The sequence below is a fragment of the Papaver somniferum genome, chromosome 6 (assembly GCF_003573695.1).
Source record: "Papaver somniferum cultivar HN1 chromosome 6, ASM357369v1, whole genome shotgun sequence".
In the NCBI taxonomy this organism is placed as follows: Eukaryota; Viridiplantae; Streptophyta; class Magnoliopsida; order Ranunculales; family Papaveraceae; genus Papaver; species Papaver somniferum.
This window is the reverse complement of record NC_039363.1, coordinates 126,554,013-126,626,101: the sequence shown is the minus strand read 5'-3', so window position 1 is coordinate 126,626,101 and position 72,089 is coordinate 126,554,013. Positions and strand designations below refer to the sequence as shown.

The 72,089-nt window shown below is 37.9% G+C and overlaps 1 protein-coding gene and 1 pseudogene across 1 annotated transcript; both read right to left on the bottom strand.

Moving 5' to 3' along the window:
- Positions 1-45,259: 45,259 nt before the first annotated feature.
- Positions 45,260-46,308, bottom strand: LOC113286152 (annotated as a pseudogene).
- A 6,779-nt stretch (positions 46,309-53,087) lies between these two features.
- Positions 53,088-55,178, bottom strand: LOC113289204 (3-oxo-Delta(4,5)-steroid 5-beta-reductase). Its single transcript, XM_026538405.1, has 2 exons — positions 54,599-55,178; positions 53,088-54,505 (listed from the first exon to the last, which is right to left on the bottom strand). The coding sequence occupies exons 1-2, from the start codon at positions 54,635-54,637 to the stop codon at positions 53,372-53,374; spliced, it is 1,173 nt and encodes a 390-aa protein (XP_026394190.1). The 5' UTR covers positions 54,638-55,178; the 3' UTR covers positions 53,088-53,371.
- Between the last annotated feature and the right edge of the window lie 16,911 nt (positions 55,179-72,089).

Here is a 72,089-nt window from a genome sequence, read left to right as displayed (position 1 = left end):
TTATTGAGAGACATGAGTCTCAATACTCATCCGATTGCCGGATCTGGAGTACGTATAATTATGGTTTTACGATTTTTCCCTTGTCGAAAATCCACCATCTACACCCACCATGTTTTATCCCTGAACAAAGGTATTAAAAAGAACCTTACTAATCAATGAATAAAACTTTTTGCTAAAAAAACAAAGTTTGATTAGTAGAAATTGGGTTAGAATAGACCCCCTCCGTCAGAATTGACGATGAGGTAGGGAAAGGCACAACTGCACATGTGTCAATACTCGGATCCTCGGGGTGGAAACACCCTTTAAGAGGAAAAAAGAAGTAAGAAATACCCTATAGAGATACCTTGTCGAAGTAAATCAGTCTCAGCGCTGAACGCGTAGGTTATAGGAAAATTATTTCCCACGTAGGAACCTTCGCCACCGCGGTATATTCTGGCCAAAGAATACTTAGGTAGGACGATGAATGTTCCACTAAAGGTTAAAAATACCTTAGCACCTAGTGACAACTAGAATGTGTGATAGAATAGACACAATACGTCTAGAAATAAAACATCAACAACATGGTTGAACTACTAATGTTACCAAAATGCGGCTAACATGTCTTAGCAAACTTCTAGTAATAAAAATACGAACATCACCATCAAGCACGGAAGGCACCTCAGCTATAAAAGAATGTTCACGTTGAGGACCGAATTAAACCAACAAAATTCTCTCAAAAGGAAAAGCAATCATCATACCAAGGATAAGGAAGACGAGGGAAAGTGAATGCTCCTTCGGCCTGATGTCCAGCTTCAGCAAAGACATCGTTAATATAATCAATAGCAGAACGTTCATACTGCGACTTCATCTGGGCGGTCTGGACTTCCGAGACTGAGGCTGCGTTATGCTGAAGCTCCATCCCCTGAGCACTAAGTTGATCATTGTATTGTTGGAGCACCTCATCTTTATACTTCGCAGCAGCGTCAAACTGACGAGAAACCTTCAAGGAAGATATTTGGCCTTGAAGTTGACCAATCTTGGCTTTCATACCCATAAGATGCTCCTCAAGAACTGCATGAAAACAAGACATGAGTAACAAAGTGAGATACAAGCGAAACACGAGGGAGGATACGAGAAAATAAAATTCCTAAGCTACCTCCGGCATGACTTAGAGATCCTTCTAGGCTATGCTGGGCCTATGCAAGGTCCACTTCAGCAGAATCAAGATCTTTAACAAGGGTATCCCTTTCAGTTCGGAGATCCTCAACATCAATCTCAAGTGAAGCATTCTCAGACGACAATGCTTGGTAAATATTTCCTAACTCCTCCAATCTTTTTACCGCGAACATGGAAGAAGAAGCAGAGATAGTGTAGATGGTGGATTTTCGACAAAGGCTAAAATCGTAAAACCATAATTATACATGCTCCTGATCCAGCAATCAGATTAATATTGAGAATGAGTTGTAAAAATCTCTGACTGAGAATTCTATCTCTCAGAGCACATGTAGATGTGCAGTCTCTCAGCCGAGGCAACTGATGCGTGTCGTAACCACAACAAATTAATTAATGTTTTTCCACCTAATTAATAAGTAATATAGTGTAGTCAAGTTCGTTCCCACGAGGAGCAAGAGATTTTTAGTTGTAAAGTTGTCACGAAAAGGGGTGGTGGTGGTGGGGGTGGGTGGGTTTGGTTTTGAAAAGCAAAAGAAAATAAACAAAGCAATTAAAAGTGTATGTTGAAACCAATAAGAGAGATTAGATCAAGGAATTCTTCTTCGTTGCAAAATAATAAATCAAGTTATGTTCTTTTCCACTTTTTATTAGTCACGGATTATCACCAATCGTAGGTAAAGCAGCTAGCTCAGTGCTAAACCCCTAAATCCCTAGTATCACCGGATACGGAAGTTCTCGACTACCGGATTCTATTCACCAAACCACCTAGTAGTAGCTCACTCAAGATGTAATTTTGTTAAACGCATTAATATTTATGAATTTATTAGGTTGATATTAGTAGTTAGACTCTTAGCTCAAGGTCTACTTGCTAACGTTGTTTTCACACACAATTGCTCCACAGAATCCCTCCACAAGGTCTCGTCTTTGCTACTTGTGTAAAGAGTCAAGAAACGATTACTTATCCCCTAACTTTCACTAGCTTTAGATCAATTAACATATCAATTTAGTTGGCCACCTAAACAATCTATCAATCAACCATGAATGTGTGAACATTCCTATTAGTAAAAACAAACGATAATCATGTGAAAAACTTTAAAGTAGATTTAAAAACAAAACTTAAAACATGTTAAGAACTAGGAATTCATCCTCAATCAATAAGAAAATTATCTACTCATAGTTTTTGAAATTCACACAAATAATTAAAAGGAGAATTTTTAAAGTTCACACAAATAATTAAAAGAAGAATTTTTGAAAAAACAAGCAAAAACACAAATGTTGTGTGTGTAGAGGTGTGCCAAAGTGTGTAGAGAACTTCTCTATTTATGTGCTTCAATTTACTCCAACTCCTCTTAGGAATAGAATCCCTTTCCCTTTGTAGCTCAACTTCCAAATACAAGTCTTTCTCCAATCTTCCATCTTCCAAATCTAAGTATTCACCCCCATGAGTCTAGAATATTCTTCACAAAATTCTGCACATATTGGGTCGACGGAGAAATCCTGGTACCACCGGATTCCGGCCAGAAAGTTTCCTGCCGGTCATCTGAGTTCTTTTGTTGTCGACAGAATATTCTGTCACATGCCGTTATAGTTAACTTTTGACCTAACGGTCCTTAATAGTCAAGGTTCAAAGGGGAAGAGTGAGTTAGCCACCGAGTCAGCATCTTACTCGGCTAACTGGTCTTACTCAGCTGAGTTGGATCGGTCATCGGCCGATACGAGTTGACTGACTGGAGTAGAAATCTGGCCGAGTTTCGTTCATTTTGAGGACTTTCTCAGGCCAAGTTCAGGCCATTACTTCTGGTCTTCATCCTGTGACAATCCTAACATTCATCTAGTTAATTTCAAGCTGCATTCCATCATTCCCTGTAACAGCAACACCATGACAAACCCAATTACGTTCTCTTCATCTTGATTCATTTCAGCACCATCATTTTTCACAGCTGCAGCAGCAGGACCATCCATCAAACCCCAATTCTTCTTCATCTCTTCTTAACAGCAACCACAAGACCTATTTTATCACATATTCAAACCCATCTAAACACTCAGCAAAACCTATGTCTTTGTTGAACATGGCATCAATTCAGCTCAGAGACCACCACCATATCTCATCAATTCACATCTGAATGCAATACATTCTTCAAAAATCAACAACAACAACTCATTTCTCTCTACCAGCTTTCATTCCTTCTTCTTATCCGTTCATCTCGATCATCTTCTATGGATCTCAAACACCACCGTAATTCAGCCCTTAAATCCACCATCAATAGCAGAATCACCTCTCTCGATTCAACAACAGTATCACGTAAATCTAAACCCATCAATTCTCCTTGTTAGTTCATCAATCGACAGACCATAGAAGCAGGAACGAGCTCTTCTCAGATTCAAATCAAAACCCTTCTTCTCAAATCTTCTTCTCTCGGCTGTCTGCAACTCAATCTAGCCTTATACCTATGAAAATCATCATCTCCCTCAATTTCCACTCTCGACTGCATCTCAATTTCTCGAATTACAGCGGACGACAGCTTTTCTTTCTCTTTTTCTCAATTTCAGATGCAGAGAAGTAATGAATGAGTGAATGAGAGACATCCCTCTCAACTTTAGGGTTAGGGTGATATGGATAGGTACACCCCAGAGATAGGATCCCATAAATACACCCACTAATAAATGATAAGGGATACCCTGATGGAAACCCCCTTAACCTCAGCTGGCTGTCTTTAGTGCTCCTTCAAAGAAGTTGCCTCTTAACTTTGACTGGGCTCCAGATAGTGTCCGCTCATGAAATGAAATTTTTTTGCTCTTTCTGCTGAAATTGGGTGATTTCTTCTTCTTCTCCTCCGTGTGACTCCAGAGTACCTAATAACTCAAAAACACGCGTAAAATACATAATTTGTAAGAAGAATAGCAAAGAAATCATAAACTCTAGATAGTAAATACGGTGTATTCTACACCTATCAGCAACGACATATCTCATAAATACTGAGCAATTTCAGTAATTACTTCCATATATAATCGAAAGATTGGACGGTTCCTAGACAGCTTTCCTGCTAGTATAAAGCCATAACGTCTTCAGGATGTAACAATGTTTTCCCTGATTATATAACAGAAATATGACGCTTCAACAAGATCATGTCGCTTAATTCCTGAATAATTAATGCTCCTAGACGACCGTACTAGTATAGCGTCATCAATTAATTATTCCTAAATTATTAGATTCATTAATTGAATCCCTGGAAAATATTCTACATTATTCATAATGTTTCGTTACTTCAATTCATGGCTCTTCCCATCATAATTCCATGGGTTAGGAACAAAAACTCGATGTACGGGAATCTGAGCCCCTATCGCGTAAACCCCGACCAAAATGGTGCAAGTATAATCAACAATAATGCATAAACGAGCACCTGAATGCACAAACGAGCATTCCAAAACACGAAGGAACGATGAACCTATGCAAAATATGATGACAAATAATTATAATAAAATATTGGCAAAGGCGCTGGAGGACTAAGCTCACCGGCCGGCCGGTTACGCCGTGGACAGTCCCACGCCCAATTTTATATTTTATCAAGTTTTATTATTTTTCCCTGATCTCATGAAAATCCCTTCATTTGAACAAATCTCCTTCGTCTCAGGGAAACTCCCTAGTCTCACGGTGTTTCCTCGTATCAAAGAAATAATAAAAGTTAGGGAAGGTGTCGTGGGGCCGGGCTCACTAGACGGCCGGCCATGCCCTAGCCGTGGCCAGTCCCACACCTCATGGTTCCTTATTATTTTATTTATCTCATCCCATGAAAATTCCCTGATTTCATGATATTTCCCTCAACTCATGAAAATTATGTAAAATCAGGGAAAAAAGCTCACATGACCAGGCTCATTGGCCGGCTGGCCATGCCCTAGCCGTGGCCGGTCCCACACGCCATTATCTCATTATTTTAATATTATTTGTTTCCCTCATCTCATGGAAACTCTTTCACTTCAAGGAAATTCCCTAGTTTCAACAAACTCCTTGATTTCATGATATTTCCCTAAAATCATGAAAATATTATAAAATTAGGGAAAGTGACATGGGACCGTGCTCATTGGCCGGCCGACAATGCCTTGTCCATAACCGGTCCCACACTTCAAGACCCCCTATTTTATTATTATTATTTACATAATCTCATGGAAATTCCTTAACTTCATGAAATTCCTCAGTTTCATGGTATTTCCTTCACATCAAGGAAAATACATAAAATTGCGAAAGGTGTTGCGGGACCGAGCTTGCTAGCCGGCCGGCCATGCCCTATCCATGGACGCTCCTAGAACTTGCAATCCCCTATTTTATTAATTATTTTTCATCATCACATGAAGATTCCCCAGTTTCAGCAAAACCCTGAATCCTTCATATTTTCTCAAAATATTGCTCAAACGTGCATCAGAAAATATCGAAACTCTCAGGACTGAGACACGAACATTATGGTGACGCGGGCATGTATCCTTGACCGACCAAGGCCGGCCCTAGGGATCGCAAATAGCCGGTCCCACATGTTTTAATAATTTTGACCTAATTTGCTCAATTGCTCATATTGGGTCCAAACTCTTCTCAAACGACTTGGAGTTTGCTCAAACGACCATCATCTGGTCCCACGACCACCAGGAGCCGGTCCCATGACCCATTGGTCGGTCCCTCATCTCTCCATAATCAGGTTTTACTACCTAACGCTCACACGAGCATTATTTTAATAAATGATTAAACCAGCATTTAATCATCCTTTCACCAACTTGTCTTCAGGAGACTTTGGTATTTTGCTCATTTGAGCATCTGGGCGTTACATGGTCGACTCGTCATCCCATATCCGGTCCCTCCTTCACTATGTGGTTGATTTTCAATAAATCAATTGATCAAAAATTAGGTTTTCGAATCCAGAGCTCTGCAAAAACATAATCCTGAGCAGATTCAAACACCAATAATTTTACGTTGATCCCGTGATCAACACTTTTATTATTATGCTCGGCTTAGTTGTCAGTATCTTAAATTAATATTTTATTTGGTCCTGCCACCAACAATTCATCAAATGAGCAACATTTGCTGAGACTAAGGAATATTGGTTCAACTATCAATATTCAACAATTCAGCAACATTTTCTCACCTTAAGTTATCAACATTTATTCGACAATATGCCTTTGTCTCAGCAGACATGTTCAATTCATGAGTCTCACAACATTTGCAAATCACGTTCGACTCAACAATACAAGGACTCATCGTCCCATAAAGTCAGTAACTGACTCCACAATCACGAGATGTCAATCGTGTCACATGGGGGATATTAACTAGGGTTTTGGTCTGGCGGTCTACGACACGTGTGTTCATACACACGATGAGAATGTGAGCAAGTCGTGCAATCAGTTGGAGGAGTTAGCAAAGTAGTGGGTGGAAAATTAACCAAGTCTCTGCACGATGAGCAACTGGTTTTGACACGATTTCCCACTTCCCCACTCTTTGACTCCAGCAACTGCCACACTTCGTGGGATCAAGGTGTTTTCAATTCTGGCAATATAAATAAGTCTCTGAATCATGATTGAGCGGATAAGATAATCTTTCGTCAAACAGAAAAAACGAGATTAACAACTCAACGTCTGAGCAATTACTCTCAACAGAGCAGATTCAATCAATCAGAGCTTATCTTATTTTCACGCAGAATACACAACACACCTACAATCTTTGATCACCATTGATCTCACACGTTTCTCAGCTTCCCTCATATATATCAACCCATCCTCTCTTGTGACCGAATTGACTTTGGAACGACCATTGTCTTGGTTTAGGATGGAGTCTTACATATTGATCTCTCGAACTTAAAGCACTCCCTTCTTGCAGGGCATCTTTGTGAGGTTGAGCATTTGCTAGGTTCAAGGAGTCTCCTCCGCACAATCATCTCCTCAATTCTGTAAAAATCAGCAAATCGTTTTCCCCCATCTACAGATTGGAAACCACAGTGGGAGGTTAATCTCTCGGTTTCAATCTCAAGCTTTCACAAGATGGTTTGTCTTAGGACTAACTCAACTGCTCCAAACCCGATCCAGAATCTTTCAAATGGGAATGTTCCTTCTTCAAATGCTACAGATGGTACGGAAGGCGGAGAAATCCTGACTCTAACTGAGTTGGCACGAGTCCTGGAGATCCACACCAGGAACATGGATCTGATGAAAAACACGATGAACCACATACTCGATTTTCTCATCAAACTGACATCTGAGTTAGGCGGTATCTCCGCTTCAGAAGTCACAGCACTGGGGACTGACTCGCCACCTGGTGATCCTCAAACCAATAGTTTCACTACTTATGAAAATTCGGTGGACCAGGAGGTTGCACAGTTGGTCGAAAACTTGTGTGAACTTTTACACTTTTCCAGAGAGCAACGTACAGACTAGAGCTGTCAATTTATAACCCGGCTTGCGGGTTGACCCTAACCCGGCTTGTTTCAACCCGGCCCGGCTTGGCTTGTTGTCTAAACGGGCCGGGTTAGGGTTGGCATATACAACCCTACTAGAAAAAAAGCCGGGCTAGGGCCAACCCGCGGGTTACCCGTCAACCCGTCAAAATTAATAAATATATCCCTCAATCCCACCAACTCTTTAAAATCCATGATTTGCAAACATATATTAGAATTAGTTAATTTTAAATCAATAAATAAAGCTAATTTTGGATCTACCCAAACAAATATAACAATTTTTAGATTTTAATTAATCAATCAATAAATTAAATTACAACTTAGATTCATCAATCACATATTTATTCGGGATGTCCTAAATTAATAAAAGGACTAGCATAATTTAAACAGTGAGTTAGTCTTACTCACATTAATTTAAACTTATAAAATGATAAAAAAAAAAAGTAAAATGCTTAGTTGATGTTAGGGTTCTCTGCCTAAGAAAACTAAAGCGCCGTAACCGGCTATATCGTTGATTAAGTGGCAATAAAAACGTCCACTTTACAACTCAGTGGTGGGGCTTCTAGTTAAACACCAAATTGACCTAGGTTCGACCTTTACTAAATGAATAATCCTAAACAATCCTAAATTTTAAATTTAATTTTTAAATTGATAACATTAACAAGCCAACTCGCCAACCCGTCAGGGTTGACCCGTCTAGGGCTAGGGTTGGGGTTTTGAGCTTGTTCGTGAATAGTACTAGGGCTAGGGTTGACCCTAACCCTAGTACGGGTTGGCAAGCTAAGGCCGGGTTGACCCTAGCTTGCCCGTTTGACAGCTCTAGTACAAACACGTTTTTCGCACTCAACCGGATATCATCTGATGTGCAAATAGCTTCATTGTCTTCAGCAGTCGAAGAAATATCCATGATGTCTGAGCACTCGATTAACAATATCACCTTTGGAGAAGAAGACCGCATGGAAGATGAAGGACATAACCGAGCCTTGTACATGATAGGTTTTATGAAAGACTCTGAATTCAAGAGGGCTCTCGTTGATACAGGCGCTTCTACAAATATTATTACCATGAAGACTCTCAAAGCATCCAAATTCCCACAGAGTAAAATTGTTCTCCATCCCATCTTGATGACGGGCTTTGAAGGAAGACAGATCCATACATATGGTTACACGTACATAGACCTGAGGGTAAGGCCTATTCAATCAAAGGCCAAATTTCACATGATCGAACAAGAGCCTGATTACCACATGATACTTGGAAGACCGTGGCTCCATGACAATAAAGTGGTTCCTTCAACATACCATCAATGCATGAAATCTCTGCTCAACAACAAGATTGTTCGTATTGCAGCTTCATCATCTCCTTACGCTCTGGTCTACGACGCTGAATTCCTTGGGTCTCAAAAGGACATCCATGAACCTCCCAGGAAGATCTACAGTACTCCACTCCCAAACTGGGAATCCATTGAAAAAGCTGCTGACAAACTATCGTCTTCAGGTACTAAACCGATCAAGTCATCTGCTACACCAGTCAAGCGCTGTAAAGATCAGACCACAACGCCGGGATCCAACTTCATAGTCAGTCACGATGCAGAAGGGAGGGTCACATACCTCCACAAATATTAGCAGTTAACATGGGAGAACAATTAAAAGTCTCCCCGACCTGAAGAATCATATCAGTGTGAACAATCACCTGATGAAGAAATTCAAGATGCTCCACGACAATTGCAAGATGGAACTGATTCTACTACCAACGACCTCGAAACGATCAATATCAGGACGGAGGATGATCCAAGGCCAATCTTTATTAGTTACGCATTATCACTAGAAGAGCGGGAGGGACTGATAAGTCTGTTGAAAGAATATCAGGATATCTTCGCTTGGACATACGAAGAGATGCCTGGTCTCGACGAAAAATTGGTTACGCATCATCTGCACATCACTCCTAGACCCAAAGATGTCAAGAAGTTTCCTATGAAGTTTAGACACGAAGTTGAGGAGCAAGTCAAGGTCGAAATTCAGGAACTACTGGCAGCAGGGTTTATCAAACCCATTCAGCATCCAACATGGCTGGAAAATGTTGTTTCTGTCAAGAAGAAAAATGGTCAAATCAGATGTTGTGTTGATTTCAGGAATTTGAATAAATGTTGTCCAAAAGATGATTTTCCCCTACCCAACATCGATATGCTCGTTGATGCAACCAGTGATCACGGTATGTTCTCATTCATGGATGGTTACAGCGGATACAACCAGATCAAGATGTACGAATATGATTCCAACAAAACTGCATTTCGTACTCCCATTGGGAATTTTCACTTCACTGTGATGCCCTTTGGATTAAAGAACGCATGTGCTACTTATCAACGGAATATGACTGCCATATTTAACGACATGATGCACAAGCAAGTGGAAGACTATGTTGATGATGTGGTAGTAAAGTTGAAGACTCGAACATCCCACCTGGAAGTTCTGAGACAAGTTTTTGAAAGATGCCGAGAATACAAGTTAAATATGAACCCTCTGAAATGTGCCTTTGGTGTCTCCTCCAAAAAGTTTTTAGGATTCCTGGTCACTGCAGAAGGAATCAAAGTCGATCCAGACAAAACGAAAGCCATTACTACCATGCCTCCTCCACGCACTGTGAAAGAACTCCAGAGTTTTATGGGCAAGGTAAATTATATTCGACGCTTCATTACTCGACTGGCTCAACTCATTGCTTCGTTCACCCCTCTGTTGAAGAAAGGAGCGAGTTTTACATGGAACACCATCCAACAAGAAGCGTTCCAGAAAATACAGTAGATACTGTTATCACCTGCTGTCATGAAGTCTCCAGTGCAAGGAAGACCACTAATATTTTACACAGCTTCCAGTGATGTCGCTATCGGGGCACTTCTCGCTTAATAAGATGAAGAATGCATCGAACGTCCAATTTATTACTTCAGCCGGACAGTGAGAGACGCTCAACTCCGATACCCAAAAGCCGAAAGAATATGTCTATAATTGGTACATGCAATCCAGAAATTCAGGCCCTATTTACTATCCAATAGAGTCGTGCTCGTTTCCAAGGACGACCCTATAAAATTTCTGCTATCAAAACCAGCCTTGATGGGAGACCAACAAAGTGGCTACTGCAGATGTCAGAGTTTTACATAGCATGTGTACCACTCAAAGCAATCAAAGGACAAGCAGTTGCAGACTTGCTCGCTGCTTTTCTAGGAGAAGACGCAACAATGTTACATGAAGATGTGCCCGGTGAGTTTCCAGAAATCTTAGTCATCAAAGAAGAGACCTGGCTTTTATACTTTGACGGATCTTCCACCCCTAGCAACGACACTAGAGGATCGGGCGTAGTGCTAGTATCTCTGTATGGTGAAGTCTTCTCACACTCATTCAAGCTGGATTTTCATTTCACCAACAATTCAGCGGAATATGAAGCTTTCTTACTAGGCATGTCCTTGGCCAAGCAAGAAGGAACAACACACCTTGAGATAAGAGGAGATTCAAAACTACTAGTTAATCAAATGAATGGAGCATTTTCTCTCAAAGAAATCACACTTTCCCAATTCAGAGCTGAAGCTCAGAGGATATTAGCTCATTTTGTTGATGCAACAATTGTCCACACTTGACGAACTAACAACAGGCATGCTGATTGTCTGGCAACTCTCGCTTCCAAACTACAATTCGAAGGAGCAGAGAAAACAATCACAGTACAGAGGCGCGCTGTGTTATCTACTTGGCTTTCTCAAGACAAAGACATTCAAGCGAACGATTGGAGGGCGCCTATTATTCATGAACTAAGCAGTTCTCTTTCAGGAGGGAAAGTCAGTCTCAAGGAACTAAAGAATTATTTCTTGCTTCATGGAGCATTGTACTATCGGAATCCTGACGGGTCTTTATCATGATGCCTTGGAAGCGACGAAGCGGACGGACAACTCAGACGCATACATAAATAAATCTGCGGACAAAAGTTGGTGGTAACACTTTACAGAAAGTTTCAAAGGATGGGATACTATTGGCCTTCCATGGAAGCTCAGTGAAGAACTCTGCAAAGATCTTGTCCCAATTTCCAGACGCCTCCTCATCACTTAGAGGCTTTGACAGTTCACCACACTGGGGACTGGAGGAAACCTTACATCAAGTACCTTCGGGACAATGAGCTACCATTGGAAAAGAAGGAAACAGTCAAACTCGTTCAGAGAGCTAAAAGATTTGCCTCTCTTGACGGAATCTTATACTGCAAAAGTTTTGGCGGGAACCTACTGAGATGCTTAGATGAGCATGAAATCCCAACAATTTTAAAGGAAATGCACGACGGAGAACATCAAGGAAAAAGAAAAGTATTTCTCCAGATTCATGAGAAATATTATTGGCTGACTATGGAAGACGGCGTAGCTGCATATGTTCAGAGATGTCACCAATGCCAAATCCATGGTAATCTCATCCACACTCCTTGTCTCCCATTGAATTCTGTGAATAATCCATGGCCTTTCTATAGCTTGGGACTGGATATCATAGGGAAAATCAATCCAGTGTCTTCGAAACAGCATGAGTACATCATCACTGCAACTGAGTATTTTACCAAGTGGTTTGAAGCTATCCCTCTTCGAAGCACCACTGGAGTCACGATCGCGGCTTTTATCAAGGAATACATAATATGCAGGTTCGGCGTTCCTAAACACATTATCACCGATAATGGAACTCCTTTTGCCAACAAACACGTGACAGAATTGCTCGAGGAATACGGCATCAAACAAGTTTTCTTCACACCATACTATCCCCAAGGGAACGGACAAGCAGAGAGTACCAACAAAACTTTGATCTGAATTCTCAGCCGAAAAATTCATGGTAATCCTCGAACGTGGCATGAACAATTCCCTATGGCTTTATGGGCCTATCGGACCGCACCAAGTAGTTCAATCGGAACTTCACCGTACTCTCTTTTCTATGGAGCTGACGCCATACTCCCAGCCGAAATCAAGATTCCTTCAGCAAGGATCGCTGCATCTAGCGGGGTGCAATAGGATGAAGCAGAAGTGTCCAACTCAAGGATCGCTAAACTGGACGTGCTTGAGTCAAGGAGGGCTAAGGTAGAGAAATATGTGTAAGCATACAAACAAAGGATCCCCAGAGCTTACAACAAAATGGTAAGACCTTGAAATTTCCAAGTAGGAGATCTGGTGCTAAAGAAAGCAAAACACATTCAACAAGATATGTCTACTCCTAAGTTCTCTCCAAAATGGGAAGGGTCATATGTAATCATCAAGGAAGTATCCAGTAGATATTACAAGATCTTAGCCATTGACGGAGGAGTGGAAGGAAATATCATCAACGTTAAATGGCTCAAAGCATATTATCCCTGATCTGTAGGAAACCATTACCTTTTCATCATTTTAGGAATTTCGCAAAATATAATTTATATTCCTCCAAAGAGTATGCAAAATACTCCTTTGTTCATTAAACATTTCATAAATGAACAAAAAATTCTTTCGTACCACGATCAATTATTCTACCTAAGGAAAAGCCCGAACCTATTCAAAAATAACAATCATAAATGCTCACTCAGAGTAAACCATCCTGCAAAGAGTAATTCTTAAAATAGCCATGTCAAGCTTCTTTTGAAAGTTTTTGGTCTTCACTTTTAAGTCCCTGACAGCTTTCTCGACTCTTGCCGATTCCAAGGCAAGTGCCTTCTCCTCTTCCAAGAAAGCAGTTTTGGTAGAAATCGCATCAGCAGCAGCCGCCTCCCTGTGAATTATGATCATCTCGAGCCGACGACGAAGCTAGCCTATATTGAACCAAAAGATTTCACAGTTTGAAATCATTTCATCCCACCTGTGCAGTTCATGATTCTTGACATCTCGCAGATTCATCTCCTTCATCTCTTCAACGATCGGTAACAATACGGCAACCGTAGTCAGAAGGGTTGGGAGAAATCCTCTCCATATTTATGTTGTAGAAATGTGCCCGTACCGTCTCCAGATTTTGGTATACAGAGGTACGTGACATTTGGGAATGACGAATCCACCGACCACCTTATTATTTGGGGAAGTATTAGTCATGTGACCTTCAAAGGGGAGTCCAGCTGTTGGATACTCGTGAACGTGAGCTCTAACCCCACCCTCCACGGAATCAGTAGAGTCTTCGTCAATATGGTTGTTTTTATCGTCAACCACGACCATAGACTTCCCATTCTTCCTCTTTCTAGCATCAACGACAACACGAACATCAAACTGCGATGAAGTGAAGGAATATTTAATTTTTATCGAACATCGAGCATGGAAAATCTCAACTGAGAATTTATGGAATTACTTACAGATGCTCCGGCTTCAGTATGAGTTGACATGTACCAGGAAGGGGCTTTAACAGTCCGCTTAGGCCTCAAATTATACGAAGAAGATGGATTCTTCTGATTATCCTGCAACAAATTATTTTTCTATGATCAATAATTCTGATCAAATGGGGATGAAGGAAATATACGACTTACTGAGACAGATGCTTCTACTTCATGCTTTGATTGAGGTTCGTTTCGAGAAGAAATACTACTGCTAGACATGGCGACAAGAGGTATGATTGTGATCAAAATTACTTTTGATAATACACAAGGCAGGAAACGAGATGTTGTTTAAATAAAAAAAATATAAACATTGAAGGTCTGAATGCTTATCCTATAGTGGATATAGTCAAATCTGTTGCGGTTTTTATTGAAACCCTAATTCTCGAATCGGAGTGTATCTGGTATCATAGAAAAAGTGCGACAATACTAGGGACTGACAGCTCAGGCGTATTCAACATGACAATACTGGGTACTGATACTTCGGATGTAATCAACGTTGCAACCGTGAATTAATGATCTGGCAGGTCACGTGTCTCCTAGACAGTTCGTATAATCGTACTTCATGGATAATTATTGTCTACATGGACATTAGTCCATCCTATTCAGTTGGAGATATGAAGAATATTTGGCAAAAGATATGACAAGGGATCTTGGTTCAAAAATAATCTCTAAAGAAACATCTCTACATAAAGACTGCTCAAATAACCAGAAAGTATCTACTTCGACAAAAGAAAATAATCTCAGAGAAATTCATAAACAAGACTACTCGTCAGATTCATCGGAGTCATTGGATTTGTCAGAACTATCAGATTCATCATCATCGTCTTTCGCTGAGTCCTCTTCGAGTTCTTCATCGGAATCATCATCAGGGCCATTGATGAAGTCCGGATGAATGTCGGGATCGCTGTACAATGAGTCCCAGTACTCTTCTTTTTCACGCTCAGCTTTAAGGTCAGCTTTGACCAGTTTCTCGATCTCCCTGGTACGCCGGTCTGGCTTAATCTTGAGATCCCGTGGCACCCACATGGGTTCATCTTCCGAAGCATCAGAGTCATAGGGAACACTGTTAGCTCGAGATCGAAGTTTATCCTCAGCTGCTATCACTCTGCGCTGGACTCGGTCCCTTCTTCGTCGATAATCATCCATCCTGACATCCTCGGCTTTTCTCTTCATGAGCTCATCATAAGTGACTCTATGGTCGTTAAGAGGCGCGTTAGGATTTGTTCCCTCACCACGATTCGTCTTAGCTCGTGATTTGGATGCAGAATCTTTGGAATCCTCTTCACAAGAGCTGGAAGAGTAGCAATAATCATAATCATGATCGTTGCTGCTGGAAGTCACCATTTTATGGAACCCGGAGCACAAAATTACGGATATGCTGATATACTGATATCAAATCCACTACAAAATGGTAACTCTTAACTCTTACATTTTTACGATTCCACTAACAGTAGTGATTGTAATGCGAGAATTAGCACTTCAAAACTTGCTCGTTTCTTCAAATCTACAAAAGACGAGCAAAACTCAGATTTTCATAAAATCATGAACACCTCCACTGTGTGAACATTCATCATAGAATTATGAAAACTAAACAATATTTCATCACAAATAATTGTTTACTTCTAAAGACTACACAAAATTCAAGTTTTGATTTTTAAAGAAAATAATACGTATATATATATGTAAAACGTGATTTACTCACGTAAATAAAAAATTTTGATGTGAGCAAGGCTCACTAAACAAAATTTTCGTGGATATTCCACGGTTTCATATAAAAAAAAATATCCGTGAACATGCCACGGTTTTATATATATACAAAAATATATATTTTTTCTTCTTCTTCGAAGAGGGTTTATTTCTATTTTGTGAAAGCTCACATCTCTCAAGATAAAGTTTTGGTTTTCGTGAAAGCTCATAAACAAAATTTTAGCGCTAGACACAGGTCTATATATAAAAAGAATCTCTCCTAAGTCAGGGATTATTACTAGTTTCTTAAACTAACGATAGAACGAACATACTTTTTCTAAAAACAAGGGTTTTCTACAAAACTCGCATTCATATATGCACATAATATAATTTTATCATGATCAAGGAATGAACAACTCATAAAATCATCAAACCAAAAAAGCAAGAATTTTTTTTTTGCCGCGTACCTGATCGGCGCCGGCCGGAAACTGACGATGAAGATTTCCGGCGAAAAATTACCTTCCACTGCTGCTGGCGTGAAGGAGATGAAGGTGGTGGTCGGTCGTGTGAGGGAGAAATAAAATAAAAAAAAGGATTAATTCCCTTTTATATTAAACTTTGTTTCCAAAACCTAATTTCACAAGGATTTCCTTTCTTGGGCCCGGACCCGTGAATCCTAAACCGACCAAGGTTCCACCATCAAATCAGAGTGTCTACACCAATTCATGCTCATTAGACAATGCTCTATCATGCCACTGGTATCTTCGTTCAAGCCGTGGTTCGCTCGTGCGATCAAAAATCCGGTAACATCTTATCTTACGACTAAGTTCAATTGCTTATTTCTTTCATAACTAGAAAATCACCATTCAGTCCTGACTGAGGAACATGACTTTACCTCAGTAAGAAGGGGACTTAATGTAGATAGTGGATTTTCGACAAAGGATCAAATCGTAAAACCATAATTGTACATGCTCCTGATCCAGCAATCAGATGAGTATTGAGACTCATGTCTCTCGTCGAAAGCATGAAAGCTCGTGCTGCAAAAATCTCTGACTGAGAATTCTATCTCTCAGAGCACATGTAGATGTGCAGTCTCTCAGCTGAGGCAACGACATATCTCATAAATACTGAGCAATTTCAGTAATTACTTCCATATAGAATCGAAAGATTGGACGGCTCCTAGACAGCTTGCCTCCTAGTATAGAGCCATAACATCTTCAGGATGTAACAACATTTTCCCTGACTATATAAAAGAAATATGACGCTTCAACAAGCTCATATCACTCAATCTCTGAATAATTAATGCTCCTAGACGATCGTACTAGTATAGAGTCATCAATCAATTATTCCTAAATTATTAAATTCATTCACTGAATCCCTGGAAAATATTGTACATTATTCATAATGTTTCGTTACTTCAATTCATGGCTCTTCCCATCAGAATTCCATGGGTTAGTAATAAATATTCGATGTACGAGCATCTGAGCCGCTATTGAGTAAGCCCCGACCAAAATGGTGCAAGTGTACTCAGCAATAATGCACAAACGAGCACCTGAATGCACAAACGAGCATTCCAAAACACGAAGGAACGATGAACCTATGCAAAATAGGATGAAAAATAATAATAATAAAATATTGGCAAAGGCGCTGGGGGACTGGGCTCACCGGCCGGCCGGTCTCCCTCAACTCATGAAAATTCCCTGATTTAATGATATTTCCCCCAACTCATGAAAATTATGTAAAATCAGGGAGAAAAGCTCACAAAACCGGGCTCATTGGCCATCCGGCCATGCCCTAGTCGTGGACGGTCCCACACGCCCTTGTCTCGTTATTTTAATATTATTTGTTTCCCTCATCTCATGGAAACTCTTTCACTTCAAGGAAATTCCCTAGTTTCAACAAACTCCTTGATTTCATGATATTTCTAAAATCATGAAAATATTATGAAATTAGGGAAAGTGACATGAGACCGTGCCCATTGGCCGACCGGCCATTCCTTGGCCATAGCCGGTCCAACACTTCATGACTCCCTATTTTATTATTATTATTTACATAATCTCATGGAAATTCCTTAACTTCATGAAATTCCTCAGTTTCATGGTATTTCCTTCACATCAGGGAAAATACATAAAATTGGGAAAGGTGCCGCGGGACCGAGCTTGCTAGATGGTCGGCCATGCCCTAGCCTGGCCGGTCCCACACCTTGCAATCCCCTATTTTATTAATTATTTTTCATCATCTCATGAAGATTCCCCAGTTTCAGCAAACCCCTGAATCCTACATATTTTCTCAAAATATTGCTCAAACGTGAATCAGAAAATATCGAAACTCTCAGGACTAAGACACGGACATTATGGTGACGCGGGCATGTCTCCTTGACCGACCAAGGCCATCCATAGGGCTTTCGAATAGCCGGTCCCATATGTTTTAATAATTTTGACCTAATTTGCTCAATTGCTCATATTGGGTCCAAACTCTTCCCAAACGACTTGGAGTTTCCTCAAACGACCATCAGCTGGTCCCACGACCACCAGGATCCGGTCCCATGACCCCTTGGTCGGTCCCTCATCTCTCCATAATCAGGTTTTACTACCTAACGCTCACACGAGCATTATTTTAATAAATGATTAAACCAGCATTTAATCATCCTTTCACCAACTTGTCTTCAGGAGACTTTGGTATTTTGCTCATTTGAGCATCTGGGAGTTACACGGTCGACTCGTCATCCCATGTAGCCGGTCCCTCTTTCACTTTGTGGTTGATTTTCAATAAATCATCAATTGATCAAAAATTAGGGTTTCGAATCCAGAGCTCTGAAAAAACATAATCCTGAGCAGATTCAAACACCAATAATTTTACGTTGATCCCGTGATCAACATTTTTATTATTATGCTCGTCCTAGTTGTCAGTATCTTAAATTAATATTTTATTTGGTCCTGCCACCAAAAATTCATCAAATGATCAACATTTGCTCAGACGAGCAATATACTTGCTCAGACTAAGGAATATTGGTTCAACTATCAATATTCAACAATTCAGCAACATTTGCTCACCTTAAGTTATCAACATTTATTCGACAATATGCCTTTGTCTCAGCAGACATGTTCAATTCATGATTCTCAGAATATTTGAAAATGACCTTCGACTCAACAATACAAGGACTCATCGTCCCATAAAGTCAGCAACTGACTCCACAATCACGAGATGTCAATCGTGTCACATGGGGGATATCAACTAGGGTTTTGGTCTGGTGGTCTATGGCACGTGTGTTCATACACACGATGAGAATGTGAGAAAGTCGTGCAATCAGTTGGAGGAGTTAGCAAAGTAGTGGGTGGAAAATTAACCGAGTCTCTGCACGATGAGCAACTGGTTTTGACACGATTTCCCACTTCCCCACTCTTTGACTCCAGCAACTGTCACACTTCGTGGGATCAAGGTGTTTTCAATTCTTGCAATATAAATAAGTCTCTGAATCATGATTGAGCGGATAATACAATCTTTCGTCAAACAGACAACACGAGATTAACAACTCAACGTCTGAGCAATTACTCTTAACAGAGAAGATTCAATCAATCATAGCTTATCTTAGTTTCACGCAGAATACACAACACACCTACAATCTTTAATCACCATTGATCTCACACGTTTCTCAGCTTCCCTCTTACAGATCAACCCATCCTCTCTTGTGACCGAATTGACTCTGGAACAACCATTGTATTGGTTTAGTCCCGAGTCTTACAGATTGATCTCTCGAACTTAAAGCACTCCCTTCTTGCAGTGCATCTATGTGAGGTTGAGCATTTGCTCGGTCCAAGGAGTCTCCTCCGCACGGTCATCTCCTCAATTCCGTAAAAACCAGCAAATCGTTTTCCCCATCTACAGATAACATCGCTAAGTTTGTTCTTAAGAGAACAGACTTCCGCAGTTAATACATTACGTTTAGCGGTAACTTTAGCTAAGGAGACAAGTATCCTCAAAAGCGGAATGATGCTTTTTGCGGATAATCTCCTGGGCTGAGAGACGTTTTTCCAATAAAACCATATCGCTTTTTATCTTGGAAATAAGATCCTCTTTCCACTTAAGAGAATCTTCACGATCTTGACGTAGTGAAGGCATCTTCTTCACAAGGTCTAAATTATGGGCAGATTCAAGGGAGATTTGCGCTTCGTTATGGACGGTTACATTCATTAATATATCATATTTCTTCTGATAGTACCAAACATCGGATTTTAGCTTGGATACTTGCTCTCGGAGGTATCTAAGTTCACTGGAGCTACCAAATGGCAGGCGTAGGTTCACTCAGAACTGTGCTACCAAACAAAAATAAGGAAGACAAATCTATAGGGATAAAGAAAGCGAACCTATGAATTTGGAAGATTCGGCAGCAAGGGCGGAGTCAGCGGCTTTACGACCCTCCTCGGCAGCTTGAGCAGCGTTGTTAGCCCTCTTAAGGAGCAAGAAAGCTTCGAGGTACCGTTTAGTTTTCCCCAACTCACTCTCTAAAAAAGATATCTTAGAAGCCGAAGTACAATCACTGGAAGAAGGTTGTTGTGTAAGATCTTGACGAACACACTCCAGCAGGGCATTCAAATGAGTACACTTGGCCCGATAAAACTTGAAGAGAGTACAACCGATGTCCACTTGTTTACAAAGCTGTGAACAAAGGAGCACGGAATGAACGAAGGTTCAAAATGAAGCATAAAAAAGCAGGGAAAAAGGCCACCCACCCAGGAAATAGACAGACGAGGAAAAAAACTGGAATAAGTATCCGTGAAGGCCTTCATCTCTTGGATACTACCTTTGCTGGTCTCACCGAAGCCTTGACTAGAATGAAGGAAATCTAGATCAAAGAATAACCCTTAGATACTCGATATTGGGCAGACAAAGCGTCCATCCTTGTAGTAACATCCAAGGAGCCAGACAGACGATGATGATAAACCTCCGCAGAAAAGGGACCCTTCGATTCACGAGGGATGTCTTCAAGAATGACATCATCAGAACTACCAAGACTCAAATTCATCACCGAAGCCTCACCAATTGCTGGATACCAAGCATGGGGCACAATATCCGAACCGTCGCCACGACGTGAAGAAGGCATAGTAGAGGATCTAGGCACCGAAGGAGTACCTTGGCTATAAGATACACCAAGGTCCATGTTACCAGCAGAAGGAAGGTTACCCAATACGGTCCAATCAGGTGATGAAGGCGGAGGTCCAACATGTTTGATCGAATGAGCAGTAGAAACAGACTGGGCACTCCCCAAAGAGATAAGAATAACGTTGAAAGAGAAGCTGCCAAGAGAAACCACAACCCTTTTCCTCGACTGAGAATCCGAACTAGAATCCTTCACCACCGGAGTCACATCCCTCGGAAACGAACCAATCGAATACAAAGAAGTGGCGGGAGAAGCTGGAAGACTCTTGGAGGTAACAACCGCAGTACCAGTAGTTGACAAAGAAATAGGTTGAGAATTGACAGGGGCACCTAAGAAGGAACCCGCGACAACGTAGGAGGTGATGCAACTTGGGTACCTACGAGACTCACCAGTGCAGAACCACCAGCACCATGAAGGTTATCACCTTTCCCAGAGTTGGCACGAGGAGGACTGATATTATCCTTGGAAAAATCCTCTTCCATATCATCCAAGTGCGTACGAAAAGAAGTATCCTTAATATCTTCCATACCCTCGTCCTAGATCTCTTTCTCACCAACCTTAGGATCCTCATCAGACTCCTCAACATCAATAACAACTTTTAATTTACCCTTTTTCCCAGCAGACTGAAGAAGAACACATGTGAAAGTTAAGGATCAGGGGAAAGCAACCCAGGAGATTACGAACACCAAGAATGGGGATAATCCTTACCTCCGCAGGTGTTCTGACAGCTTCAGATGAATCCCACCTATGTCTTGTCCTTGCAGCTACATAGTTGCTAGCAGAGCCCGAAGCGGTCCCAGTAGAAGAAGTAGGGGCAGGCTGCAGAAAGAAAGTACTTAACAAAAGACATGAAGCCGAAGCAAATATGCTAGGGTTATGCGAAGCATACCTCGTACGACGCAAGGTTAAAAACCCAAGGCTGATATCCATCATATTTAGCAAACAAAGAAGCAGTTGTACGAGGAACATTGGGGTTTGGAAAAGTAAATCCATAAGCCCAAGGTCCAGTGACACGAAGAGTTGTACGCGCCCAACGGTCATCATGATCCAGCCGAATACGATCAGCCTTCGGAAGCGGAAGCCTAGCATAATAAGGGATAACAGTCAACCCAGTCTTGTTTATCTCCTCCAACAAGCGAAGGGTATTACCTTCCCTGCTTTGCTTAGCAGTAACATGAATACGATGAGGACCAACACTCCAAGGAAGAAGACTACTTCTCTGAATAGCATCAGCATTGGTGGCGTTGAAGTTGGCAGGAGTATAATCCTCTTGCTTAGATCTTCCCTCAGCAAAAGGGTCATAAGACTCCAGCGTGGTCTTACCTTTGCTGCGATACCAAGACTCGCGAAGGTTACGCCAAAAATTTCCATTGTATCGCTCTATACCACGAACCTGTATTTTGTTCACGGGATCATCCCTAGTGGACAAAATATCGTAGTAGAAAGGGTCATTTCTACTGTACATAGGCAGAAGCAAACCGGCAGCCAACTGACCTACGTTGATCATCAAGTTATTTTCATCATAAGGAAAGTTTCGAATCAACGACTCCGTAAGAACATTAGGGCCATCGACAAAGGATATCTCAAATTTAAGAAGACGAAAAGACTTGGTAATATCAACCAAGTCCAAATGACGATAGCTATCTTTATCACGAAACTCCAACCTATGAAGCTCATAATGGGGCGGAGGAGGAGGAAAAACCTCAGAAACAGCAACAGATTGAGCACCGGCCTCAAGAGTCGAAGCCATCTCAGGCTCCTCAGTCACATCAGTATCCTCAAGAGGAGGAGAAGGCGTAGCATCAGGATGATCCATGTGCGGAGGAGGCTCACTGTAAGGTCTAGGCTTCGTCTCTTTGCGCGTGGGCCTCTTCGGTGTCTTCATGATTCCTAACACTAGCAGGAAGAAAAAAATCACCTACAATGGCGGACTGAAAAATGCAGAATTAGCAGAAACATGACAAAGGAAAAATCCAACGCATGATGAGGCATGGATATCATCAATTCAACCAAAAGAGACAATCAAATCCATCCGCAAGACGCATTGAAGTACAAACTCATAGCATTAACAAGATCATGAAACCACATCAATCATGGAGAAATATCGGAAAAGAGAGGAATTCAAACAACACCCAACTCTACAAATAGTGGAAGAAGCAAACTAAATATGGTAACTAACGTATGCAAGAATCGATAAGCATCAACAAGCAATTTAAAGAAAAATGGACGCAAAATCGAAGGATCAAAACGTCAACAGTAAAGCGAAGAGCTACTAACCAAAGAATGGTGATCGGTGCTGAAAAGCAGGGCACCAAAAGAATCGATAAGATAGCAGCAGTTGGGTGCAAGACAAGAAACTTCAGAAAGAAAGGGAGGAGAGCGACAATTCCAAAAGAGAAGAATGAAAGTTAATGAGAATATCTGCAACTATTCTCTTCTTATATAGGCGGCTGGAAAATCCAAAATTTAGAGGGTCCGAGAATCAAGGGGAAGTTATGCATGAAAGGACATGTGAGACCCCCAATTAGTACGTGCAAAAATGGAGGCGTTACAAAAAAAGTTTTCTTCCAATTCAACCGGTTGGTAGAATACGAAAGAAAAGGGTCAAACTATGAATATCAATATTCTGTGGAGCACGTGTCACAATCATAGAGGTCACACAAGAGATAACAGTACAGCCCTCGTTGTACAGAAATATCTGACCAATAGAAGATACCTTCGTAGATCTACTTTATCTTTGCCCAAGGTGAAGCTCTTCAATGGTTAAGATGGATAAAGTAAAACCTAAACATAGGGGGAGGCAGCTACCGAGGGTACATATGTATATGACATATCTAATCAGCATTAAATGATCTAATCTCTTATCTACATGCATAAACTAAGCATGTGGAGAGAGAGAATGTGGCAGAACAGGATTGGATAAGGACAGCGGTGGACGAAGGTACAACCTGTACTAAGGTTGGGAAGTTCCCGAAGGAACGTGGGTCAGATGAGGTGTCAAAGATTAACTGGAGGATACACGCGGTGGACGAAGGTACCATTTGTACGGAAGGAGTATCAAGAAACGATGGATCCACAGACAACGAAGATATACCTAGAGACGATGGAGCTATAAATACCAAGCTTCACCAACAAAATAAGGCATTCGATTCTTATGAGAGAAGATCTAGTCTTAAGCTTATACTTCTTTAATGTTTAGAACTTAAGTAGCTATAACAACTTGAGTTCTCTCTAGAAAATTTGTATATAAACCCTTACTAAAGGTCAAACATGATTTAATTAATAAGATTGTTTTTTTATTAGGGTTCATAAATCTTGACTCAAAATTAATTTAAAAGACATGTTATAAGATTTAAAACATGATATGCCTCCTCGGGGATAATATCAACTCTCAGGTACATGCGAAAGCCGTACAATTATGTACACAATCAGGAGAATAATCCTTAAGAACATCAATCCATAACAGTGATCATTTCGCAGAATGTCAATTGATAATATAGTGATTGACCAGAGAAATAAATGAACTTTCACGGAAAGAACCTTCAAGTGATTAGGGAAGTAGAAATCTTGGTGATCACACATATTACATTAAAGGAGATGTGATTGTAATTTTGGATGAGGAAGCCATGATAATGTTTAGCGTTGGTGTGAAGAAACCAACCGACCTTTGTCTTTCTTCTCCTACGTTATTCTCTGTTTCCTTCGACCTAAACTATCAGCGAAAAAATTAAAAATCAAAAATTCATTTTTTTTGATCGATACAAAAATGATATCGGTGAGGAAGAAAACAAAACAAAAAATCTTAAAGAGTCGATCCACGTCAGTGCCACTTCAGCGGTGGGTTTGACCAGTGGGTTCGATAAGCTGGCTGAATAGAACCACCGTTGAAGGTTTTTTTTACCTATAGTTATTAGAAAGTCTAGGCAAATAGATATTTTGTCTATTATTGCATTCAGTAATCTACAGTATAAATAAGATTTTTTTATATTATAGTATATCCATAGATTTTTTACATTAAAAATGATCCACAAAAATATAAATTAGATTTTTTGGATTTTACATGAAATTATAAAATATTTAAAAAATATATATCTTATTATTTTATTCCATAAATATGTTGAATTAATTTTTTTTATTTTAATCATAGATGTCCAAAATTAATATAGTAGTTTTCTTTATTTTCTGGATTTTCACAATAAATACACGAAATTAATATAACAAATTTTCTAAATAATGAGGGTCGTCCGTCGAGTGTGTCCCAACAATCCACCCAATCTACACCGCACATTGTCAGATCAACGAACCATATGTAATGAAATTTCATCCGACGAATACGAATGGTTTCTCAAAGAGCCAATGAGAGTGTGAGGTTACGCTCACCGGCCAATAAGAGAGAGAGTAAGCTCCACCAGTGCTACTTTTATTCTGGAGTGAGGGATGGTATTGAGTTTTTAGGTTGTTGATAAAGTGAAATTACCACAAGCGTAGATCAATCTCTTGACTTGGTTTATGGTAACCATTTTCATGGGTAAATGGGTTTTTCTAGCCAGAATTCGAAATTCTTTTCCATCCTTATTGAACAAATAAGCACGCTCCCTATGATAGAGAACAACATCTCGTTCCCATAAATATGGATTTCCAAAAATTACTTGTGCTACATCCAATGGAACAACATCACAGACAATTTCATCAATAAACATATCAGTGATAGCAAATTTGAATAGACACTGCGTTGTTACCTGAAGTTCAGTATCCTTCTGTATCCATCCCAACGGGTATGGTTTTGAACGTGGAGTTGTTGATATCACCATTTTCCCCACCAGTTTCTCTGAAATTAATTTTTTTTGGCTACCAGAGTCAATAATGGCCTCGACGATGCTTTGTTTAACTTAGATCTTGAAATGGAACAATTCTTCATGTAGATTCACCTGTTATGCGTCTGTTAGCTTTGTCATCGGCAAGAGTTTTGGATCTGGTTGATCTATTTAATATATTTTTTCGGTATCCATAGCTTCATCTATCATAGTGTTCTTCTTAAAAATTCTTTGTCCTTCAGACTAACGCAATTTCTTTGGTTTAAGATAGGGATAAAGGGTCCAGCAAGTGTCTTTGAGGTGACCTTTCTCCATGCAATGCTCACATACTTTTTCTTCTCGTTCATCTAATGGAGACTTAATCTTAGTTGTATCAATTCTTCTTTGGGTCTTATCTTCTCCTCTCGTAACAACTCTCTCGTTGTCTGATCCGGTTGCACCTTTAGCCTTCTGCTCAATAGCCATAGCTTTGTTTATAGCATCTTTAATGTCTTGTACACTGAAAAGTTTCAAATCTCTTCCTATATAATCTAACGGTCCACCATTTTACTTCCAGAAAGTCTCATCACTAGTAATATCCACGTGCAAATTCAAAGCTTGGTTGTAGAATTTTGTAGTGTAATCTTGAATACTTTGTTGATAACGTTGTCGGAGATGCTTCCACTTATACAATATTTCGTCCAAATAACTCACAGGGTAAAAGTTTTTTCTCATTAGATCCTTAAATTGTTTCCAAGTCATGTGCTCTGTTTCATATCTTTTTTTGTAGGCTTTCCACCATGTTGAAGCATGGTTTGATAGTTTCAGACTTGCAAAATTGGTTTTTTGTGACTCAACGAGTTGGTGTACTGTGAAATATGTTTCGAACTTATCTAGCCATCCATCAAGTTTTTCTGCTTCCATGATTCCATCATAATCAGAGATCCCAAGCTTGAATTCAATTTTCAGTCCTCCATATGGATTTTTGTTTATTACTTCGTCTTCTTCTTCTTCTTCAGATGAGATTTCTTCATCATCTTCCTTTAATTCTTCTCTTTCTCCCTTCGTACCTTCTTTTCCATGCTTACTTTTGTGAGGTTTTGTTTTGACAGCACTTGCCTTCATGAACACAGCAAAGGTATCTGCTAAATCTTGTATCTTAAGTTCAAGTTTAGTAAACTTGTCCTCATCTGTTAGTTTAGAATTCTTATCATCTTCACTTCCCATCTTGGTTTTAGTACTTCCTCTAGGTTTCCTTGTGTCTGGTAGAACGACATTATCTTCTCCTGATCGCGTATACTGTTTTCATGTTGAGACCATGCACCACAACTAACCCTAAAAGCCAGAACGTGGCTCTGATACCACTTGATATGTAATCGGTCAGTGGTACCTAGAGGCAGTACTGCTTTGAAGAAAAGATTTAAGAGAAGACAAAGAAAAGAATAATAACATAAAGAAAATAACGCGATTGTTACTATTAAGTTCTTCTCTTTATTGCTTTCAAAGAAAAAACTCTGCTACAAACCATAAGAATGGCTGCTCCCTCTTTCTCTCGTTTTTATCTGTCCTTCTAGCCTAAAATTCTCCTCCTTTTTTAGGAGTGTAAACTTACTGGAACGAAATAAAACTATGAGTTTAAAACTCATCTAAACTAGGAATCCTATCTAAGTTAGGAAACCTCAAAACTTGTTGATCAAACAGAAATTGTCGACCAACTTCTAGTATCTACTAGAACTCTCTAGCCTTAACATGGCTCAATTGCTGCTACGATACATGTATCAGTACCCCCTCCCCTCCCTCCCCCCCAACATTGATTAATTACCATGAGGAAACAAGGAAAATATTTTCTCTCCGATACTATGAGCTAGGTGATTATCAGTCATATAAATACTCTATCCGTTTCAAAATAATAGGCTGGTATCATGTATAATTTATATATAAAACCAGCCTATTTTTTTGAAAGTAGTATGTTGGTAACTGAGCATGAGTTATTAATTGGCTCATGGAATTGACTACTTCGTTTCAATTAAATGATCTAACTTACTTTGAATTAGGACGCATACTACCCATCCCATTTGAATGTACCATATTCTCATCATTTTCATACTTTTGTCTCCAATCTACTATACTGCAAGCCAGTAACTTAGTTGTATTATATGTATTCCATCTTATTAATATTTCAGCAAGTGCTTCTCATCTGGTCTTGAAAATTATTATTCAACAGAACAAGAAGTTAAAAAATATCTCTTTGGAAGACTGCTTGATACTGTTTTTTTTCATATCCATTGTGATTAAGAAATCAAATGAAGGAATGTAGATATTTTCTACAGTAGTGTAATTGGCATCCTCAATTGATGCTCTAAGATATTATGATATTACTAAATATCTTTTTTTCTTAGATGACAAAATATCTGGTTGCTCGCTTGGATTAATCCTATAAATGTTTGGGTAGATTTGGTTGCAGTATTACTTGTATTCACAGCCATATGATATAGTTTGATACAACATACATTAATGTTTGTTGAAATGTTTTGTTAACATAATTTTCTCAGGATCCCGACCTTTGTATTATTTAAGTTGTTTTAAATCTACTCTTTGTTTTTTTATTAAATATAGAAACTGAATGTAATCACAAATTTTAGACACTAATCGTGGTTAGAGAAAAAAAATTAAGAGGAAAGAAGTTGCGTTAGGGATTACGGTGGTTGGTTAAAATTTGTAAAAGTGATATTGCTATACAGTGATTTTCTTTTTTATTTTATGAAAACGAAATATCTAAATTTTTTATATATGAATAGGATTTGGGCTTAAAATGGAAGATGACAACATTAGCATCCAATTATTTTGAAGATCATTTCTCAAAGTGGACCGATAATAAGAAATTTGGGTTCAATACCAAGGTAATAAAAAACCTTCCCCTAACTCTAGCCCAACATGAGTTGATCACTCATGTACCGGGTATCTTAAGGGTTTTTCTGCAAATGGATAAAAATATTATGGCTTGGTTATCAATGTCATAGCTTATGAGTAGAGTAATCTTTAAAGTCGATGCATATATCTATATTTTCACAGATGACATAAGGAAGGGAAACTTAAAAGGGATAAAAAACCCTTCATTGAAACTTACAAAACCAATCCTTTAAACCCAAAGAGTCTTATACAATTCAAAGATACAATTTATAGTCCGTTAATTAAGGAGTTTATACAGACTGGTCAAATGAAGAAAGTAATTTCACACTATTTACATTATCAAAGTGTACGTGTTTGAACTTGGGTTGGTATGATGAAGCCCAGACCATAGTAAGTGAACTAGCTACGGTTGAGGTGGAAACATCACTTTATGCCAATCTTATAAAACCTTTCTTGGGAACATACGAGACTACTTTGAAAGTACAGTGGGTAATACCTCAAACTGGTTAGGTCAAGTTAAATGCATACTGGTCATTTAGAGGTGAAAAAGTTGACTCCCTCGTTGCTGGGATTTTGAGAGATGATACTGGAGGTTTATTACTGGATATGCAAATCCAATGGTAGTGATAGATTCATATGGCGCAAAGATTATATCAGTTAAATACGGGATACAAGTGGTATTAGACAATAACATAAAATTCTTGGTTATAGAGATAAGTCATAAAGAGTTTTTGAAAGCTTGAGAGGAAAGTAGAATGGATAACATTCTACAATAGGCCAAGGTTAAAATTCAAGAAATTAAAACCCTATTAGATCAATTAGAGGACTACGAGGTCAAACATGTTTATACAGAGGGAAATAAAGCCGCACATTTTCTCTATGTGTTGGACGTTAAAGAAGCTAACCCAAGTCTTTCGTCATCTCAATTACACCCGCAACTCTCAAAGATCATACAAAATGATGCTTTAGGAAAGGTTGCATATGGAAAGATTGATTAAAAATTGTGACAAGGCACTTCTTTAAGATTAGGAGTGCTAATGAGAGAGTCTGGAGAACATAAGAAATTGTTGGTTCTTCTAATCCGTATGCATTCCAATGTTATTTTTTCCCTTTAACTTATAGAGTATGCAGTTAGTATGCAAACCTGTATATTTGGTAACTTTAACTATCTATTGCTAGTAAAACTTATCTATAGTAACGTTTTTCATTGATAGCATTGAATTTTGTTATTATGAGAATTAACATGAAGAGTTATAATGAGAGCAAATGAAATATCTCTTGATCTGATGAATGAAGGAAATTTAGGAGAGATAAAAATTCTTTTACAGAGGCACATGAGTTATTCTTTGAGCTCAAGGGAATTGGTACAATTTAAAGATACATTGAATAGAGTTTTTCTTCAAGAATTTTTCTAAGAATGGTCGGTTGAAAAACTTGATTGAAGATCATCAGTAAGAATTTACTTCTGTTTATATTTTGAAATTGTGTTTAACTTTGGATTGGTTGACGAGATTAAATTGGTGGAAGCAACTTACTCGGATCTTCAACCATTTGAAGGTTATAAAAAAAACGAAAAATAAGATGGGAGAAACCTTATCCAGGTTGGGCCATTTCAAATGCTGATGGTTCTTATAAATTTGTTGTGATACAAATTGATGACTCTTATACCCCCTCTTATTCTTGTGTTGAGTAATATTGAGAAATAAGTTTGGAGATTTGATTAGTTGGAATTCTCTTATTCCAGAGGAGACAAACCCATCTGATGCAGATTGAAGAAGTAAAAAGTGATATAGAATTGACCGTAAGAAAAAACATAAGAATGTTTTTGATCCAAATAAATCATGAAATTATTGTGAAATTTTGAACTCTGCTTTGAATTCTAGTGAGGTTTAGACTCAAAGATGAAAGAAACTGTAACTCTTCTTCGTAAAATGGACGAATATGAAGTTAACATGTATTGAGAGAGGTGAACAAAGCAACCAATTTTATTTCGCGGATAAATAAAGACACTCAAGAATTCTTCAATCTCATGTTCCTCCTCAACTTTCAAGAATTTTACTAGATAATGTTCTGGGAAGGATTTCTTACAAAGGTAATACTTTGATTTTTTTTTCCTCAATTTCTTCATCCACTTAATTTTTCATGTTTAAAAGCTTTTTTTTTTGTATGTTTTGGGAAATATATTCTAGATCTATTTATAATAATTCTTGTGTTTAAAGTTTTCAACAAAATTTAATACTAGATCTTGTCATATCTCTGCAAGGCCTAATGATGATAGAAATATCAAAACAACAACTGATGTACTCTTTAACCTCTCTCTAGAAATTAAAAATTGTAAGGTTTGTAAAAAAGATTTTTATGTTTCGTGTTTTTTGCGAAATTTTTATCTAGATCTATTGATAATAATTTTTTTCCAATAATATGTTTCGTAAGTTTTTGACAATAATTTATTAAAAAATGTTTTTGCCCGATATTTGATAACCGTACCCGTACAGATTCACTGACACGTATAAGCATGTGGTAATCGATTTTAGAGGCAAGTTTATTTGTCACAAATACGATCTAACATCAATTATCATATGGATTATCTCTTTATACATGATTAAAACACTTCATCTAAGGTGAGCAGTTATTTAAATCCAAAGGCCTTACATTTATGATAAAATAATCATAAATATTACTATCATATATATATATATATATGCATATATGCAAAATTTTGATTTGCATCGTGAGTGTTATTAGTTATTATGATTATAACTAATCTAACATAAGGAAAATGAAAGATGATAAAAGCCCCATCCAAATCTAGTAAAGAGTACTCTTTCAATCACTAAGATATATATATATATATATATATCACTATTTAGGAAAAATATACATATTTTACCCATTTTATCTTAGTTTTTAAAGTTAAACAAAACAAATTTGGTTTTGCAAGTTGAATGAATTTTGCAACATGGACATGTATCCCTCCACCCTTTGCCAGAACAGAGGGACTGGAAAAAATATTAGGCACAACGGATCTGGAAACTTTGATATTCGAGAATTCTCTTACTAAGTATCATATCTTTATGGAAACACATATTGTTTTACTATAAATACGTACGTCAACTTTGGCATTTGAGAATCTATGCATCCCAATGCTATTATTTTACACTTGCGTTCAGTAGGCCTTTCTTATCAAAGAGTTTGATATTCAAATGTACAGGATAGAAATTTGATGCAATGTTCGAATAAAGAATTTGAGGTAAACCCAAAAAAATGGAAGAATATGAAATTGGACATATATTATGAGAAGGGGACGAAGCAACAATTTTTCTTTCTCGGATGAGAAAAGGAAACTCAAGAATTCTCCAATTTCATATTCCTCCCCAACTTTCAAGAATCTTACTAGATGATGCTCCGTAAAGGATTTCATACAGGTAATAATTTGATTTATTTATTTTTCTCAATTTCTTTATCCAGTTAATCTTTCATGTTCAATTTACGAATTGATTTTTAATTTGTATTTTTGAAGCCAATTGAAATTATATCAAGATGTAATTAAAGAATGGCAAGGCACTCATCAGAATTCTCTTGAACAATAGTTATTGTTCGGTTTGTTTCCCCAAAATTTAGTTGTTTATATCTAGTTTCACGTATAATTGGTGATTTCTCACTTTTATTGATTACATATGGGGTTATGGGTATTGAATTCAATTTCCATCACTTTTACCGATCTATGAACGTTGGATGGTGATCTTTATAATGATAAGTTTTTAGTTTAACTTTTTTTATTGATCCTGTTTGGGATTTTGTTGTTTCCATTGATTGTAATCTTATTTGATTTTGTTAAGACTTTTAGTCTATTACTATTAGGAAATAGTTTCCTCTTTCAAGTTTGTAACTAGGAGGAGCTTAAACATAATGTTTAGTGCTACTTGGAAATGGATGTTTTACATTGTTGTATGAAATATAGTTTTAGCTCGCAATGGCAGTGTGAGTCTGAATCCAGGCTTCGCATCTAAGTGAGTGTTCAGGGTTTGTGAGGTTTGCTAGCTTTGTCTACCGCAAACATATTTCCAAGCCTTGTTCTTTGATCTAGAGGGAAATCAAATAAGCTTATTGTTTAGAGGCATATTGGTGTCAAAAGTCTTCACTTAGGCATTTAGAAACCCTCATTCCACCCCGTCGAATGCTTTGGAATATCCAAGTTTAGTGATATTAATGTATAATATCATGTACAATTGTTAAAGCAGTGCTTGGTCGAACTCGCAAGCGTTGCTATCTCAAGCTTGTTTTTCAAGTTTAGTTGTCAAAACTATAAGTCTTGTTTTCTAGACTACTTATAGCTAAGTCTCGGACGAGCTCTAGACTGCACAGTGTTCATCATGCAAAGACGAAGAACTACTCAAGGAATTGGTGGAACTTCATCGACAAAAAGGTATGTGGAGACTTGAACTTATCTATCATTCAAAAGTCTATCTATTTTATCTCCTATCTTGATACACATGTCGTATTGCTATATAGACTTCGATTATACACATTTGCTATTTCCAGCCGAGTTTATCTCGCTTATCTATTTCTCGAAATACGTGTTGGTAAGCTTTCGCTTTGGCCAAGTTCATCTTTACTCGTGACGAAAGTTATATTGATTATTTCAATAACTTGAAAATCGCTTTGATGAAAAATAGTTTGTGAATAACAACTATATAACATCCTCTAAGAATGTTTCAATGATTGAAATAAGAGTTTATAACATGTAACCATCTTTGGATATAAGCATAGTGTGTTTTCAAATTTGTGTATAAGTCCAAAAACGGGAACCCAAATTATGCGTACCCGTATGCGTACTGGCGGTTGTTGGAAATCCGGCACAGCATGGGTACCCGTACAAGTACTGGCGGAAAGTTCACGTCCGTGAATTTATGCTAGATTTTGGAAGTGAAAAACAAACTCAATATGGTTTCTTAAGCACGCGTACTTGTTCGCATACTTAGGTAGGTTACTTTATAAAATCGTTTTGTTCATGGACTAAAAAATTTATACATATTAAGGAATGCAATCTTTGCAAACCGTGGCTATAATGTTCTTGAATCGATTCGAGTAAATCAAAACCGATTTTGTTTCGATTTTGTATACACTTCTATGAGATCTAAGCAATTGAACAACTCTCTAACTAGTTCATTTGAGTCATTTGAAATATTTATGGTGAAGATGAATAAGGTTGATATGAAAGTACTGATATGGCTAACCATTGGTTAACTTTATTGAACCAACTAAATGTACACGTTTAGGTACGGTTACTCAAACCTAAATGAAGTTAAATTTCATGTGTGTATAACAATCTAAGTTCAATCTAACGGTTGAAAGATATTAGATTGAATCTAATCAGGTATTCATCTAACGGATAATATTGAATGCTTTGTTACCAAGGTAACTTAGATTGCAAACCCTGATTTGGAGACTATATAAAGGAGAACTCTAGCAACTTGGAAACCTAATCCTCGCACCTCCTGTGTGATACTAGTTATGTAATCTAGAGTCGATTCTCCTTTAACCTTAGGTTTCTCTCGAGACCCTGTAGGTTAACGACTTGAAGACTTCATTGGCATTGTGAAGCCAGACCCAACTATTTTCTCTGTAGTTGCGTGATCTGATCTTGTTGTTTATATCGTGATTGAGTAAAATCGTAAGATTGGCTTGATATTTATATCTCCGATAGGAAAGATAAAAAAGTAGTCACAAACACCTTCGTCTCATCGTTTGTGATTCCACAATATCTTGTTTCGCGAGTCGATTAAGATTATTGTGAGGTGATTGATATTTCTAGGATGTTATTCGGGAATACAAGTCCGGTATATCAATTGGCTCCTGTTCACCTTGGTTTATCAAAAGACGGAACAAAGCTCGTAGGTATTTCTGTGGGAGACAGATTTATCTATTCTTGTAGACTTTTCTGTGTGAGACAGATTTGTTTATTAAAGTCTTCGACTTTGGGTCGTAGCAACTCTTAGTTGTGGGTGAGATCAACTAAGGGAATCAAGTGCGTAGTATCCTGCTGAGATCAGAGACGTAAGGATCCCAATTGTACCTTGGATTAGTGTGAGATTTATTGAGGTTCAATTACAGTCCAGACCGAAGTTAGTTTGTACTAAGATAGTGTCAGTAGCGGCTTAATACAGTGTGTGTTCAATCTGGACTAGGTCTCGAGGTTTTTCTGCATTTGCGGTTTCCTCGTTAACAAAATACTGGTGTCTGTGTTATTTGTTTTTCGCATTATATTTTGTTATACAATTGAAATATCACAGGTTGTGCGTTGAATCGATCAATTGGTAAATCCAACCTTTGGTTGTTGATTGAAATTGATTGATCCTTGAACATTGGTCTTTGGTACCGTTCAAGTTATCTCTCTTAGATTCAATCGGGCTCGCAACTTCTTTTTTTTAAATTGCGGATTGAATTAAGAGATTGAGATATAACTCTTTGCTATACTTTTTGTAAGATTGAGTCTAACTGTCTAGTTGATTCTCTTGAAAGTATACTAGAGTTAGTCCATACAGATTGCTAAGCGACATATTGGGTGTGGTTGTTAGACCCCAGCTTTTTCAGCAAGAGTTATATAATCTGAAGTTTCTGAAGCGGAAGAATAAGTTATTTTGTTGTCCAACCTGATCAAACATATAAATGAAAAAATAAGAAAAAGTAGTACTAACAACAAGAAATAAGAGAAGATACTATTCAACTAGCATCACATTACTTGTTCAACTAAGAAGTTTTGAGGATGATATTTTTAAAGTGGAAGTATAGATGCTTTTATTATCTCAAACAATACTTTCTAACTTTCTTTGTTTTGCCTTGTATTTGTCTTCTTTTTCTTCTTCTTTTTTCTGAAATAATTGTCTTGTGATCTTGGTTACTATGTAAGTGATGTGGTATTAGAGAAAGAAAACAATGCAGAGATTGATGAAGGCTAAGAAAGAAGAGAATTGAGTAATAAGAAGAAGAAACGTAGAAAGAAAAGGAGGAAGAAGATAGTTTAGTAATAATTATTTATTGATAAAAGTTGTGTTCTACACAAGAATAAGACTAGCCTTTATAGGCTTAAGAAAACAATTAAACTAAGAAACGTAAACTGAAAAGGAAATTTAAAAGAGTCCTAAAATAAGGAAAGACATAAACTAAACAAACTTAGAAGCTAAGCTTCTATGTGGAATCTTCAGGAACATGTATATGCCCTGCATCAATCCCTCCTTCTTGAATGAAACTCGTCCTCGAGTTGTCTGTGCAAATCAGCAGTTCATTGTCAGCATGAAAAGTGAAAATTTCTTGCACATTAAATGTGTTTGAAATATTTCAGTCACTTGGCAGATCAATAATATACGCATTATCACTGATCTTCTTTATAACCTTGAAAGGACCATACTTCTTCATCTTGGTTTTGTTGTAAGTTCCCACTGGAAATCTTTCCTTTCTTAGATGTATCATTACTAACTCACCTTCTTTGAAAGTCTTCAGTATTTTGTGTTTATCAGCATCTTCTTTATACTTTGAATTAGATTGTTCCAGCTTAGTCTTTACTGAATTGTGTAGTTCAGTAGCCTTGTCAACAAAAGAATCTGCAGCTGTGCTTGTACTCTGAGTGTTGGGTAATACCACCAAGTCAAGTGTATGATTGGGAACTTTAGAATACACAATTTCAAATGGTGTTTTCCCTGTAGAACGGTTAACATAAATATTGAAAGCAAATTCCATATGAGGTAGTAAAATATCCCACTGCTTGTTATTGTCCATGCATTTAGCTCGAATGAGATTACCAAGTGAACGATTCACTACTTCTGTTTGGCCATCAGTTTGTGGATGTAAAGTGGTGATAAACTGTAAGGCAGTCCCTAAGTGCATTCATAGAGTCTTCCAAAAGTAACTTAAGAACTTAGTATCTCTGTCATAAGTGATAGATTTTGGCACTCCATGTAGGCGTACTATTTCTTTGAAGAATAATGCAACAACATTCGATGCATCATTGGACTTTTTACAGGCAATAAAATGAGTCATTTTAGAATAACGGTCAACTACAACCATTACAGAATCATTACCTCTAGCAGTACGAGTAACCCAAGTATAAAATCCATACTTATATCAACCCAGGGTGCATCAGGAACTGGTAATGGAGTATATATCCCTGTATTTTGAGTGGTACCCTTAGCTCTCTGACAGACCATGCACTTTTGTATAAATTTTTGTACATCACGTTTTAAAGAAGGCCAATAAAACCTTTCTTCTACAAGTGCGATGGTTTTATCTCTTCCAAAGTGACCACCAAGACCACTACCATGTAATTCACGCATAAGATGTAAGCGTAGGGAACCTTTTGGAATACATAAACGATTACCTTTAAAAAGAAAACCATCTTGTATGAGAAAATCATTGACTTCATGACTTTGAGAACTGCATTGGTTCCATAATTTACTGAAATATTCATCTTCAGGATAAATTTCTTTGATGTAATCAAATGCAAATCTCTCATTACGAATTGTGGTTCAAATATGACGTCTTCTACTTAGAGCATCTGCAACTTGATTCAAGTTACCACTTTTGTGCTTCATAGAAAATGTGTATTTGTTGATTGTAGCTAGCCATCGATCATGCATTCTGTTAACTTTAGTAGAAGTATTCAAAAATTTCAGTGCATAGTTGTCAATATTGACAACAAATTCTCTATGTATCAGATAAGTATGCCACTGCTTGAGAGCTTGGACAAGAGAAAGTAATTCCAATTCATAGGTAGACCACTTCTTTTGTGTTTCTGAATTCTTTTCACTGTGATATGTTATTGGATGATCTTCTTGTGATAAAACGGTGCCAATTCCAACAATAGAAGCATCGCAATCTATCTCAAAAGGTTTGTCGAAATTTGGTAAAACAAGAATTGGTGCAGTACAAAGTTTTTATTTCAGAGTATTAAAGATTATGTCCATTGCTTTTGTCCATTCAAACTTCTCTTTTTTGAGGCAGTCAGTTAGGGGTGCAGAAATAGTGCTAAAATTCTTCACAAATCTTCTATAAAAAGAAGCCAAGCCATGAAAACTACGTACATATCGAATAGAAGTAGGAACTGGACAATCTTTAATTGCTTGAAGGATCGACATGTATGCTATCAGTAGATATCACATACCCCAGAAATGTTACTGATGAAGCCATGAATGTACACTTCTTCAGATTAACATATAAGTAGTTATCAGCAAGAACTTGAAATACTTGTGATAGATGATCAAGGTGTTCTTGCTCACTTCGACTTAAAATCAAAATGTCATCAAAATACACAATAACGAATTTACTAAGAAAGGGTTGGAGAACCTGATTCATGAGTCGCATAAAGGTACTTGGTGTATTAGATAATCCAAATGGCATGACAAGCCATTCATATAATCCTTCAAGCTTTTTGAATGTTGTCTTCCATTCATCTCCTTCTCGAATTCGTATTTGATGGTATCCACTACGTAAATCCAACTTTGTGAAGATAATAGAACCAGAAAGAAAGTTGAACATGTCACCGATACGAGGTATAAGAAATCGATAAGGAATTGCGATTCGATTTAATGCTCTGCAATCGATACACATCCTCCATCCACCATATTTTTTGCTAACTAAGAAAGCATGGCTAGCACAAGGGTTGTTGCTAGGTCGTATCAAACCTTTTTGAAGTAAATCATTCACTTGACCTTGCAAAATCTCATGCTCAGTAGGACTCAACCTGTAGTGTGCTTGATTAGGTAGAGAAGTAGTTGGTAAAATCAAGACAGTGTTGAATATCCCTTAATGGTGGTAAAGTAGTTGGTAACTCAGCTGGAAATAAAATACTATATTGAGATAACAAAGGTTGAACCTTATCAGGTAACTCAATCATAGGTTTAGATTCTTCATGGGAGTTCAAAGAATGTTGTTGTCGTAAAGAATGGACAATAATGGCTACAATAGCATTGGTTTTGTCTTCACACAATTCTCGAATATCTGCTGTTGATTTTGATGGACATATAATCTTTGTTTTCCCATTATGATCGAAAGTATAAGTATTTTTGAAACCATTGTGTACTGCTTGAAGATCGTATTGCCAGGGTCGACCAAGAAAAAGATGTGTTGCAGTCATATCAATAACATCACAAAGAACTGAATCTTCATAACCTTCAAACTTGAAAGTTACATAACATTGGTGAGTAATATCTTGAGTAGTTGATTTACTAACCCATCCTACATAGTAAGGTACTGGATGAGGATGCACTGGTAGACCAAGCTTTTTAACCAGGTGAGTAGCAACATAATTTTCGACACTTCCACCATCAATAATCATGTTACAAATTTTACCATTAATATAGCACTTTGATCTAAAGATACTATGCCTTTGAGAAGAACATGGATGTGTAAGAAGAAGTGGACGATTCATACCAACAAATTCGTTTTCATCTTGAGTTTCAGGTGAATCTTCTTCATCGAGTTCATTAAAATCATCACTGACTTCATTAATGAACTGAGTGTTGCCAATAAAAGAATTAATTTTCCGACATTCACTAGACGTGTGTCCAGGTTGTAGACATTTATGTTATGTACCTAAATATACATAACAAGGTTAGATGGATAATTTGAGGATAAACTCCTTTGAAGAATAGAGAAATCTGATTCAGGGAACCAGCCTAAGAGGGAGGAGAGATATAAACTAAATTCTATTTCATTACTTCATTAAAATTGGATTCTTCCTTTACAAAGACTTGCTAGCCTTATATAGCTAGGTCAAGACCACAAGTGTTATAAGCACCCTTAAAATTGATAAAAGATAAAAGTACTACTAACAACTAATAACCAACTGTAATGTGATAAGGGCACCCCCTTCCAATACACCGGTACATGACATTCCACCCTCCTTAAAAACATCCTTGTCCTCAAGGATGTGAGTCAGAAAAATTAACTTGAGGGATAATTATTCTCTGTAAGAACTGCAGGAGCAATGCAAAGTAGCAAGGATTGTGATCCGTAGGCAAACGCACCCCCTTCCAATATACCGGTACATGACACTGTAGTGGTATCTCCTTTCTAGACGCATGAGAAGCCTAATAGCCACAAGGCTAGTGAAAAATCTGGTGAGACGGTTACACACTCCAACCTTAGGCCCCACAACCAACTGTACAACTGCTGGCATAGTATGCACTCTTAGCAACAGCCCTGAAGACCATACCAAGGGCACTGCATCCGTTGTGTTCCGCAATGACTTCAACACCAGAATTACTAAGCATTCCACACATCCACCTACTTAGCGCATCAATATTATAGCAAGATTTCTGTAGCTTCACAACAACTGCAGTACTGATCCACACAGACATGCACACCTGTAAATAAGCAAGCTCAGTAACCCCATTCGCTGCTACATATCTCCTCAAGAAGACCCCCAACAAGGATATTAACAACATTGGCACAGCAGGATCTAGAAACATCATGAGCCTGAAATGAATGTTCCTAAACCTCCCTGAAAACTCCAACTGGATACAACCCTTGTGGTGGTAGATACCCCAGAAATAAAATCGATAGCAGCACCAGGATATGTATCGAGTAGAATACAAAGACAAAAACCTATCAGGCAAGAATTCACAGGGCTAAGTGTACCTGCACTACCCCTCAGCCATTCATAAGTCCAGGTTGCATCAGAGGTGAAAACTTCAGCTCGGAGCCTCACCACATAGTTGAGTACTATGAGAAATGTGGAAGTCTCAGCTTCAGTGTGTACTGATCTTGTGTTCCTATGACTAAAAATCCACCACTGACCACTTAAATGCAAGGTATAATAACTAAATAAGGTAGTAGTTCCTCCTTTAAAATTTAACCATGGAGCTAAACCTGCTAGGATTTGTTTCCCAACAGAAAACATGCTCATAATCTGTAGAACTCCCAGCTTGATATGTATACATAGCAGCACTACTTGAACTTGACTACAGATCTTCACTACACAGGTGAGATTAATATCGCCCTTTGCTTCAAGTTTCCATTTCGAGGATACCCCAAACTGGACTGCACTTTGAAGTTTCATTGTCTCATTTAAGTAGTTGGTTCTGCTCAAAACAGTTGAACTAGATACTCCCACTAAGACAAAGCACAAAACTGAAATAGACCCCATTTGAATGCCCTTGACGTTTATTTTATTCCATAACCCAGTCGAAAGCAATCTGAACTTCCACTTCAAGTAATCCACCCATAGTAGCATTTTAAGGATCTGAAATACCTCGACTAAGATCCGAGTTCTCATTATAATACCCACTGGTATCAGAAAACGGTTACAAATATTAGGTGCAGGAAATAAGTAATCGATTCTTGGGGATGGAGAAGAAACTCTCACACTTGTGGGAACTGAAAAACTCATCAATAGATAGTTAAACTCCTGGAAAAGTTCTAGAAGCATAATTGTATGCCCACATTTAACAACACGAACCCCCAAGCAGTCACCAAGTAGGACATCAGTTCCTCGTCTAACAACTATAAGCATTAATAACCCATGGAAAATCATTGTAGCAAAAGGCCAAATTATACCGTCTTCACCACAAGTTAAACTCCACTGTGGAATAGAACAAGTAAATTTCTGAGTACTGGCTGAATTCACGACTGGTATGCAATCTCTCTCACTCTCGGTGATACATATTAAACAAAGAAGATGAACTACAAGCACCTCAAGCAATGTACAAGGTAGCTGTAAGAAAAAAACTTCTACCCCTTTCCAACCAAGCACTTGAGCAAACCATGTATGTGCCTTTAGAATTCTCATCACTCGAGCCAATAACGGAAACAAAAATCTATTGCTCTTTGAAAATTGAGCATCCAAATTCCACTCACCACCAGATTTAGCAACATAGTCAGGTCTAAGACTCAACGAATTTAGAATCTGAAATGCAGACGGATACCCATGTCTTGGAAACATCTCACTAACCAAATTCTCATCGTACTTTTCCAGTAATAGAGACCCAAGGAGAACAATCACACAAAAAGGAAATGTAACAAAATCACATTCACATTTACCAACCGAATTAGAGAACCCTTTAATACCATATGACTCTTTGCCACGATCAAACACTTTACTCATATTGAACTGCCAGAAAACATCAATCCCAACCCCCTTCCAATTCACCTTCTCATGTTATCAAATATTTTTTTCTCATTCAGAATTGCAGCATTATTAATACAAAAACTCACAATCAAATGGATAGAACAGAAATCTAATTGGTACCCCATACTGGAAATCCATGGAAAAATAAATTTCTCATAAGAAGTGAATGAAATAAGGGCAAGCTTACCTCGATCAAATAACGAACGAGTGATATCAAGGAAAAAAGAACAACAATCCAGACGAAGTAACTTGTTGTGAAGAAAGAATAACTCCATCAAGTTGTCAGAAATATCAGAATTCTTCTCAAAAAAATTGACGCAAAACTGCATCTCTACGTCTTTCATTTTGTCAAATGCAACTGGAGATAACTCGAAGAAGCCATTGATCTCTAATTTTGAATTTGCTACAAACTGTAACCTCGCAACAGGAAGCACATCAACGTGATTGTTTTCAATGAAGAAAAAGGAAGGAATCAACTCCATATCGAGAGAATCCTTTTCTTCATCAACATCAGTTGGAATTGAGTTGATTTCCTCGGATGGAGAGACCGTGAAATCAACAACTGAAATAGTAAAGTCTTCAAAGTTTGATGTCGATCATAAAAACCCAGCACAACCCTAATCTGAATCGGTGTTAGATCCAGAAATTGAACCGGAATCTAGATTTGAACCTGAAGTAGCATCAGGAAGAGAAATTGGAGTATGATCTTGACTGATTTCAGGTACCAATTCTTAAATAAAAACCTCCTCCTTCTGTGTAGCTTCCGTATTCACAACTCGATGAACGAATTGGTCTGCTAATGGTGGTAGGTAAATTGATTCCCACCTAAGCTTGGCGAAGTGGACTAGAGACTCTAATTGCGAAAGATGGTAATTTCGACCTGGTGAAGGTTCATCGTTAAGCAGCTCATTATACCTTCTCTTGACATCGAGGAAATAGAGATAGGCTTCAGCTTTCGCCGTAACTAGATACGAATTATCCCACATGGATCGAAACGGCTCTAGATACCAATTGTTATGTACCTAGATATACATAACAAGGTTAGATGGATGATTTGAGGACCCCTTTGAAGAATAGAGAAATCTGATTCAGGGAACTAGCCTAAGAGGGAGGAGATATCTAAACTAAATTCTATTTCATTACTTCATTAAAATTGGATTCTTCCTTTACAAAGACTTGCTAGCCTTATATAGCTAGTTCAAGACCACAAGTGTTATAAGCACCCTTACAATTGATAAAAGCTAAAAGTATTACTAACAACTAATAACCAACTGTAATGTGATAAGGGCACCCCCTTCCAATACACCGGTACATGACAATTTATTGCACTTATCTCCTCGAAATTTGGCATAAGCATTATTATTTTGTTGTTGCGATGGAAATTGTTGTTGATTTCTGGTAGGAAAACGACTTCCAGAAGTAGAAGCAACTCAATGTTGAACTTGAGTCTGTTGAACACCTTGAACCTCCATTGGAGTCGGTAATATAGGTGCAGTATTCAAAGCAGGAGGCGTGTAAAGAGTAGTAGATGTTGGTTTACGATAAGCATGGCTACTATCATCTTGAGAAGAAGAGTTTGAATAATACATTGGAGTAACTTCTTGAGAAAGATTTGGAGATGAAGTATTAGGTCTGTAATTACCTTGGTAACGATTTTGTCTAGGCTGGGAGATCTTAGCTGAACGAAGAAGTCGACGTTCAATTTTAATCGCCTGTTGAATAGCTTCAACCATTGTGAATACCGATTGAACCATTTCGTGTTGAATCAAAGTATTCAAACCCTCTACAAATCTTGCTACTAGTTGTTCTTCTGATTCATGCAGTTCATTACGAGCAAGAAGATTATAGAATTCTCCGACACAATCCTCGACTAACCGTGCTCCTTGTCTGTAGTAATTTGCGCATGCGATCCCAAGTACGAATAGGAGGCTTGGAAGTGTTAACTCTGTCATCACATAATCTCTCCCACCAAGCAGCCGCACCACCTTTAAGCTTATATGCAACAAGTCGAACTTTAGAATGATCTGGAATCTCCATAAATTGAAAGAAAGCCTCAACTTCATAAAACCAATCTAAAAGTTCTTCAATTCTGAAACTTTATTAAAATTTGGAATGTCATCCTTCAATTTGTATTCAGGCAAAGAACTGTAAGGATTTTGTGAAGACTTAAGCCTTTTGTCTTCAATCCAAAAAATTTCTTGATGTTCTTCTTGAGTATCTTCATCCTCACTATCATTAATATTAAGAACAAAACTCTTCTTTGGGGTACAACCAATAAACTCTTCATGGTGTAGGTTTTTCTTAATTTTTTGCATAATGTCATCAGGAATATCATCATTGTGTACAAACTTATTCTTTGATGATGATGATGATTGCTTTGCTTCAGCCATGAGCTTTAAAGTTTCTTCATCTTCAATATTAAGAGTAGTATCAAATTTATCTAGGATCAGATGAATATCTTCAATATTAAGAGTAGTACTTCTTGTTTAACTGTAGTTACACCAGCATTAGCAGCATTACTAGCAGTAATAAGATTGGTGATAGCAGCGTCGAAAGATTCTTGAGTAACGGTGCCAGCCATAGAGAAATTTTTTTTTTTAATGTATAATAGCGTTGCAGAAGCGATTAAAACAGGATCTAGTAAAAATTGAAAAACTTAAACTAAGCGGATGATACCAATTGATGTGGTATTAGAGAAAGAAAGTAATGCAGATATTGTTGTAGGCTAAGAAAGAAGAGAATTGAGTAAGAAGAAGAAGAAACGTAGAAAGAAAAGGAGGAAGAAGATAGTTTAATAATAATAATTGATTGATAAAAGTTGTGTTCTGCACAAGAATAAGGCTAGCCTTTATATAGGCTTAAGCAAACAATTGAACTAGGAAATGTAAACTGAAAAGGAAATCCAAAGAGTCCTAAAATAAGGAAAGACATAAACTAAACAAACTTAGAAGCTAAGCTTCTACGTAGAATCTTCTGGAACATGTATATGCGCTGCATCAGTAAGAATCCCAATGTTACTTATAAAATCTTAATGGTAGTAATCAAACTATTTTGTAGTTGATGTTATTAATTAAAATTAAAATTTATTTTGAATTAGTTAGTCATTAATTTTGGTTTATTAAGTTTTTGCAACAACCATTTAATCCCATTTTGCATCATAAGAGGGTGTTGCGAAAACAAATTTTGGCAGCACCAAAGTATCACATCTTGCATCACAAGGGGTGTAGCCACAACAAATTTAGGCAGCACCAACAATTGTGAGGTAAAAAAAAATACATTGTTGTGGCAACAAATTTTTGTAATAAATAATTATAAATTATAATTTCTTTTAGCGATAGTAGAGTTGGTGCTGCAAAATGTACATTTTCCCGCAACAAGAGAGTGTAGTGCGACAATATACTTCTTACTACGGGGTTTGTTGCCGCACCTTTGTGCTACTAAAAACCTATTGCAGCACCAAATGAAAGCTTATGCCACACCTGTTGGCTGCTGCAATAAATCAATTTTCTTGAAGTGTTTTAAACAAACTGACAACCCAGATCTCTGCATTGCTAAGCAGTTGATGCTGTTTTATCAATTCGAACCAAAGGAAAAAATGATTATATTGCATATTCATACACAAACAAAGCCCAGGTTTCAGTGGATGCCATTTTTATAGTTCAACCCAAAGGAAAGAATGATTATATATAATGCATATTTCATACACTAACAAACTTCAGATCTCTGCATTAATAAGCAGTTGATGCTGTTTTTGTAGTATTAACAACAATTTTATCAGCTCGATCTTGCAGCCACAAAAAAATAGTTTCAAAAACTAAATCCACATTCTCTTTTGGCTCTCCAATCAACATATGCCACATACCGGGAAATATCTTAAGAGTTTTATCGGAACTCTTTGATGATTCATAAACCAGCTTAGCAGAGTTTGAATCACTAACTAAATCATCTTCACCATGAACTATTAGCAATGGAAGTTCAAGCTCATGACTTCTCTTCCTAACTACTTGACAAATCCTAGTAAATTCAAGTGCAGTAGCTGCAGGTGGTTTACCATGAATTCGGCGATTAGGATTATTAGAAACTAAGTTCCTCTTCCATTCTTCTTTATATGATTTACTCTTTAGTGGTTTCGATACCACAATTCTCCAGTTAGGGGCTAAGAAAGCGGCCAGTGGAAGAAAATGTTCTACTGGCCAAACAGGTTTAAACTTGTTTGAAATTCCACATAATGCTCCATTCAAAACCAACCCATTCCAGCTCCCCTTCTGTTTTAATACAATCAGCGTAGCGATTGCACCTCCTAACGATTCTCCGTAAAGAAAAGACGGCGACTTTGGGTACTCACTTTTTACCGAATCGAAATATTTTGTACAATCATCTATAACAGGTTGAATTTTTGGAATATGACCTTGCAACCCTTCAGAGTAACCATGACCTTGAATATCCAATGAACATACTATGAACCCCAACTTTGCAATGGCTACCGCTGTTAATTCAAATATCCAAGTACTCTCAGTTTTATAGCCATGGATCATAGCAACAACTCCTCTCAATCGCGTCGGTGCAATGGAATCCGGTACCCATTTTTGTGTGAATATTTTCATGTTTCTCTTGTTCAACATGAAACTTTGTTTGTGTAGAATTTGGTGTTTTTTGTAGAACTCATCTCTTGTTTAAGTTTCCAAAAGGACTGTTTTCATTAGCTTGGTGAATTGGGTGAGACATGATTGCTTAGTTGGTATTGGATTTTGAATGCTAAAAGAGAAGATGAATATCCCTATTTATATCTTTCATTTTGCATGTTTTTGGCAGGGCATTTAGTAACAGTGTATACACATTACACAGCTATGTTTGGGTAGTTAGTAGTTAGTACTTGCAGTATATACACGCAACAAGTATTAAATGCTGTTTGGGTCTAAAACTGAAACACATCATGTTGTTTATGATCTAAGGTCCCGGATCTCATTCAATATCACAAAAGATAGAAATTGGAAAAGTAATATCTGACAGACAGGTGCTGCTGTTGTCTGTCAGACCTAGTGTGCCCTGTTTAGCCATCCCCCACTTGCGCAAGCTCGCCAGAAAGGATATAACTCAACGGCAGTTCCCCGATATCGACCAATGTTTTTCCAACTGGAGTTGGAATATTTAGTCGTTTAGTATCTAAACCTTGGGCTTTGTAAATTATACATACAGAGTCTGCAATAGTTACTGGAACGAACGGAGGATCCAGGTGATTTTTTGTGCATTAAGGTACAAGATTACAAGAATGCCAAACGGGAAAGCTCACACCAACCAAACAACAAGCTGTTGTTTATGCGAGAGGTCCCAATGCTAGATTGCGAGAGCCACATGTCTCAGTTAGTGCACCAAAAGCATTCAATGGATTTCCCAATTCACTTAATGCAGATTATTTAATTATTTTTTTGAGAAAATGATTGATTGATGAACTGCAACTAGTGGCAGCCGACAGGTGTCTCAATCGAGAATAAAAAATGAATTACTACTTGATAGTAAGATCACGGCATTCGTCATCTTTTATTTTCTCACCACAAAATGAAAAATCCAAGCTGCATCTTGTCTTTATTATTGCTATAAGCCTACAACAATTTACAGCATGTATGAACACGATAGATTGGCGAGATTATTTATCATTGAAGTTTGAATAACATCTGTCACTGGTTAGAGCATGAGCTGGTATTCGATGGACTTGCTCCATTAAAGTATCCCCTCCTCCTTAACAAAGGGAGTTCTTATCCCACTCCATTAGAAGATCCCACTCCACTGTCCTGCGGAAAAAAAAAAAAGTGGGATTTTTCTGAATGTCACGGGTGTTATTTCCATAGCCATGTAGTATTTGATCGACTAGGACATGCATGGCCTTGGGCGTGTCTGATACGTGCGGATTTTGTGATGGTAACCTGTCCCACTCCCACTGCGGCTTTGGTCTGTCGAGTGTTTTATCCCAGTCATTGGGTATCCAAGTGCATGAACTGTGCTTCGAATTCTATTTCTGATATAAGGTTTCTACCTTTGGAGTTTGGGAAGTGCATTGAATGCATGCCGTTATTGTATGGACACCTTGGATGGAAATTGCATATCTCACTGGCGGTTAAAGTGCAATTGCTACTGATATTGGTTGAACTTCAAAACCTGCCAGATTAAACTAGAGCATCATGGAAGAGTACAAATGGACTCAGGTTTATCAGTAAGGGACAGTATATGTTGTTGGGGCTTATTGTACACTAGAGCAATATATTCAAAGTTTTAAGTTCAATAATTATACAGCGGAGTCCAGCAATTCTGTTTGCCACGTACTTCAGGTTTTGTGAATCTTTCAGCGATCAAATTCATAGTTCCGCGTCTTGTCAATGCAAAGTGAAATAACCCAATTAGCCCAAGTCTGAGAGGTTATGTTTGTGCTGCAGAGTTTGATGTTTTCCGCTTCCATTCCGTTTCAAAAGCATTGCAAGAACATTCTTCAAAATTACAGTGTTACTACTGATTAAAGAATCCAGGTGATATTTGTGTACCAAGGCACCAAACTTGGAGTGTCAAAGGGGAATGCTCACACCAACCAAAAGAGCTATACTTTTTTCTTTTTTGTGTGTGTGTGTGTGAGGTCCAATGCGAGATTGCAAGAGCAACATGTCTCAGTTGGTGCACCAAACAATGCATTCAACGTTTCTATAACAACTGAGACAAGTAACTGAGCCACATACATGTCTCTGTTATTATATACGGAGTATTTTTGATGGACTGCAACCAGTGGCAACCGGCAAGTGTCCACATTGAGAAATAATATGGAAATGAATCAGTATTGATTGTCTTATTTATTAGTAAGATCACGATATTCGTTATTTTTTTATATTCTTGTTTACAGAAAGTTATGAGCTCATTATCCAAAATAAAGAGACTTAAATGGAAAAATCCAAATTACGTCTCGTCTTGATTATTGATATTATTAGCCTATAACTATCATCACACTAGCTAACAACCCCAAACATCTAACAGTGGTATGTGTTTGGCTGGGGTTCTACCACCTGGCATGTGTATGAACATGAACGATCGGCGAGATTTATTTAGGCGGCTTAAGTGGGTCTTGCGGTAAAGACTATCATTCAAGTTTGATTAGGAGTGGCCGAGTTGCCCATTTAGATAACAGCATCTTCTACAATGGCACTGTTATTTGATGGAGTTGCTCCATTTAAAGTTTCCACTCCGCCCAAACAGTGGAGTTCTTATCCCACTAGTGTGGTGTTTTACTGAATGTCACAGGAGTATTACAGTACTATTTTACATCAAGTGTAGTAATTTTATGAACTAGGCTGAGGGACACGCTTCTTGTGTAAGTGCGTGCACGGCCTTGGGGGAGTCTGATTTTGTGATGGTAACCTGTCACACTCGCTTTGGTTGTCTGGTTGGTGGCTTTGTCTGTGAATTGGTTTATGCTACAGTCAATGGGTATCCAAGTGCATGAACTGTAATTTGAATAACTTTTTTCTTTTCTTATAACAAAATAACTTGAATTACTTGCTGAAGTAAGATTATTTCCTTTTGGCAATGCATGTCCTTAGTGTAGGAAGATGGGGTGTTATGGACACTCTGGATGCATATTGCGTATCTTACTAGTGGTGAAAATATGTGACTGCGAACCATGCAGCAGCATAGAGTGCAATTGCTACTGATATTGTTCAAACTTCATTGTTTTGATTTCCGGTCACCAACTAGTCTAAACCAATTTTGATCTGAACCCCAGAGGAAAAGCAAAATCTTAACTTCATTTATGATCACCTGTTCTTTACTTGCTGTCTTTTTGACCCTCCTATTTATTTCACCCTAAATGGTCCAGCAGATAGCGAATATCGTCTATGGCCATAGCTCTAGCTCCAAGCAATCAACTGTTGAGATAGCTGGAATCGCTGAATCTATCCACTTCAATTTGTAGCCTTTTAAGAAGTTTAATCCCAAATTTTTCGTGTAAACTTGCAGTGGAGTAATAAATGAGCTAGCTGGACTCTCTTCTTGTTGTTGACATTGACAGCACTGAGTTTCAAGAATGTTACAACCCCTCCTATTGAGGTATTGAGTTTTGAATAGCTAACCAGATGAAATGCATACCTATTTGACAGGAAATAAGGGAACACCGTTAGCTAGCTTTGTTCTTTGGCAAGTCGTTCATAACAATCTTTTGTAGTAAAAGTAGGAGCATTGTTGCAAATGAGAGAATTCTGAACTTGAGTAAGAAGAGTAGGTGGGTCACCAATAGAGGATAGCACCTGGATCAATTAACTTAGTTCAGCAGCTAGCATTTGGGTTGCTTCTGAAAGCAATATTCCTGGCACCTGCCATTTGAGAGATCCCATCCCTCAAATCTGGAATTCGTGTTTGCTGCAATTTCGTATGCTCTAGGAAAATCAGACTTTAATGTGGAGTTATTTCTCCAGCCAAAATCTCACTGAAAAACCATTTTCAGTCTTCATGGATGAGATATCATCCTCTATGACTTTCTTTGCCTTTTAATCCTTTTCCATATGCATCTGCCTTGAGGTTTTCTTGTGTCCTTGACGACGAAGAAAAAGGGAAGTTTTCTTCTTCTTTATTGATTTTGCTTGCTCTGAGCAAAAAAGAAAGGTAGCTTAAAGCAGAAAAAATAGTTCCACATCGGCTATCTAAGCCTTAAGCTTTAACTATTTTGGAGTAGCAATCGCCGATCAGAGGTGGGTTTGATGTCATCTATAGTCCTACATGGTCGGTTTTTGTTTTCGCTCTATTTTATTGGACATGTCCAATTTCATTACACAGGAAAACTTTTCCAGTCTGGAAAACTGAAGTTGCCAGATGAAAACTTACATTAGCAATTTAGCACTGTGCATTCATTCCATCTGAATCCCTCCCTTTCTATTGACCTAAATATATAACATTGTTCATAATGATCAACAAAACTCAAAAAGTCTCTTTTATTCTTTTGTTTCTCACTTCATTGCAATGCACTTCAGGTTTCAGGTTGTGTGATTCTTTCAGAGATCAATTTCATAGTTCCATGTCCTGAAATAAACCAATTAGCCTAAGTCTGAGAGGTTATGTTTATGCTGCAGAGAATGATAGTTGCCTCTTCCATTCCGTTTCAAAAGCATTGCAATAACATTCTTCAAAATCACAGTTTTACTACTGATTACTGATATATTGAGTTGATATAGAATCCAGGTGATATTTGTGCACCAGCCACCAAGGCACCAAACTTGGAGCGTTCAAATGGGAAAGGGATACTGTATTTTTTTTGCGTGAGGTCCCATGCGAGAGCCACATGTGACATATCTCAGTTAGTACACCAAACAATGCATTCAATGTTTCTATTAATAACTGAGACAAGCAACTGAGCCATATGTTTGTGTTATTATATATTTTGAGAGAATGATTGATGAATTACAACCAGCGGCAAGTGTCGACCACATTGAGAATATAAAAAAGAATCAGTATTGATTTATTTATTAGTAAGATCCCATCTTTTATTTTCTTGCTTCATACAAAGTTATGATCTCATTATCCCAAAATTAAGAGACTTGAATGGAAAAATCCAAGTTAAATGCATCTTGTCTTGATTACTGACATTGTTAGCCTATAACTATCATCACACTTATAACAACCCCAAACATCCAAAGGTGGTATGTCTTTGGCTGGGGTTCAAGCACCTGGCATGTGCATGAATATGAACGATTGGCGAGATTTAGTTAGGCGGCTTAAGTGGGTCTTACGGAAAAGACTCCTATCATTCAAGTTTGATTAGGAGTGGGGTGGCCGAGTTGGCCATGATTTGGATGACAACATCTTCTAAAATGGTACTGGTTAAAGCATGAAATGGTATTCGATAGAGTTGCTCCACTAAAAGCTTCCACTCCAACCCAAACTGTGGAGTTCTTATCCCACTAGAGTGGTGTTTTACTGAATGGCACAGGAGTATTACTATTATACATCAAGTGTAGTAATTTGTATGAACTAGGCTGAGGGACGCTCTTCTTGCGTAAGTGCGTGCATGGCCCTGGGGGAGTCTGCTTTTGTGATGGTAACCTGTCACACTCGCTTTGGTTGTCGGATAGGTGGCTTTATCTGTGAAGTGGTTTATGCTAGTCATTGGGTACCCAAGTGCATCAACTGTAATTTGAATAACTTTTTTCTTTTCTTATAACAAGATACTTGCTCAAGTAAGGTTATTGCCTTTGGGCAGTGCATTGAATCATGTCCCTAGTGTAGGAAGATGGGGTGTTATGGATGGCATACTACCTATCTGACTAGTGGAAGTGGTCAAAATATGTGACTGCGAACCATTCAGCAGCATAGAGTGCAATTGCTACTGATATTGCTCAAACTTCAAGCTACCTGATTAAATAAGAGCATCATGAAAGAGTACAAATGAATTAGGTTTATCGATAAAGGACGGTACACGGTGTTGAAATTGAATTAGAGTACAGTAGAGCAATTATTAATACCCAAAGTTTAAGTTCAATCTTCTTTATACATTCCATTCCAGAAATTTGTTTGCAACAAACCAACTATGGATGCAAAGTCACAGTGTGGTCTAACAATGCACTTCAGGTAATGTGTATCTGTCTGAGATCTAACTCACAGTGCCATGCTCCTGTTAATGCAAAGTCAAGCATACCCATTAGCCCAAGTGAAGGAAGTAGTGAGTTTTGTTTAAGTGCAGAAAGAATACAACTGTTGAGAACTTGTAATCTGCTTGTAGTCCTGGTATGGACTGTTTTGTTAGTTCTTCCCTTTCGAGGCAATAAAAAAAGTTGTTGCATCATTGTTTGGTCATTGGTGTTCTTAGACTTAGTAGTGCTAATTCGTGAAGTAGGGCAGAACTCTAATGCATTATGGGGTGTTTTTGAGTTAAGAGAGAAGAGAAAATAAAGTCTCCAGTTCCCCAATCTTAGCCATTGTTGCCTTTCACTAGTAGAGGCAAGTGTATAAGGTTGAAGCATTTGTGGGTGAAGTTGATCCACTGAACCACTATGTTCCGGTTGCCCATAAGAAATTGGGCCATCAATTTGGGGTGCGACTGTTCGGGTGTTGCTGTGCAGAATAAGTATTTGTCTCAAGCTGAGCCATCCTGTTTCCAGAAGTGTTCTAAGATAGTGAGATGTACAATTATTTACTACTTGTACAATTGAACGGTTTCTTACTACTTATCGTACTGTTCTCCCTTGTTGGTAGTATGTTGAACTAAAGAAAATCCATTTGCCTAAAATGGATCCCTAAGTTGTTCGACAACTAAAGAAGGTTCCAGACCAGAATATACTGAACTATGGAGAAGAAAGTAAGTGATAATATCAAGTACTTTTTCCCCAAGGAACTGGAATAATAAAAACTGAACAAGCTTTTGTAGACAAAAGTCTTTCATAACTGAGATTGTTAACATATGAAAGGTGGAAGTTGCCATATGAAAACCAACATTAACAATTCACTGTGCATTCGTTCCATCTGAATACACTTATAATTGACCTAAATGCAATTCATTGTTACTATTGATCAACAAAACTCAAAAAGTCTCTTTATTCCTTGGTTTTCTCACTTCATGGAAGTCTGAAAAACAATATAACAGAAAAACTTACAATTTATCATACATACATGTTCTGCACTGATAAGAATACATGTTCTGCACTGATAAGAAACAAGGGGAAATAATCCCATCACAAACACAAGCAACATCTGAACGAACAAAAGACCCCTCCAAACTGAATCAAACTCAACTCTGAAACAAGATATTCTTTCCTGCATCAAATTTTCATGGCACAATTTTTGCAGCTTTCATCTTGTCAATCCAAGAAACAAACGCATAATTCGAATTCCTGAAGCCAAAGAACCCATGTTCCTTACTCTTATTCATGCTATCCAAAGCTGTTTCCTTAGCTCCAAATATAGCATCAACAAGCCAAAAGGTTGCAACTTCCTCTAATTTAGTTGGGGATAGATCATGCTTCTTCACAATTTCATCCCAGACAGCACCTTTGCCTTTCATAAGTTCCTCCAACTTCAACCCTTCTTCAAATTCAGCACATTCCACCTCAAACTGCTCACCCAAAACCTTCCACATATGCTTCCATTTGAAAACATCGCCATTAACACAATTGAACGCATCGTTCTTCGCATACTGATCAACTGATGCCCATATCTGATGCTCAGCAATCAAATCAGCATCTGAAGCATCAGAATACCCTTCCCAAACAGCCTTACTCCCCGGAAACCTCAACGGCTTCCCTTCATGTTTACAAATTGTTGCATACACACAAAGAGACCCAATCATATTCATCAAACTATACGGAGAAAATCCAAAAATTACCCCAGGACGATGAATCGACCAAGTCAATCCTTCTTTTTTCTCAACTTCCTCAAACAAAATATCCTCCAAATCATAATAGAAATTAGGGCTTTTCAATCTAGGCAAATCCTCATGAAAAGGTGGATCATGCCGCTGAATCTCTTCCTTGCCAAAACTCTCAAATGAACCTAAATAATGTTTCCTTCCAGTCTGAAGACATATATGTTGCAAATTCGGACAATTTGGTATAACAGCTCTTAAAACATTACGAAACATGGCACTATTAGCTACAATATTTTCAGCTTCAGTCTTTTTAGATGCCCAAGTAACATAAAAGATATGAGTAACATCAGTAAGAGATGAAAACTTATCTAGTGTTTCCTCTGGATTTGATACATCACATTGAATATATTCAATTGGATGATCTGAATTCCATGTTGGTCGAGGTCTTCTTGCAACACCGTACACCTTCCACGGACCACCTGGTGTGTCTGATAATGGTAGAATCTCAGCTAAACTGTTTCCAACAATTCCTGTAACTCCAATTATTAATCCAACGCTTGCGTATTTCGTTGGTGGTTCATCTTCTTCTAATTTTTTCTATTGAAAATCAATCACAAATTCATAAACATTATCAGACCAGTAAAATCATAAAAAATCACAAATTCAATTGAAGAAGAAGACGAAGATTACCTTAGCAGCACCGATTGCACCTGCCCACCACCAACTCATATTGATTGATTGATGGAAACGAGAAAGAGAGAAGTGGTAGATGGATTGACTGTTGATTTGATGAGAGGAGAAAAGAGAGCTGATTCAGATGTGAATGAATGAATTGAATGAGAGGAGAGAGCTGATTCAGATTCGTGGTATAAAAATGTTTGAGCTGACGTGTCCGATTTGTGTTACTTGTATATTTTTGGATGAATAATGGAGTGTCACCGAAATTATCCCTTAGTTAATTTGATCATATCTTCAAACATGAGATTTTAGACACAATATTGAATGATTGAGTCATTGAGGCATATGCATTTTGACATAACATGAGATTTTTTACGTGATTTGTTTTTATTTTATAAGTTTGGGATCTTTCAGTAAGACTTTTCTTTAGCAGTTTTTATTTAGGAATTTTTGTAGAATTTTGCACGAGGACAACTTGGGTTGGGTTTAGATTGATAGAGAGATGTTCTTGAAATTGAATTATAGAGGTTGTTGGGTTCCATGATGAGACAATGAGTTTAGGTGATTGTTCATTCATTAGTATGATATTGGAAAGAGGAGTGCATGATATACACCTCTTCTTTTGACCGACCTCTCAATAGCTGTCTAAGTTCCTCCTCACCTGTAAGATTGGTGATCACATAGGAAGCCAATGAAGCTGAACGTTTTCTTTCGTGTTGGACAACATCGAAATCATATTTTCTGGTAATTAGACGTGAAAGGAGACGTATAGATAAGCATCTTGACCGGCCAGAAGGTTATGCTTTTGCCTTCTTTAACTTGTTGGAACGTGAGAACCAAATGCAAGAAATTTGGAAAAGGTATATTTGATGACTCTAGCCTAGGTCCTCAAGAAATTGGGTATCTATTTTGGGCTTTTGTTTGGCGATTTATAAGCAATTGGGTATTTTTATTTGTATTTGAATTTTGATTTTCTTGTATTTTTCTTGTACACAATCATGCAATCACGGTTTTGGATTGTAGAAAATGTGATTTGATTGTCCATTAAAAGGGAATCCTCACGAAATTAGTGAAGTATTTTTTGTAACAATGGATCGTGTAGGAATGCCATCATTTCCTGTGATCTCTGTATTTAGAAGACGTTATGCCTTGGGCCAAGGTTGTAATTCGTGTGTATCAGAGTGACAGTAACTACAGGGACACATTCGCGAGAGGCCATTTCATGATGTAGAGGGAGAAGAACTTTAGGTTACCTTTTAACAGTAAATATTTATTACATGATATGGCATATGGTTAATCTTTGAAATGCAATCTATGACAATGAACTAAAATAAGCCTTTCGACTTTTGTTAGTCGGGTTGAAACCCTACTTTTGTAGAATCTCCGTCTATTGTTGTGTTTTAATTAAATTTTGCATATAATCAATTACCGATTATGCACCTTCCACTTTCACTTTTTTTCACCACCTTTGACTTCATGGCGCCTTGGACCAAACAAGTCTACTAAGACTCAAACTCCTCATTTAACACTAGTTAAATTCGTTTTAATCAAGATCAATCATCCAAATTAAATCAAGATCAAACACAAAAAATAAATCAAAGTCAAACACAAAAATCGAATCAAAATTACATGCACATAAAGTGCCTTCTCTCGATCACGACCTTCAGAGTTTTCTTCTTTAAGACCTCGTATTTGTTTGAGATAATCGCTTGCACAATGTAATCAAGTTGCTTTTGCAAGTATTCATTCATACAACGAAGTCTAATCAGGCAAATGAGTTTATTATTAAACGGAAGAGCCTTTGCGTATGACTTGAGATATCTTATCTTAAAGAATCAATAGAGTCGTTACCAAACAGATCTTTTGTTCCTTTACTGTCTGAAATACGATCCAAAGGAATTGTTCCAGTGCGTGCACTCGTCGAAGTCGGAAGTGCATGGATACTGAGGAAACTAAGTGAACTAGGGTTAATTTCTTGGTCTCAACTATACGAAGTTGGTTTAGATTTTGTATAGCGGCTTAATTTAGAGAGTATTCAATTCTGGACTAGGTCCCTGGGTTTTTCTGCGTTTGCGGTTTCCTCGTTAACAAAATCTTGCTGTGTCATTTACTTTTCCTTTCCGCAATTATAATTGTTGTTATTATAATTTAAAGTAAATTACACAAACGTTAACTCTTCTTTACTTGATAGTAATTTTGGTTAAGTCCGAACCTATTATCACGTAATCACATTGTGATTGTTGTATTGTCTCGATCTCATATCCATAGACGATCACACAAAGTATGAATATTGATTTGTCGTATTGTCTCGACTTTGTCCATAGATAATCGCTTTCGGTAAGAGGACTTATAGGTGGATAAATTAAAGATTGTGGTGCATTTGGGTACTCTCGTCTTTTCAAATAAGAACGAGTCTTGTAGGTTCTTTATGGTTGAGCTAATATTATTCAGGTTTTACGACATACTACCGGTGATATTTCAGTCATAGAGATAAAATAATATAATGTGGAAAACAAATAACACAGACACACAAATAACGGGGAAACTATAGTCTTGTAGAAGAACCTCAGGACCTAGTCCAGATTGGACACCCATTGATTTAAGTTGTTAGACCTCTTGAATACTATCAGACTTTGGACTAGATTTAATAAAGACAAAGTATACACACAAAATTACCCCTTTTAGGTAGTATTCGAGCACCTGTAAAACTCTTAGCAGAATCTCAATTCTCTTTAGCTCTTGTAAATCTTCTAGCAGAACGTCATTTCTTTTTAGAAGATGCTCCACAGTTCTTCGTGAAAACTAATGATACCCTGCTTCTAACAGGACACCTATATGATTTTCTTCAGATATATATGTTTCAATCAAGGCTTGGAAATCTGTTTGCAATAGAAAATATCTAGCAAACCTTAAAGATATGAAACACTTACACTCTTATCAAAGAGAAACCTAGTTCACTACCACCTCACTAGAAAAAATCCAAACAAATCAAGGAATAGTTTATGTATCTATCTTGTGGAATCACAAAGTACGAGACGAAGAGCACTTTGTGATTAGTATCTATCTTTTTCCTGATCTATAGTTCAGAAACTACAACAATCAATAAGAACAAGATCCATATAACAAAGAAATGTTAGGTAAAAGTTAGTATGACCGGGCTTCACGAATCTCTAAGTGACGAATTTCTAAGTCGTACACATAAGAAACCTAGGTTTCTATAGGATGTCTCTAGCCGCAACTAGGATGCAGAGGTGCCAAGATTGAGATTCTAGTATGCAGGGAGTCCTCTATTTATATTGATGAACATGGCTTGGTAGCTTACAAACAAAGCTAAGTTCATGAACTAGTTTCCATGTTTACAAATTACTTTGTTACCAGGCAAACTTAACTTCTCCACAATTCATTTAAGTATGTGAGGAGTATGCCTTGGATGACAAAGAAGAAATATGCAATCGTATGTTATACATTATACACCAAGTGGTTAGCCAACAATGATTAAGTAGTTCTGGAACCGATAATCATAAAGTGCAGTATAATATCACAAGACCAAAATAAGTTGATGAACTGTCCAAAACAGTTTGTGAAAAAATAATCGTCTAACCAATTAGAACCCTTTTGTATTTGATAAGTCGTGAACTGTCCATAACAGTTTTTGTACTCAAATATAGAAAGTATCCATGAAACTTTCTGAAAAGGAGAGGGTACCAAGGACACCACCATCCTTTTCTTTTGATAGGAGTATGAACCTGTCTAGTACTTTTAACAATCAAAAGAATAACTTTGAATGAGGAAAAGTAAATAGCACAAGCATATGAATTTTGTTGACGAGGAAAACTGCACTGGCAGAAAAATCCCAGGGCATCTTCCTGCTCTGAACACCACATTGTATTAGACCTCTACAGACACTAGCCTACTATTATACTTCGGACTGAAATGTTGTTGAGACCGAATTGATCCTCCAAGCAATTAAGATGCATTCGTGTTCTTTACATCTCTTGAACTTCGCAAGATTGCACTTGATTCCATTAGATGGCGTCTTTTACAGCCTAAGAGTTGATTCAACCTCAGTGAAGACTTTTGGTACCAACATTCCTTTAACATACAAGCCTTTTTAATTTCCTTTTTTATATGTTTCAATCTAGGTTTGGAAATTTATTTCCAATAGGCAAAGCCCAACAAACCTAACGAATTCAGAACACTTACACTCAGTTAGCTGAGAAGCCTGGATTACTAACCACCTTTCAAGAACAATCCGAACAAATCAAAGAAGAGTTTGAATATTTATCTTGAGGAATCATAAATTATGAAACGAAGAGAAATTTGTAATATTTATCTTGTTCTTGATTCAAAATTATGAAAACTTAAAAGATCAATAAGAACAAGATCCATATTCAAGAACTATCATGTAAAGATAGTGTGACCGAGATCCACGAATCCCTAAGTGAAGTATTCACAGTCGTAACCTAGAATATAGTTCTATGAAGAACCTAGGTTATAGAGGACTACTTTAGCTTAGCAACTAGGACACAAGAGTGTTAGGGATTTAGATATCTTGTTGCAAGGGTAGATTCTCAAGGATCCGGGTAGCTTTGAATTTAAGATATGGTTGCTTGGTATTCAAGCAAATACTTTCTCAGTTATAATGAAATTCTTGTTAGGAATTTATGTAAGCATGTGAGATGTATTCCTTGAAATTACACAGAAAAATATGCACTATGGTCCAGGATTCTGGAACCGTGCACAGTGATAGTTCACAGCGGTTAGATATCTTTTACCAGTGGTGTTCAATAACACTCAAGACTAATCAATAATCCGCAAGCCCAAAGTGTGAATAAAGTTGTCTTCGAAATGGTATGAGAGATTTAGAAAAGGCTAACATAGTCGTACAAAATAGTTCGTGGAATTTTGTTAATATCGAAACTGTATAGATTTTTCAATAAGATTTGCATACCTTGGAAGTTCAAGAATTCAGGCCACGGGGGTTTACAAACCTTGCCAGATCGCGAATTCAGTTGGTAGGGGTTTACAAACCTATATTATTCCCGAAATTCAAATGTAAGGAGTTTGCAAATCGGGTTGCAAACCTATACAGTTCGCGAAATAAAACTTGAAAAGACGAGGGTACTCAAATATACCTGTTTGAGGGGTAAAAACTAACTGTTTTTGGTGAATTTGGGTATGTTGATGAGAAACGAATTCAAACCCTAAACAAATGCACTGCATGGGAGTACTTTTAGATTTGAGAGATCAATTTTTAAGACTCTGGCCTAAACCAAGAAATGGTCGTTCCAGATTCAATTCGGTCGCAATGTGAAGGACAAAGGTTGATCTTAGGGAGGGAAGCGAAGAAGGTGTTTGAGATCAGAATGTTGAATTATGAAGGTGTGGTTGTTTTATGACTTGTATCAGAATATGGTTTCTGGATACTTGTGTTGATAACAACTGTGTTCTCTTTTTTGAAATAGGTTGAAATCCTATTTATACAAGTTATTGAGCGCACCCTGATCTCGTAGGAAGTGGAGGCAGTTAAGTAGTGGAGAAGTGGGGTCGTGTAAAAAGTGATGATCACCATGTTTCCATTACGAGGGAAAACTGGGTACACTTTCACCCACTACTCCCATTACTATTAACCGTCCGTCCTTTCCTAAAAATTTCTCGTAATGGGCGAGTTGCACGCCACACGCTATAAACCGCCAGACCAATACCCCAGTGAGCATCCCCCAGTTTGTGACATGTTTGATGTCTCGAGCAAATGGTGAAGTCATGAGACTCGCCGCTAAAAGAAGCACATAGTGATTTTAAGTAAAATAATAAATTATTCATGAAATCAATGTTTATAAAACATCACTTAGGATCGATGTAAATAAAGCATCGCTTTTAAGCAAGCAGCTGAAAATAATCGATGTGCAGGAAACATCGTTGTTTTAGAGATCATTCAAATTAGTCGCGAATTGAACGTCTTAAAAAGGTAGCATAACCGACCACCTTTGGCCGATAATTTGGGAATCATATGGGTGAGCTACCACTTGGTCGATCACTCTCTATGGAAGAGGGGTGACCGGTGATCACAGTGCCACGCTGTGGTCAATCTAGAATACGATCCAAGTTGTTCGACCGAGTTGGCGAAGATGGACAGACACGATCGATTTACGGAAGTTGCATGACATCGGTGACTTAATTTAGGGTTTAACGCGCTCTTGGATTGCTATGTGTAGTTCGATCAACCGGGTATGGAGCTGGGTCGCCAGTGAACGCGTCAACACCTCATTGGCCGCCCGAAACTGGATCTAGGTCGTCCGACTAGGCTGGCGAAGATGGACGGACATGATTGATTTGCGGCAGTTGTACAACGCCCCTTATTCAATTTAGGGTTTTAAAAGTTGCGCGATCACCCTTCTTTGGGAGAGCGATTCAACACGTTTCTGGTTTGTCGTGGGTAAGTCGACTGACCAAGAATGTAGTTGGGTCGTTAGTGATCACTCCAAGACCATTTTCATCACTCGAGGGAAAATCTAAGCCGTCCAATTAGGCTAGCTAAGTTGGGCGGTCGTGATGTTTTTTGAGACTGTTTTCTCCGGTCTTAGCTCGTTTGAGCTCATCTTTCACCAGCGCGATCACCCATGTTAGGGTTAGCGTTTAAAGGAGAAATTTCGACCGATTGGGATGTTAGTGGGACCGCCAACGTTTATCATGATGATCGCCTAGTTCTGCTAGGATTAAGCTGGGCTTGTTGAATTGTGTGGCCAAATCGTGTGGCCGTGATCATTTTTTAAGACTGATATGGACAGTCTAGATTTTCCTTAAGGAATTTAAATGCGTTCGATCGCGCTAATTTTTAATCAAAAAGTGTGTAAACACGTTGATCTCTTTGTCAGAGGGTGGTGTAGACTATGTGAGTGTTTTCATGCAGGTCTCAATACTGATACTTCGGGAGGTTCATGCTACTCCGTTGCGAGTGAACATTAATCGTCATGTCATGCCAATATTGAGAGTTCGACTGGGAACATAGCATAGAAAAATACTAGGAAGTCCATGCATTAGTGAATAATGCAATAGGTTAAAATTTACAGAATATCTGGGATTGTTGCTTCATGCACCATTCTGGATAAATTTCGTAAATATGTTGAATTACTCAATACATATATAAGTGAAAAGGTTTATGCACTCGTCACTTTCAAATGGCTTTTGTTCCTTTGTAAGATGATAGCGTATTAAAATAAAGGGTTTAACGATTTTAGCCCTAAATCGAAAACCACCATCAATATTAAGTCCTCTGCTTAGCACGTAATAGCGATGCTATTACGGGGGTAAGCACTAGATGGTGACAGACGAAGAAATTCACAAGAGAAGTTCAGCGTACATTACCAGGATAGAGGCTGGCTCAGTTCTTGAGCAAGATATGTTTCTTTTCAGCACACGCCAGTTATCTTCAGGTAGATAAGTATCTATTTGATTGTTATCCAGCATCTGAAGCCTTTATTCACGGAAGGCATAGACTCCTTTTCTTCCCGGGACCCTACTGGTTTGTGGAATATAAAGGAAACGCTTGAGTCTTTTTCTCTACACCGATCACCACAGAGTTGATTTCTTCTTTGTTCCAGGTATTGCGTCATGTTCTCACGTGATTTGATTTTATTTTTTGATCGTAAGTTGTTGATACAATCATAACGCTTCTTTGTAGTATATGATGGAACTGCTGTAAGGACCCTCAAGCTCGTCAACGCTATTAGACCGGTCAAGAGTCCATCAAGAAACAATTTATCTGCTAATGACTCGATTAGTTAATATAGATTTTAATTAATAGGAACTAATCTAACAACGATATAGATATGAGACCGGTACCGTTAGATAGAACTCGAGAATTTATGCGAAATGGACAACTTGAACGTGTCATTCGGACACTGGACAAAGAAGATATCACCGGATGAGTATGAAGGGTAAAAGAGTCTTTTTTCCAATTAACCGACCTGACTTCCCCTTAACGTTTGAGTGGGTTCCTTTATCAAGGGACGTTGGCCTTATCACCAAAACGTGTCGAGAGAAGATTTCACTTTCTTTTTCCTTATCTTTCTTCTTCTTCTCCGCTTCTCCTCTTTCTCTTCTCTATTCTTCGTCTGCTGATGTTTGTGAGAATTAAACGAGGGTTTTGAGTTAGAATCAAGAGTATAAAGGTCATGTAAGGTTTACTGGTGGTGAAGACTGTTATATAGTTGAGTTGAATCTGAAGAAGAAGTAAATCCGATATGTTATTGATTAGGTGGAGGAATTAGGGTTTCTGAAATTGTTATTCAGATTCGATTAAGGATGAATAAGAAGGATTAAGGAGTGGGTCTGGCTGATCAATTATCGGGTTGGAGTTAACTGGGTTATATGGAGATGTTTGATGATTGAGCCGAGAGTTGGGGTTTCTGGAAGAATTCAAAGAAGAACCAGAAGATGAAATTGATAATTTAGAAGATTGATTTGAGATGGGGTTTTGATCAGGTAAGAAGTAGTAATGTTTGCATGAGTTTAATTTCGATTTCAGTTGCTTATGTTCTTCCCCAATTCAAGAATTAAGGTTTGGAGAATTGAACAGATGATTTAGGGAGGAGGTGGTGCTGTGTAGAGTTGTTCGAATCATAGGAAATAAGGGATTGATTTCAATTTGGTTAAGACAAGCTGTTTTGAGGTAACTTGTTCTTGTTAGTTAACTTAGTGATGTTTATTGATTTTGATTAACTGAGTTCATGGGTTTGTTATTGAACTAAGAGTTGGGATGGAGGTGTATGTGTTGAATGAACCTGAGGATTCGAGAATGTTTGGTGGTGTTGCTTTGACTGTGTTTGTGTATCAAGTAATGTGATTGAGATACAAAGTGGATTGGAACTGTAATTTGGATTGAATTACAGGGAGAAGAGAGGTATATGGTTTTGTTGTTATGTTGAGGTGCAGGGAATGACTGAAGTTCAGTGGATTGGATGTCTGGTTTAACTGCAAATAAGTGTATGTGAAAGATATGGCAGAATGCAGCTGTGTGTTGGGTTATTTGTGAGATGATGGAATGAGATTGAGTCTCAGCTGAAGTTAAATGTATTGAATGAGATGTGCAGGTGGAGCTGTCAGTCCAAATGGAGTTGTGAATGAAGCTAAACTCAGTTGGATGAATGGATGAAGTGGTGGTTATGCATTGAAGAATGTTGGATTGACTGAGTATGATATCTGCTGGAATTGTGATCTCAAGTGGTGGTTATGTATTTGTTTGTGAGTTTCAAGGAAGTGTTGTTGTTGTGGTTATGGCTTGATGGCAGTCTCTGTGAAGGCTTGCTTCTTCTCTTGTAGGTAAGTTGTATTGTCTTTGTAAATCATTTGAAATAGATTTGATGCAATGAAATAAATTGAATTGAACAGATGTTAGAATTGTAGTTAGGTAAGAACCTTTGGTTTGTCTGACTGAACTTATTTCAGTCTGACTCGTCTTGCTTAGCTGACTCAGTTAATCTAACTGAGTCGAGTTGACCTTGTTATCCTGAGTTGAATCGGTTTGACTCAGTAACCAGACCAGTAAACCGTTGACTTTGACTTGGACATAGACGTTGACTGTTAGTTGACCCTTGACCGTCACCTTGACCGTTAGTGACCGTTAGTTGACCCAGAAGGACCAGACATAGTTTAAGGAGATGGTTTGTTGGGCTTGGGATTGTAGTTAGTTTCTATTTTGATGTAGTGGACCCTTATGGTCTGATTTAGCCTTTGGCTTCTTCTACAAAGTTGTAGACATTCTTAAGACTTAGCTAATGGACTATAGTATCAACCTAATTGGATTAGTAAACTCTTAGTTATGTTAAAGATAGAAGATGAGATACCATAATGGGCTTAGAACCCTTAGATAGAATTGTATGATTCTTGTATGAGCCATTTTGGCAAGATTCTTAGGTTTCTTGTGTGATTAACAGTTAGTCTGTATTAACAACGGTCGATTCAAAGGACGAACCAGTGGATCGTGGATCTCGAGGTAGGCGTGGCCTGTCATCAAAAGAGGTGGGAATACATTTGACTCTTTTGTAACCATTGTTGCTTATTTTACAAAAGTTTATATTTAACAAATCGTGCATTGTATGTCTATGCATTCCATGCTTTATTTAAATTGCATTATGATAATTCTGTTAATCTTTCCATGGTTTGGAAAGGGCTTGAATTGTTTGTTTGTTGTATGAATTGTTATGGGAAATGGGAATTTCCACGTGTGGTATATAGGATACGCTCCTTCATATTTATATCTACATGAATTCAGCTTTTATGCTTAGAGTGGGTCATCATGGTCTTGGATATATCAATAGCTAATGAGTGTGGTTAGCACGAATATTATACATTGTTTGAAGAAGGAGTTTTTCCATATACATGTTTGTTTACTTCTGTGAGGATATGCTCTTTCATATTTATACCCACATGAATTCAGCTTTTATGCTTATTATGGGTCATCATGGTCTTGGTGATATCAATAGCTAATGAGTGTGGTCAGCACGAATATTCTACATTGTTTGAAGAAAGAGCTTGTCCATATTCGAGTTTGTGTATTTCAGTGACTTGGTCACTATTTAATGTCTGGAAAAACATTATTGTTTTTCTTAATCTTGCTTATGATTACTTAGAAGTTAAATGTTAATTATTCCCACTTTCAGTTTTCAGAGACAGATCAGAGTTGCGCTGCGAAAGCCACAAGTGTTGACTCCATTAATTAGTTAACTTCTGCTATGTTTATTATGTTGCTTATTGTATCTGTAAAACAATTGACTATTGTATATGTATCTTTTGAGAGAAGTTCATGTATATATATTCTGAGCGGGGTTAGTTTTGGGATAATTTTTGTAGCATATTTCTGAACTGAATGTTTAAGTATTTGAATTAGATTCGTAGTGCCTCTTATTTAGTTAATCTCTTGGATTAGTCAGCTCCTAGCTTAGGGGGCTCTACAACTGCTGGTGATGATTATTCTTCAACTTCTCAAGAGAAGATCCTTGAAGTCAATAAACCCAGGGCTAACACATTCAAGGAGGTGATGGCCAAAATAGGTTCCCGTTTCGTGAAGCTGGTCGTGTTATACAGGGCATGTCTCTTATGCACGTGTGCGTCGTTCGAGAGCGTGTTCAAGCTTTTCTATCTTTAGTTGGCATGGAGAAGAAGTGGAGACGTGATGAAACGTCTCAATGTGATGAAGCATTTGCGTCTCATCCCCCGAGTGCCATGGCTGAAAGATTCGCGGCTCGATTGAAGCGGCGGAGGGTTGAGCATAAGCAATCTCCAGGTGGAAATAAGCATGATTATCCTATTCATAACGGGATCATAATTCTCGACTCTGATGTGGATGAACCGGAGCATCCTCAAAAGGCTGTTGGGGCAGTTTATGAAAAGGATGTCGGTGCAACTTCCGAGGAAGAGGTCGAAGTAGCTTCTATAGAGGATATTGAAGCGACTGCTGGAGGGAACACTGAAGTGGCTCCTGAGATAGGTGTTGGAGCAGCGTCCGAAAGTGAAGTTGAGGCGGCTTCTGGAGAGGATGTGGGGGTTCCACATGAAAAAGATATTGAAGCAACTTCCAATGAAAACTCCAGTGAAGGCACCATTGATCCTTGTATTAACACCGACAACTAGATTTCTCGCTTTATCATTTCTTCTTCTTTTTTTAGCATCTTTTCGTTGCTTGTAGACATTTTTGGTATTCAACGGTTTTGTGTTTATGTGACTAGAGCCTGAACCTTATTAGATAATAATTCTTCCATTTACGTTATCTTAAGACTCTAGTTGTAGCACACCCCAGTAGGGTTTCGATAGGATCTCCTCATTCTATCGAGGCGCGACCGATGGGAATGCGACATACATAAGCGGTGATGCATTTTCCTTTTATGTGACCGGATATGCCTCCATGATAATCGTATGTAACCCTAATGATAATATCTTGAGGTAGGAGATGCAACGATGAAAATTAAGGATTCATCCAGGAACCTGTAACTCCCATTTGATAGCGCCCTTGTGTATCACATGTGTTGTGCTTCCGTGAACAAGAAATTCAAGAGTCGTATTTGCTAGGTGTGAAGGCTCTTTCTCCAATTAATATCTCGTGTAACGTGATTGGACGCGCCTGAAGAAGTGGTTGCAATCCAGGATAACCACGCGCTAGCTTGATGCTTCCTGATTCCGTGACGGGATTTTTCAAAATCCAAAGAATTGATGGTGGTAAAACTTCTTTCCCGGATCTAAGAACAAGATGATTGAGAGGCCGTTTCTTTGTTGAAGCAGGCTGCACTTCAGGATGCTTGCCCAAAACCGTGTACTGGCTGCGTGATGATTCCCTTTGGTCGTATTGCCCTTCCTTATGTATTCCCTTCTTCGGTGTTTTTTGTTTTTGTTTTGAATAAATCGGTAATGATTTTATGATGGTTTGGGTTTACTTGAGACTTTTCCTTGAGATGATTCAAGAGTAAGAATTTTAAAGAAAATGATGCTTTGATTAACTGATAAACTGAAACCCTAATTATGAATGCAAGAAGTGCAATCATTTTGGAGGAGTTACAAAGTAAATGACAACAATTATAATTGTGGAATATAAAAGTAAATAACACAGAAAAAAATTGTTAATGAGGAAATTGCAAATGCAGAAAAACCTAGGGACCTTGTCTAGAATTGAATACTCTCAAGATTAAGACGCTATACAAAATCAAACCAACTTCGTATAGTTGAGACCAAGCAACTAAACCTATAGTTCACCTAGTTCCGTCTGTATTCCCACGCCTCCGACCTGTAATAAGTCACATACTTGGAACAATTCCTTTGGTTCGTATTCCAAATAGTAAAGGAACAACAAATCTGTTTGGTATCAACTCTTTTCAACCAAGTGATGTGAGTTCGAAAAAAGGCTCTTTTGTTTATCTCAATAAACTCCTTTGTCAGGTTCTTAGATCTATGTTATTATCAACTACCAAAGTAATTGTTAATATTTTGCAATCAATACTTTTAATCACAAAGAATTGTATTGATGCTGATCTACACAAGTAATCAGTCTAATCTACCACAAGGATAAACCGATTATAGTTGGATCCTCTTTTACCGAAACAAGTATTGTGCACACGAAAGATTATGAACCCAAATCATAAATCTTCAAAGTCTTCTTTGTCTTCAAATCTTCTTAGATCTTCAATAAACACCTGTACACAATCAACTTGAATCTCTTGTGATCAATCACGCACGGAGCGGAGTCTGTTAACAATGGATTATCATAAGACGTCTTTAGATCTACAAACAGTCTAAAGATCTCCGTCGAAACTTCAATCTAGTTTAAGTGAATCTTATATCAGAAGAGAAGATTCTCAAGCATAAACAAACTAGGTGCAATCAAATTTCAACCATCGTTAGTCAATCAAATCAATCGAAAACAAAAGATAAACCGCAATTATCTAGTTTCCCACCAACGGTACTAATACTTCTCAATCCCAAAGAAGTCTTTAAAATGAGCAGCCGTAAGAGATTTCGCCTAATTAGGTTACTCTCATCTCCGAATAGACGGCTTCACCAGTAGCAACACAACTGAGGTAGTTTTGATGTCTCTGAGGATTAGTTTTCTCGAAATGAAAACTTTCATATTTATAGACCAATGAAGTTTTGACACCAAGGAATTTCCAAAACCGAAAATATTCTCAAGATATGCAATATATTCCAGATTTGGTTTCCATAATTCTTGGAAATGCTTTGTCCAAATATTGACCGAAAATCTCTTGGAAAATCTCCAACTATTAAATGTACATTACTAATTTTCATTTTCCTAAAATAAAATTAAAAACCTTAAATAAAAGATTCTCAATTTATTTTATTCGATCCGGGATTTTCTTCCTTTAGCTATTAAAGAATAACTTTGAACAATTAAAGATTAGCGTTACTGCACATGTTCAAAATATGTCGACATCATTACTTTGTAAGTCCTCTTTCATACTTACAATCTTGAAATCGATTTTCCACACTTCCAAACAAGTTTAGAATTGGTTCATCTGACTTTCAAGAATTATGTGATTGATCAAGAACACTCAATCACCAAACATGTGTTTCACGGTTCTACTAAAACAAGTTTCGGTTCTACCTCCATGTGAGTACTTTGCATATTCACGCTAGTTACCAAAATTCGGGACTAGGTACTAGGATCGGTTCCCCACGTATATATGGTATCTAACTTGTACTTGCTGCACATGTCCATGGGATTGGTTCCCTTTTGCCTAAAAACGTGTTGCACATGTCCATAGGATCGGTTCCCCTTTCTACTAAAAACTTGATGTACCTCATACAAGGATCGATTCCCCTTTGTGATAGGTTGCACCTCTTACTAGGATCAGTTCCCCTTTACCCAGAGTCGGTCATACCAATAACACAAAATCGATCATACCATCTCAGGTGATTACTTAAGATCGGTTTCACTAATAAAAGTCATACCAATACAAAAGTCAGGCCTTTGTGAATAGTTTTACCAAGAACATAAAAAAGTCATGAAAGGTTATACTAATCACACATATTGGTAGTTCAAAAGATATGCAATGAATAACAATACCAATAATTATTGGCGATTTTTCTTTCGATTCAGAAAAAAAGTTCACGAATTTACTTCCTTAAAACAAATTTAAAACATTTTTTCCTGATAGGTGCCTAAAACACCTTAATATTTATCTATTTTTTATGCTTTCTTTGCTAAGTTTTCTTGTAAATTATGTATCTTATGTTTGCTTTTAAGTGTTTAGGTACTTTGGAGTCATGTGGAACAAAAAAAGAAGAAACGTCGCTTAAAAAGGCAAGGCGGATTATTTCTCATTATTTGATTTTATTTCATCATCCCTGTCTGAAAATTATGTCGGCTTTAGTGATGCAAATTTATCTGTCTGAAAAGCATGACAGCTTTAGTAATGAAGAGAAATTGAAGAGAAGAAGTGAATTTGAGAAATAAGAAACAACTGATGTTGGTGGAAGAATTCAAGAGAAGAAAAGAGCGTTCATTTGGAGCAAGGAGGGAATAATCGTCATTGCACAGGAAAGCGCTGTCAGAAGCACAATGGAGGAAATAGAGTCATCATTCTACGACGGCTCATATCATATTTTTGGGTGACTAGAGTCATATGGATATCCCTTATCTACTTTCCCTGGGTGTCTATATCCACTTCCATTCCAACACAAAACCTAAAAATCAGAGTTTCTTTTCTCATTTATTTCTCTGTCTGAAATTGAGAAGAATAAAGAGGAATTAGTAAGGCGGCTGGCAGAAAGGAGAAGAGATGGATCTGTTCGTGATGAAGTCAAAGAAGTTCAGAATTTATCTAGGAGGAATTAGCTAGTGTTGTTGTTGATTTGTAGTTGCATATCGAGAATTCAGATATGAAGATAAGACTACAGTGAAGAATTTGTGTGATTCAACACAGAGAAAGAGAATCTGTTGTTGTTCAGATTAGACTCAGTATCTGTTAGAGATTGAGTGGACACAGAGAAGATGATGCTGGTCATAGAAGAAATTGGAGTTATGGTTTCTGTACAAATATGAAGGGTTATGGTGTGTTACTACTGGTGAAGTTCTTTAGAGATATTGAGTTAGTGATTGAAGTCCAGATAGAGAAAAGCGGGAAGAAGTGATGCTCGAATTCGAGAAGGAAATTGTGGTTGCTGACGAATCTGTAAAGTGGGTTTTCCTTGAATCTGAGTTTGAACCAAGAAATGGAGAAATGGAAGAAGAATCAATGGAGAAGATATGCAAGGAAGCTGAGCAAGGAATTGTAGCTGGTGTTATGGGATGGCAGTGAAGTGGTATTGGAACTAAAAGTAGCTGGATGAGGCTGTGAAGATGATGGAACTGAGACGGTGGAATCTCTGGTGCCATGTAGCTATGACTAAGTTGTGAATGATTGTATGGATTGCAGGTTGTGATGTTATTGGTTTGAGCTATGGTGCTAGTTCAGATGGGGTAGTAACTGGTGGTTCCAGATGAACTTGAAGAAGATGAAGAACAAGAGAATATTGAGAGGCTTCAAAAGCTGGTTGTGGTGAAGTATGACGCGGTGAGAGCAGTTGAGCTGAATTAGCAATGGTGCTGATGTTTGCAAGGTCAAGAAGATGGAATTGCGCAGGAATGGATTACAAGCTGCAGGACGGTGATTGAAGCAATAACAGATGTTGCAGCTAGTGAGCGACTGTTGGACATAAAGATGCAGGTGCCATAGCTGAGTGTATGAGAAGATGGGAGTGTGCAGAATGGATGTGCTGGTGATAAAGGAAATGTGTGGATGAGTAGGGATTTTTTAGTATGGCTGTGCAGAAGGGTTGCAACCTATGGAGCTAAATGGAGTGGTATTTGGCAGAAGTGGAGAATTGTACACTGATGAGTGGTGGTGTTGCTTAGCAGCTGAAATGGCTATAGGAGAAGCTGCTGGTCATTGCAATAGTTTGAGTTAAAGGGCTGGAGTGTTTGTAGGATATGAAGAAGCTACAGTACAAGGTCTGCAATGGCATTACAGATGTTGCAGGTCTGAATTGCAGGTGATGGCTAAGCAGTTTTGGGTTTGAGGCTACAACAGACATGAGTGATGTTGCGTGGAATGGTACAAATGGTATTGGTTCTGGCTTAAGTTTGTGGCTGAAAACTTGCAGTCAGGAAGAAAGTGCAACTGCAGTTCTGGTGGTTATGTAGAATGTTTATGGGATTAGATGTTGGAATGGCATGAATAAAGAATGATGTTGCAGCTGCAGAAGATGGCATTGGTTCTGCAATGGTTAGGCCGAGAGGAGAGGCAAACAGTAATGGTGTGAGCCATGGTGGTAGCTGTAGCTGGGAGAATAACTAGTTCTGGTAGAGATGCAGAAAATTAGGCTGTCAGTTGTCTGCAAATGACAAGCCAAGTATTGGTGAGCTAATGTGCTTGTGGGCTGTTCTGAGGTAGAAGCCAATTGGGATGTTGTTTACTGTTGGCCGGGATTTAGAAATCGGTGAAAACAAGAGAAAGTACATATAAGAGCCGAGACTTCTTCTCCGGATTATTTTTTTATCTCATCTTTGCTTCTACTTTTATTCTAGGGTTTTGAACATGATAGTTTTATTGCTTCTTCTTGTTTATGAACTCCGTTGATATGATTAGATAACTCTCTTTTGGTTAAGGAATAAGTTGGAATTCCAACCATGATATTTATGCAATGAATTATTTTTGTCTCCATACTTTGTTGCTTATGATTCACTGTTAATATTGTTATATGATTTGAATTCATGTGTAGTCGAGTCGCGAATCGATTGAATTAGTTTTCATCTCTATTGCTAGATTAGGGTTATTATACGTAAAAGTGATAATTCCTGATTACAAGTAGCATAATTGTGAGTATTGGTTGCAGTGATGCATCCTAGTAGTCACAAGTGGATCATAACCTTTGTTAAATCGGATTAGTGTTTTTACACGTTCGATTGCTTTGATTAGTCCTATTCCATAGAACTCAAAGCTTTTAGGGAGTTAAACTT

Excerpts from the sequence above, each read along its gene's own strand:
- LOC113289204 (XM_026538405.1), bottom strand. The coding sequence starts at position 54,637 with ATGAGTTGGTGGTGGGCAGGTGCAATCGGTGCTGCTAAG. Across the intron at positions 54,506-54,598 it reads GTGCAATCGGTGCTGCTAAG|AAAAAATTAGAAGAAGATGA; the intron begins GTAATCTTCGTC and ends GATTTTCAATAG.